Genomic DNA, 72,089 nt, shown 5'->3' with positions numbered 1-72,089 from the left:
TACAGAGGATGTGTTTTCTGTGGAATTCAGGGTAAATAGTGTAAGATAGGCTCAGTCTAGTGTTAGTTTAGTTCATAGGTTCTTTCTGTGTGGGTACCCAAATCTTTGCTTTTCTTATCCTTCTGTATCAAAATAGAGGCATTTTATATTCTTTTTTTGCTGTGACATGCTCTCCAAAAAATTTGGCCTCCTTTCCTGAAGTGCTATGGCAGAATAGCACTCTGTGAACCTAAGATGTGTATATACTGTACCTTTCACAGCCTCTTCAGAGCCTCTGCCACAGCAGCAAACCCCAGGCTGAGCAGTTCCATGTTCAACTAGGCCAGCCTTCTTTTGAACCATTTGGGTGGAGAAACACAATCTCCCTGGATTTCCCGGCCCTCCAGGCTGCAGTTCCGCTCTCCAGGAGAACACGCTCTCTTAATACAATTTGTAGCAAATGTAATAGACGTGCAGAGTTGAAAGAGAGGCTGAGTATCTAAATTGCAAAGACCACAAATCAGTTACTGAGTAGATAGATATGCTAAGTGAATGCCATTTTTCTGAAGTATCTGACAGAACTGGAAATCACAATGCAGAGCGATTTTATCACAGAGGATTTTCAATTTGTTGTTTAGAAAGATGGGTCAGTAAGCATCCACTTTATCCCTAATGACTAAAGAATGTAAATAATCTTGTTGTAACCATTTTTCATGTACATTTTCTGTCTAGATGAGGTATATTGCCTTCTAGGTATTTTTTTCCCCTATCAAGGGTCATAAAGGATTTTTTTTGGCCTCCTGTTACTGCAGACTAATAGCTCTTTCAGTCATCATAGAGGTTGATGCAGCAAACGTTTTAAGTGGTATTGTCTGCCAGTAATACTTAATCCTATTGTCAAAGACTGCAGTGCACAGAAAATGTGTTTTCCTTGGAAAGGTAGCCTGTAGGGAAATGTAATGACTATCTAACTCTTAAGCCAAAGCAAAGACTCTACTCCAGCATCAGAAGGGTTATACAGCTACTTATTCCAAGACGAGCCTGAACTTTGCCTTCTAATTTATTCTGTTTTGTAACTATTCAATAAAAATAGTTAACAACTCTGGTGATTTCTATCACACTCTTTCACTTGCAAGTTGCTGTTTTTGGAAATACAGTTCCTTGCCTTTTTTTCCTCCGCTGTTCTTTTGGCTGATGGTTAAGGAAGGCTTGAAACATTTATCACACTCTGATACAGGATTATATGTTCAGATAGGAAAAAAATGTGGTCTATGCAACTCTGATGAGGTAGAGCAATTACTAGGATTTTACAAATAGAAGGGACCTTTGCAAGCTAATGGCCTATGTAACATCACTCAAGCCATTCCCTAAAGCTTCCTTGAAGTCCAGCACTTGTGACTTACTTTCAGACACCTTTTATGACTTTGTTGACAAGACTTTGATTTATAAGTTTTCAGTGATGGAGCACCAATTGCAACCTTTAATCAGTTGTCTTCCCTGTAAAGAAAAAGAAGAAATAGGAAGTGCTCCATGTTCTGGACCTTAATTTGTCTAATTTGAACTTCAAGCTATTGAATCTTGTTAAGCCTTTGTCAGCTAGATTGAAGAGTCATCAATTATCAATTTTCATTCCCTTTGATAATAGACACTTATAGACTAATAAATTATCCTTTAACCTTTTCTTCATTAAGCTAATAGATTGAGCACCAGGAGTCTCTCACTTCCAGGCATATTTTCCATTTTTTTGTTCATTCGTGTGGCTCTGAATTCTCTCTGATTATTCAACATCCTTCCAAAGTATAAGTACCAAATGTATATGTACAATAGGTCCTCCACCATAATCAAGGATGGAGTTGCATTGTTTTCCTCTATGACTTCTTGCAATTCATATTTGTTTAGCAACAGATTACACTAACTATCAATTTTTTTCCAGCAAAATCTCCCGCAATGATTATTCTCAGTGACTTCTAAGTACCAGTTACAAGAACAAAATCATTTCCATCAATTCAGTTTTGTTTCTGACTATCTGACCTGACATTTGATCAGTTTGAAATGTGTATTGTGGGCTCAGCAAGGCAGAGAGATTACCAAATAGTCCACCTCTGAACTGTATATTTGTTCTTCCTGAGAATCATATGACAAGGTGTTTGATCCTTGTTTCATAGAACACTGGTCTTCTTAGGAGAGAATAGACGATGCATTTTATTTTGTTTATTTTAATGAACTTATTAACATTGTAGATTACATCCTTTATCTACTCAGTAGAAGTATTGATGAAAGGGATAAAAACAGAATTGGCGTTTTGAGGAATCTAGAACTGCAATGTAGCTCTTCAAAGATACTGAAATAAAACTGTCCTGACAGCAGAATACTTCAAACATAGTTTGCATGAAATCCTTTTTTTTCCTTGCATGAGCCTTAAACTTTAGAAATCAAATATCTTATTATTTTAATTGAAAATTATCTGCAAATCTGTTGCAAAAATATTCAAACTAGATTGAAAAGAAATATTCAAGGAAGAAAGGAAAACACTCTTTTCTCTGGGTCTTTATTTCTCTTGTGGCAGAAAAGCTCCATTTATATGGTTTTTTTTAATTAAGACTGTGGTCAAGATTTCATCAAGTAAGGTACTTAAGCACAGAATTTTTGAGGTTACAGTGGAGAGTTTATAGTTTTTCATTGAATAGATGTCCTGGTTTTGTTGGGACAGGTATTTCTTTTCCTCTAGTGCTGTGTTTTGGATTTAGGATAAGAATCTTGGTAACACCCTTATGTTTTAGTAGTTGCTGAGCAATGCTTCCACTAAACGAGGCTCATCCTACTGCCTGGCCAGCGAGTTGGCTGGGGTGTACAAGAATCTTGGAGTGGGCACAGCGAGGACGTCTGACCCAGCATGGCCAAAGGGCTATTTCATGCCATATAATGTCATGCCAAACAAAAAAGCTGGGGCCAGTTGTCTGGGGTGGGTGGCTGCTGCTCAGGGACTGGCTGGGTGCTGAGTGATTGTGTTGTGCGTAATTTCTTTTGTATATTCCTTTATCATTATTATCTTATTTAACATTTTTATTTATTCCTAATTTCCCTGCCTTTTATATCCTATTAAATTGTGTTTATCTCAGCCTATGAGTTTTACCTTTTTTGTGATTCTTTTCCCCATCCTGCCATGGGAGAGTGGCTGTGTGGTGTTTAGCTGCCTGCTGGGTTAAACCACAGCAACAGAAGAAGCTAAAACACGTCAGCTCCACAGGTTTACCTCCTCAGTTTTGTCAGAAATGCTTGCAGTTCAAACAACATTCAAAGAAAAAAAATTAAAATACTCCAGAAAATTAAGCATTAAAGAGAAAAATTAATTCAAAACAGTACTGCCAAAATAGCAAAGATTTATTCAGTAATAATTCATTTTTCTTTTGACTATGGTTTTATAATGCCTGAACTATGGTTCTGCAGCAGCTGAGGGAAAAGCCACTGTGCCAATATATGGTGGTGGAAATGTACATTTAAATTAAAACCCCACAATTTTCTATAGCAGAAGCAACTTTCAGGACAACACACTGAAGGGTAAAAGGAAGAGAATTTTTTATTATTTAAAAACGAACTAAATAAATAAGGAGAAAGGAGTCATTTAAGACAATAAAACTGGCCAAAAATAATCATGTTTTCAGGAGTGGATTGAAAGAACAAGGAGACACTTTAGCAAGTGCCAGGGAATTTCTGCTTCTCCAAATACCTCTTCTGTTCTACTTATTCTCTTTAAACAACGTTTAGTGCATGTGTATTCCATGAAGCTTGAAAGCTTGCCTTTAGGGGCAATAGGGCATCACACAGTATCTTTTCATGATAGTGAACTAATTTTGGCCTCCTTTTTATGAGAAATACAGGGATGTACTGGAGCAAGTCCAAAGAAGGGCCACAAAGATGACAGGGGGGACTGGAGCACCTCTCATACGAAAAGAGGTTGAGAGAGTTGGGACTGTTCATCCTACAGAAGGCTCAGGGAGGATCCTACCTATGTGTATTAATACCAGTTGGGGGAAAGTAAAGAAACCAGAGCCAGGGTCTTTTCAGTGGTGCCCAGAGAAGGGATAAGATGTAATGGGCACAAACTGAAACACAAAAAAATCTGTTAAATGTTAGGAAAAGCTAGGAAATGCTTTTTGTTTTTCCCTTTCCCTGAGCTAATAGCATCTTCATCCTTGAAACTTTTTAAAACCTGACTGTACATGGTCCTGAGCAACCTGCTGTAGCTGATTCTGCTTTGACCAGGTCTGGTAGACTAGACCATCTTCAGACTTGCCTTATGTTAATGCTCACAGATTCTTCATCTCAGAAATGATGAAGTTCAATGTAAATTCATTAGAAGTATTAGCTTATTATTTACAGCAACACACAAAAAATCCCAGCCTGAGAAGGCAGTTCCCATTTTTAGTCCTATAGTTAGGGCAACTCAGCAGTCTCAAGGGGAGCAAAAAAACTGGTGATAGCTTTACTGTGCATCTTCAGGCTGGATGCCCAGGACGTTGCTTACACCCCCTTTCATTCTCTGTGAAAAAGGGGGTATACAGTTACATGGAGGTATGTTGGTCTTCCATGAATGTTAACTCCTTACATAAAAAGTAGGCATTACGTTATCACCGTGTGCAAACCCCAGGCCTTCCTATTTTAAAAGAAGGACTTCTTAATTGATCAAGTTTTTTTGGGACCTTTCCACAAGGAGAAAGAGAATCCTGGAATTTCTTATATAGCCTATGTCAGCTGTAGGCTTTCAAAAGTATGGGACTGCACCAGGGCCAGTACTGCAATGTCTGGTGACAGAGAGAGAGAAATTGCAACAGATGCTTTTTTTTTTTTTTTTGCATGCTCTTAGGCTGAATAGCCCAGCCATACTGTGGAAAGGCCAGTGAGGAAAGTAGTGGAAGCACCTTCCCTCACACTGGGGAGCCCTCAGCCATCTCTCTGTGCACATGTGCCTACAGGAAACAAGCTCTGCTTCCTTTCCCAGTTTAAGGATGCATCTGAGCCTGAAGGCCTAGGGTAAACACATTCCAAATAACTTTTGTGTGAGTTTAAAAAACTCCAAAGGAAGTCAGCTGTGCTGTCAAGATGTGAAAGGCCAGCTTATATAATGAGTTAACTTGCCATGACAAAATAAAGGAGCAAATTAGGACTGAAATCTATAATCCAAACCAGTCAGGATTTTCTCCTGTGTTTTGTGGAGCTTATGTCTCCCTCCAGAGTTTAAAGATAGGAAAGATGCTGTTGGTATTACATATGTAGAACAGAATGTGTGGACACTTGGAATTCCCCATGCCAAATTGATGAACATTTTTTTATATTCTTTGAGAAGCGTCCATAAAAAGCCAGACCAACATTTTCTGAAAGTTATGAAATAGTTATTAAAAAATGAAAATGTATGCTGTATGTATCTGAAAACTGTCTCTTGGAGCACATATGTTCTATCAAAGGGAGCAAATGCATTGCAACATAAGGCTGTCACATCTGTGAGTAAAAGCTCCGAATACCTCTCAAACCTTATTTTGCTTCCTTTTGGTTTCAACTTCTATCTTAATGGAAATTTTTCTAGAGTGTAATGGTTTGGCACAGTTGCAGAGCACAAAACAAAGAAACGAGAGAAAAAAACCTGACTTACTATGTAATGCTGACCAAGACTGTTTTTTCCCTGCTTTACCCACATCATCTTCCATTACACTTGCTTTACAGGCATATATTGAAGGAAAGGATAGCTACAATATACAGAGAAAATAAAGTAAGTTCTGGAAGTTGTATTCTGCTGTCATTCATAAATTTTAGTTTAAGAACAACTTGTTCTCTTTTATTCAAGATAAACAAATATCTAAATTGCAGTCAGTGAGAACACCTGCCTCTTTCTAAGTGGTCAGGTACATGGAATGGAATTTAGGAGTTTCAGCTCCTTTGTCTTTTTGATTTTTCATCACTGCTGTTTAAACTAATAAGGAGAAGCTCGTCTAGGAAAACCATCCAGGATGGAGTACTCCAACAGCCTAGCACATATCACTGACTGCATGCTGAAAGTCACAGCAAAGCTTCATTCAGATCTTCCTGTTGCTAGAAGTTGAGGATAAATTAATTAGATGTGCAGCTTATGCTGATTAACTGTGAGGTGGCAAGAGAGTTGCAGTGATTTCCACTGTGTAATATAGATGTACAGTTCAATTGCTGACCACTGAAGAGCATGTGTGCTTCTCTCTTCCCTAAGGTTAGCTTACTGAAATTTTTAGGTTGGGCTAGAATAGCATCCAGCTGACTTATTTGGATCAGCAAGGAAACAATGAGGGGTGCATCCCTGGGTTGTATGTTATCGCTGAGTCTTGAATGCAGAAGATGCCCTTACTGTCAGCCTTGAGTGCTCATCACAGGCCAGGTTACTGTGTGGGGAAATATTTGTCCAGAATCCTTGTGTACAGGTTGTGTGGTTGACAGGCAGCTAGTTGTCTTTGAGTTGATTTTGAAAATCATTCTTCAGACATTTGAATATCAGATCTCTAGCTATCCACCAAAGAAAGTAATGACCCATATTCTCGGAGATACTAAGGGTGATTTCTTGTCTCTGATACCAGGTGTAGTGATGAGGGGCCTCAAGCCATTCTGCCCAGTTTCAGTCACTCAAAATGTCATGAAACGGGCTTTGAAGGCATTCATTTGTTAGCTTACAAGAATAATTCACACAGCATTTTTTTCCTGGTTGTCTTTTCATACGTGTTCAGGCTGGGGGCTATCCTTTTTTTAGGGTGCAGTATTTTCCCCCCAACCATCAGGGTTTTAATATATTTAAAATGAAGAAACGAAAATTTTGCCTTAGGGGTTTTTGTTGGTTTTTTTTTTTTTTTTCCTTTTGAAGTTTCTTGATTCTAGATGATGGATTTTCAAGAAATACACATGGAATGTGTATTGAATCTTATAATGAAATATCTGGCAGCATAGGTGATTACTGCTGACCTACTGCTAGGGACCGACTTATAGATATGGTGGCCTGTGTATCACACTGCTGTGAAACATCCTGTGAGTCTCCTTTTTCTACGGGCTATGTCGGGAGCCAGAAAGTTTTCCTTCTGAAAGCCTGAGCAGATAGGTCATATTTGAAACCTGACAGCTTTGCCACTCCCCATTACAGACTGAATCCAGTTGCATTCCTAAGGCCACAGCTGTAAAGCAAGTTTGTGGTTTTATTTTTGTTCTTTTCAAGCCATATTTTTAGTGCTCCCTATAATAAATCTTCATGTTTTGATTATGTGTAAAAAGACAGTGACTAGAGACAGAACACAGCACTACCAAAATAAACTCACTTAATGCACAATGGTCCTGCCACAAGCACGGACTCCCCTCTTTGCCTAAACTTAATCTCATTTGAAGTGGTGCAGAGAGAAACATGGGCAGAAGGGAACAGCCCTGTCCCAGGGAAAAGAAAATAAAATTAAAAAGAAAGAGCACAAATATATATGCTGGCAAAATGTGCGCAAAGGGTTGCCTAGCAATTCTGCAGGCTATTTGGGCAGTCTGGGGACCGCGTTCTGAATTAACATGAAGGAGAAGGCAGAGCCGCTAACGCCAAACTCTTTAACGTGGCAAGCTGGCCACTGTTTCCTAAGGCTCAAAAGTAGCAATTTACTTCCATAGAAAATGAGTCACTGGGAGCCACCAGCATTGAGACGTGGCCATGAGACGGGGGCCTGCAGAATGGGGGCCATGACAGAGGGCCAGGGTGCCTAATTTTTGTGCCCCTCAGTATGAGAAAGACATTAAGGTACTGGAGCAAGTCCAAAGAAGGGCAAAGAAGCAGGTGAAAGGTCTGGAGCACAAGTCCTATGAGGAGCAGCAGAGGGAGCTGGGGAAGCTCAGCCTGGAGAAAAGGAGGTTCAGGGGAAACCTTCTTGCTATCTACAACTCCCTGAAAGGATGCTGTAGTGTGGTGGGTGTCAGTCTCTTCTCCCAGGTAACAAGTAACATGATGAGAGGAAATGGCCTCAAGTTGCACTAAGGGAGTATTAGATTGGCTATTATGAATTTCTTTTTCACACACAGGGTTGTAAAACATTGGAACAGGCTTCCCAGGTGAAGTCACCATCTCTGGAAATGTTTAAAAAACGTGCAGATCCTCACTTGAGGACATGATTTAATGGTGAACATACTAATGGTGCTAAGCTACAGCTGGACTTCATGATCTTAATGATCTTTTCCAACCTTAATTATTCTCTGATTTCAATGCCACTGCTCTGCGTTTGGTGGCCACCATGTATTATCCCGGGATGCAGGCAGCTCGGGCACCCCCAGGGCTGGGTGATGGATGCAGGAGCCCTGGAGGATGTCACTATCCCAGGAGCGTGGCCAGGCTCTGGATGTCCTGCTGGTTTCTCAGAGTTCCTCACGATCCATGCCTACGTACTAGATGATATGTTATAAGCCTTTTTAGAGTGCATTTGGTGGTGCCAAGTTCTTTGGTTGAGAGAGAAGTGTTTTTGAATTCTAAATGCCTTTGTTTAAGGCTGCATTTCTAAAAGCACTTAGTAAGCCCTATAGAATGCAGCAACTTTTGAAATCTGCAGTTCTAAGTGAAGTTCCAACGTTTTTGAAAAATACTTTTTAGACATTTTCCTCTAGAACTTTCTTGGACCAAGAAGATTTCTCTTTGTCTGTTTCAGCAAATATAATCACACTTGTCAAGTCCAAGTCTTAGCTCAGACCACATTTAATCTTAAAATTCTAATTTTGCTTCTCCTTTCAGTGTTAATTTACACTTGCAGTGTAAAGCTCAGGTTTCTGAAATCCAGTTCAATGATTTTTCATGCTTCATATCAAGTAGTGGGAAGGGGCTGAGGCCAAAGAAACGTTTTCCTGGTTTTTTTCTTAGGAGGTAAAAAAGGTCTATTTGGAAGTTCCAGGTTTACTCTTTATTAGCTTTTTCCTAGTGAGTGACTGAGTACATTTCTAGTTTAAACACAAATTTTTTCTATCCCTTGAAAAGCAGAATTTCTTTTTCTCCCATATCCACATCTAGCACCTTTCTGTTTTTTCAAAGATTTAACTTCCCAGGAACTCCTGGAAATAGATATCTCATTCATAATCTCTAAATTAACCAGAATTTCTATTAACCCATAAGTAAGGTACTTACTTTAGAAATATGTGTTCAAAGAAACCACTAAACTTCATGGCTCTATCAATATGTACTTATCTCCTAATGCTATACGTGTTTAATATATATGTAAATAAGAGTTATTAGCAGAGATTGCATGTTTGGCTATAACTGTGGGTACCAGAAGATTACCCTGGGGATCTTTTAAACTCTTCTTTGTTTTATTCTACATGAGAATGATAAGATTTTTATTGAATTAAATTTAGTTTTATTTAAAATATCTTGATGCTTACCCAGAAAGTGTATGTTTAAAGGAAAATGTGCATCTGATTTCAGAGACTCAGAATAGATGCTTCTGTACTTCTCTTTGGCCACAAGGGAATACGACAGGAACGTTTTATTTCAGTATTTCTTTATTAAGTAAGAGCTGATACAGAAAGTGTGTAGTGCCGTGTAATTTGAAATGGACATTTTCTAACCTTTGAAACAAAGTGTGGAAAGCTCTCCATGTCTATCTGTTCTTGGGCTGAGCTAGAGTGGATATTTTTTGTCGCCTATTTCTGGTGCCTTGGCAATATTTTTCCTAATCAAACCCGTAAGTTATGTCATATCTATTTCTGTTCTTTCATTGAATCAGTCAAGGTTGTGGGTTTGGTTTCTTTTTTTTTTTTATTAGCTGTTTTACAGTGTCACTTCTATTCCTGACATTGTATTTCTAGAAGAATTTGTGTGACATTTTTGCATGCTTAGTACCTGCAAAAATTGGAATTTATGAGCTCACTTTGCATACAACAACCATCTACATCTCTGATGTTCACTAATTGAACTTGGAGCATGTAAGCAATTTTAGCACAGACAGTGCAAAAGGGGACGTGAAAGTCAAAGTAGGTGTTGCAGGACTATGTCTAGACAAGCATTTTAAGGGCTGTTTTGGACATGCTGCTGCAAAAGCTATTTTAGTAGGGTGGAAAAGCACAACCAGCTACCTCGTTTTGCTTTTGCATTGTTCATGGCTTCCCTTCAGAAACTGGGTGAAAGCCAGCATCTTAGGGCTGGTGGGTTAAGAAGGATCTTTCTCACAAACCTGAAGTTCTCTGCCACTCAGGGCAACAGGACTATTTTCCAAAATATAGGAAAATTAAAAACCATAGGATTATATGGGTAAAATGTTTTGACTGTTGTGGACTTTTTTTTGTTTGGTTTTAGTTTTTATTATGTTTTTCTAGGTCAGGTAGAAGAGGCAAAAACATGTTCATGTTGCAAAGATTGACAATTCAGATATGCCAGGGAGAAATGTGTAAGAAAAGCCTGGAAAGGATGGTAAGGATACAGTGGGAACTGGGTGCTGCACACGTGGTGTGGGAACACCACATCTTTGTTAAAAAGAAAACAAAACAAAACATAGGAAATTAGTGTTTCATCCTTATGCTCAGTTAGGAGGATGCCCTGGAATCCTCAGGCCGTGCGTGTCAGGCTGATTGGGTCAAATCCTACTGTGGAAGAGCACAAATGGGAGCATATGAGAGCAAGACAAGCATCTATACCATAGGTGCTCTATACCACATACTCTGACTCAGGCACAGGAATTACCTGGTGCATAGGTGTCCCCAGCGTGGGATCTGCCTCATCCATGGCAGGCAGCAGAGCCAGCGGTGCTTCCCTACCTCAGTGTGTTTCTTATCCCTGTGGCAAGAGTTTGTTCAAACTCATTGTTCCTTTGTCAGCATCAGCAATTCTGTTGCAGTATTGAAAAGAAGCTGAAAATTAATGTGTCTATATTGCTAGAGTTGCTGGCTCTTTCTTATAGAAAAATATAACTGTTAGGAGAAAAAGAAAATCAAGTTTTATAAATGACATTTTATCCATACCTTGAGGCTGCACCAACAACACCACCCTCACGAGAAATTTTAGCTCTCCATTATCAAGTTTGCTAAATGTAACTGGGCTGATTGGCTTCCTCTTCTTCATTCAAGGTTTTTGGGTGGGAATTTCAGCTAATATAAACGTCTCTCCTGGGTCAGATTAGGTCTCACTATCTAATCTAACTTGAATATGGAAATGACTTGGATTTTTTCCTCTCCTTTTTCTTGTCAATTTTCTTTTCTTTCCAAACTGTTGCCTTTGGGAACTTTTCTAAGTATTCCAAGTTTGTTTTCAGACTGACATAAAAAGTAGGGTAATAATTTCAAAATATGCTCCAGAGTACAAATTGCAAAAGAGCACCTACCAATTGATATGGGAGCATTGAAAAATTTCATTTTTCTTGGATGTTGTGACAAAAAAAAAAAAAAAAAAAAATTAAATAAATCAAATACAAAAATCAAGGTTAAAACAAAAATAAACCCTGATGAATCAAGTGAAATATTTTTACTTTAATTAAAAGGTTTTGATATGTGCAAAATAAATATTTAGACATAAATGTCATAGATCAGAATTAGACTGTTTTTATAAAGGTTTATTTTAGAACATTTTAAAATGCTGTTGAAATTATAATGGTGGACTTCTTTTTATCATTTTCTTCTTTTTTTTCTGCCAAAAATCTGTTTTTCTTTCATGCACTACTTCAGTCCGAAAAGCATCTAATGCCAATGCATCAATTTAGTGCTATATTTAGTGCAATTCAGTCACTTACTGAATTCTTCTCACCTTACTCATGGCATGCCCCTGCTGAGGTCAAGGGTTGGATCTGAGCAGTGAAGCAAACAGATTTTGGCCATTTTTTTAGTTCCTGGATAAAGAATCCCAAACTATTTGGGTGTGAGGGACCCAGATGAGTCACAAGAAACGATACCTCATTGCAAATGAGATGTGACCCCTCCAGTTACAGGAAAAAATTAGTGCACTAATTTCTGTGTTTGTTGTATAGCGATGCAAACCTTCTTATTACTTCCAACTGGGTGTATCAAACCCATGTCACTGGGAGAAGGATATGGCTTTTGTTGTGGGTGTTACAAAGTATCAATGCCTATGTGGATGTGCCTTTTCTGGTTTGGTATTACCAAATTAAGTGTCAGTTTGTGAAATATTTACTTTATCTGCAGAGCAGATGGACTGGAAATGTTCGTGTGAGTAAATATTTGCCATATATGCACTGCACAATCTGGCTGCATCCTTGCTTTTACTCTATAATATATGCTTTTTAAACAGCAGTGAAGAAACCTCAAAAGATTCAAAGGTTCATTTGGATTCTCATAAACACCAAAATCTTGGATGCTTTCCTTTGCCTCTTGGGGTTTTACAATTTCTATAGGAAATTTGGTGAAAGCACTTTTCTGTAGCATTGTAGTTCAGAATTCTAGTTCTCCTTCCATCTAGGTGCAGAAAAAGTGGGATAGCTGCAAGTTAACATGGACATTCACTGCATATATTTAGACTCCAATATGTAGTACCATTTACATTTGGGTCATGTATGATATTTAAGGTAGACAATCCCATTTTTACCTAAAAACTCTTATCAGGTTTTAATGTAGTTTTTGGACTTTTTTTTTTTAATACCTAATTCTATTCAAGACCTTATATAAGAGAAGTTGCATTTGGCTACTGTCAGTTGAATATGTCATCTACAAACTCATTTACCTTCTCTTTTGCTAGAGGAGGAGAGTTTCAAAGCACATTCACCAAGAGAAGGAGGAGAGAAATAGGAAAGGGTTGGGGTTTTTATTAATTATACTTTTAAATTATTTTAGTCTAAAGATTTATTAAAAGGAGAAGAAAACCCCCTAAAGTTCTGAAGGAATATTAACATAACATGACTGTAACTCAAGCTGTGTTTAATGAGAGGTGCTGTTTTTTCTGCCATGAGGGCTACAGTCCAATGAGTGATAGCTATGAAAGAGGTCACATACATATTCATCAAATTCGACATGCACATGTAAACTGGTTTTAATAGGCCATGACAGCAGAAGTTGTGTCAGGCAAATAGCTGCACATGTGCTCATTCCCTCAACTGGCATATTTAGCCATTATCACTCTGGTATCCATGGATGAAATATTAGCTTGTTAACTTAAGACCATCAGTTGTTGCTGATGCTTAGTGGAAACCAAAAAAACACAGATACCCTCTGCAACTCTATTATGTACAGAGCAAGCATTGAATTATTACAATTTCATTGTAATATTTCCATTTCCTTCCCTTATTTATTATGAAGGATATTTGTAAGTGATAAATTGGAATGCAGCTACAATATAAATAAAGGGACTATTGATCCAAAAATACTCCAAGGATTGAACTCCATGAATTTCTTTCACTGTGCTTCTGATTGTACATTCAGAAGGGACAACATTGCTACAACATTAATTTTCACATGAGCACAAAGCAGCGTGTTTTTGTGTTGGCACAAACACACAAAAATAAACCAAAGGAAAGTACAGTCCTTCAGAACCCTCAGCACAGCAAGGGGTAAACGACCACACTCGGCTGGGTGTAAATCAGTGTATCCACTGCATCCCACTGGGTGGTTTTGCTGAAGGTGTGACAGTTCAGTTAACAGTTTACCTCTCTCCTAGCACTAGAAAAAAGGTATACAAGGTGCTCCTTTTCCCTTCTTTTAGGGGAATAGCCTCTTCCTAAACTAGGAAAGAAGTGGTGAATGGCACCTCTATACAGAAAGCAGGCTTACTTAGACAACAGCTTTGCATTTTAAGAAGCAAGGTGTGCTGTATTGTGGTCTTTTCCCCAAAGTGATGTTTTAAAACTACAGATTTTGTCTGACATGTGGGACTGGGCTATGAAAATATGTTTGAAATAGGGGTCTAGACTGCCACAGCAGCAAATGTACCTTTGTATGATACAGGAGGGATGTATTGCTTCACAGACCTGTCTTAGTGCTATGAGATGTTAAGAAACCTGAAGTAAGAGTTGAACAGGGAGAAAAACCTAAAAAAGCATTAAATCTTTTGTGCTCTAGTTATATATTCTGAGGTGTGAAAGCTTTGCTTTTTGGAAGTGTTTCCCTTGCATTTCTTGAAAAGCTTTTGCAAATACTGAGAGCTAGTGAAAGCAGATGTCAAGCATGGACAAATTATAGTGTACTTGATTGTAATTTAAAAGTAGTAAAACAAGTCAGCACTGAGCAACTCATCTCAGTAAAGAAGGAAGTGATTCCCTCTGTAAACATGTCCCTCCCCTTCCATGTCTGATCAGAAGACATAGTTGCCCCGGTCATGAGGATAAAACCTGTAGGTGCACAAATGGCATGTGGAAGGTGAGTTTCAAGCTATATGCTCTCCCAGAGTGCTGGCTTATGACATGGTAGAGGAAAGATGGCAGGAATCTCAAAATAATTTATAGGTTTTCTTTTACACAAGGACAGTAACTGTCTCCTTGGAGACAGCACTTGCAAATTCCTGGTGCATGCTCTTATTTAGGTCAGAATTCCTCCTATACATGGTCCATCCCCTAAAAAGCTTTTTATCCCAGCTCTGTTATGAAGTTGGCCAAGGTAGCCTTGTTCCCTCAGAGACTTACTCTCCTCCTTGGAGGGAATATTCCCATAGCAAACCACAGCTGCAGTGAATAACAAAGAGTCTTCTCTGGAGTAGAGGTTGATGTCTGTTTAAGAAAGCACACCTCGTCTCTGTGATTTCAGACTCTGGCACAGCTGGGAATGCTATGGCCAGTTGGGAAACCAGTAAAACTGGACTCCTGGGGCAGATACATTCATGAATAACTGTCTGTGCCTTTGCATGTCTTCTACTGCTTCTATTTCATGTAAGAACACAGATAAAAAATGGCATGCTATTAACCATGCCAGCCAGCTTCAAAGAGAAGTACTTAAGGAAAAGTACTGTGTTTCAGTTTTCAGGGACTAATTTGAAAACTGTCTGTGTTCACAAAAGGTGACAAGTTTTGAGGGGGTTCTCTGTGTTGATTTGTGTCTGTCTTCTGAATTTGACAGTATCTGGCTCTGAGGGAAGCTCATCCTACAACAGAATAATGGGCAGTGTTTGGTTAGTCTTGCTCTAATCATCCAGAGGTGAAGATGGCGTTAGAACCTAAAATTGCAGGCATTACACCCCAACCAAAACATTGTTTAGCATCTAGTGTTGCCACTCCAGGAAGTTTTGACATCCAGATAAAAAGACATTGATTCCTTCCAGTCTTCTTCATCTCTGAATTGGAAGATTCTGTTCCTCACAGATCTAGAGATACAGGTTCTTGGTGTACAGGTCACTGGCAGATCAGAGTTTCTGAGTCTGAAATCTTCCAGACAGCACCTTCCTAGGCGGATCTGTAGGGAGAGTCTAGTGCAAGGGGTCATGTGGGAGGCTCTTAAGTGCTGCTGTGCTATAAACGAGAATAATTTAGAAGCAGAGACATTGATGTTTGACAGAAGTTAATCTTTTTCTGTTGCTCTATTTCATATTTGTTGGTGTATCAAGTCTGATATCAAATATTTTGAAAGAAGACCTGAGATGTCTTGATTATTAACTGTGCAAGGAGAAGTCTATCCTATAAAAAGACTTTATCTTTTTATTAAAAAATGCACTAAGTCGTGGGAAAATAATCAAAATGAGGAATGATCTGATAAAAAACATGAGAGGCTTGGCTTTGGCTTGTATGACCTTTTCTAAAAGAGAAGGGATGTGTTTGTATATTTCTTATCAAGCAGCTACAGATTTATTTATATCAATCATTCCTGTAACATGACGTGAAATTAGCATTATGATTTAACTTTACATTACAGCAACAAACAACATCATTTTTGATCTTGTCTAGATGAAGGGAATGTTTTTTAAAAGTGCTCTGCAATAAATGGGAGGACTGGCTGCTCTTAACAATGCAGAGTGTAGTTTTTGGTTCATCTGGGTTTAGGAGTGCAATTTTTTATGGAAGCCAGAAGAAAGTTTTTCAAAACTTCCTAGTCCTATTCAGAAACCTGTCCCTAGAGCAGGACTGTATGGTTGCAGTCTTTGACACAGTGCAGCATTTGAGGTTTTTCTTCAATTTTATAACCTCAAATCAACTTCCCATCTTAAACATGCAGTAAACACTCGAATTTCATTCATTCCAAAAGGCAAATACATCTGAGTTGCAATCAATGTTATTTATTTGATTTTTTGTTTGTTTGTTTGTTTGATTCTTTTCTGACAAGCTGTTTAGTCTCTTAATTTATTGATGTGCTGAGTTAATTCATTGAGTGCATATCTAGGGGACTAGGGGTGAGCTGGGGTCTCGGCATTTGCAACTGGAAGTCTAATCAGTGAATGAGGCAGCAAGAGCTGATTGTTTGGTCATTTTTAGGTGTGTTTGAATCAAGATCAAGATCAATATTTACAAATATGCATGCAGTTAAACTTACTGCAACTGTTCAACTGTTCCATAGGCTTCTGAGTCTGTCGCCCAGTGCTCCTTTGGTGATGTTCATGCAGCTTTGCTGTATAATCCCACATTGTTGGTAGGATGAAGGATCAAAAAGGAAAAAAAATAACAAAGTGATAAGGCCTGTACTTTATGTGCTGTGTATAGAAGGATATCAGAATTTGTCAATTAGTTAGTTTTGAATTAAGTCCTCTGTTAGCCTGCCTGTAGAAAAGATTTTATGCATTAGCAGATAGCAAAAGCACGTGAAATAAAACCTGTTTATCTTGTTCTTTCTCCTTTCCTCTGAATCTCTTCTCCTTCAATTAAAAAACCTCATTTTCGTCTTAAATTTTTAGGAAAAACCCTTTCAAGTGAGACTGCCTTTCTGTAACCATCTGCAGTACTCTATGTCCACCAAATGCCAGCCACATTGTCCCAAACAATTGACATGGCATTTCCTAAGGAATAAGCTCAAACAAGGAAATGAAGCCTCAGGTGTTTCCCTTGCTTCCCTGGCCAACAGGAAAAGTCCTGTATGCCAGTTCTGATCACTTTTCTGAGTCAGTAAAACGCAATTTGGCACACGGTTCCCTAACATTTATGGAGAGGGTTTTCCGATGACATGACATATAGAAGATGCTGTCTTGCATGTGTTTTTCCTTTCTCCCCTTCCTCACTGACTGCTGGGTCACTGTTGTCTGGTTGAACATACACAGCGTGTGCACTATTGAATTCACACTTCCTTGGCAAAGGACCCTCGTACAGAAAGCTCACTCCATAAATAACCTAGGCTGTGTGTTTATTCTGCTCTGAAATGCTGTAAAAAATAAAAGGCTACCTATCAAAGTTGTTTGTCTAATAATGGAAGAAGGGGATGATATTGTAAACACTGTCCAAATGAATTGTAGTAACCAGAATAAATGGTGGTTGCTGTTACTGAGTGCTGAAACTGAATTCAGGCCTTTCTAAATACATCACATGTGACTTTAATCCATTCCAGAGCCCAGGTCTCTTCCAGGCTTGGAAATTTGATGCTCTGAGGTGCTAAGCCCCCTCTATTGCTATAGAAATCAGTAGGGCAGCAGCCTGCTCAGCACCCCAAAAAGGTGATCAGTCTGTTGAGAGTCCAGTCCTCCAGGCCTGATCCTGCACAGTGTTTCTATCCACACTTAATTCTGGGCAAGGATATATCGCCTTTTGCAGAAGGACCACTCACTTGTCTAAGTCAGCATGTATGTAGGTTTTACAGCACTGTGGCTTTGTCTGGGTTCACTTTTAAACATTGCTGGTTTCAAGTGCACCTGCCTTGTTCCACTCTACTTGAATAAGGACCCATTTATCCTCTTAAAATCAGTGATTTATCTCCTTTTGGTGGATAAAGATTCAAAGCACGAAACTTGTTGATAGTAAACGATGCCTAGGGTTCAAAGAAATGTTTACAATATATACAAGAAACTGTAGAGGATAAAGTTAAACTATATGCAGCCTAAACTGATTTTATGTGCAGGTTTAATCCGAGGGGTGCAGAAACAGTAGGGTGGGGAAGAGGTGGAGGAAATGATAAGGCAAAACAAAAATGTTCTCAGCCATCAATATTTGTTGCCTGAGAGGGGGGTGAACCCTGCTTCAAACAGCCCTCTAGACACCACCACTTAAGGGTCTGAAAAAGAGTTTTTTGAGGTGACATTCAAACCTTTAATACCACGCAGTCAGTTTTGACAATAACAATTTTCTCTCATGGCAGCCCAGCAACTCTGCCGCTCTCTTACCTGTCCCCGGCAGCCTGGGCAGAGCAGTAACCTAATCCTATGAGTTTTAGGGCTGGGGGGCAGAGGCAGTGCCTGCAGGTCTCTCCAGCCCATCCATAATTATACGGCTGGCAGAGGAGTGCCTCAGGTTGCACATTAGGCCCTTGCTGAGATTAGTAATTATAATATCAGTTTTCTCCAAATAGATCTGACAGAATGGCACTGGTAGCAGAGGTGACTCAAAGTTTAGTAAGTCTTAGGGAAAGTTTACTGTCTCCTGCTGCTTTCTTTCCCACAAATTTGGCCTCTCTAATAACCAACACCAGCCACAAACAGTAGGAATCCTTTTCAATCACTATTAGCAACACTTCATTTCTGTCATATTTGACCCCTGGCAAGCTGCAGCCCAGCAAAGAGCATTGCCTGCAGAAAGTAACCAGACATCCAAGATTTACTCTGTGACAAATGACATTTTTAAGGGCCCTTAAAAAACACTGAGACAAATTCACAGCAGGACTCTGGAAAGCCCTTTACCAACCTCCAAATGAGATAAGGGATAGCATAGCTCTTACTCAGCAGCATCCCATCTTTAGCTATTTCTTCTGTGTGACTTCATCTTTGCTGGTACCTCCAATAGGAAACTGCTGCTCCCCTTCAGTGTCTTAAAAGCACGATAAGGTTATTTATGTTATATACTGAGAACTTTCCTAACACAAAGGTGTCTTTCACCTAGATGTTTTGACTTGCAGCTCTTTCTGAGTAGTTCAGCAACCCTTTTTTGACTAGGGAAAAAGTGAGGCCCAAGGAGGTTATTACAGCCATTACGTCAAGTTCTAGTCTATTCCTTAACTTTAAAATAATTTTTTCAGTTCATCAGGAAACCAAACCTTTACTAAAATTTTGTTGTGCCCAAGAAGGAAGTCATAGTGAGATTTTTTTTGCGTGTTTAGTTTCTTGTCAAGACATACATTTGAGACTAGGTCGCTGACACCAGTGTCCAGGTAATTCACTTTTTTATGAATCTGAGTGCACCTGGAAAAGGCAATCAGAGGGAGAAGAGAGCAGAATAACTCTGTCTGGATACAGGAACAGAATAAATAGGAGATGTGCAAACTTCTCCTCTTTAGACACTGCCAACTTGGTAATTTTGAGCTAAATCTTGGATGCTCAGTGAGATCTGCAGGATAAAGATGAGGCTGTAGTATGCTAAGTGTAATAGATGTATTAAAAAGTCAGGAGAAAATGCGACAAGACAGATAATGCAGGGCTTTTGTTGCCACAGCTTCTTAATTGCTCTTCCCAGCTGTTCTTCCTTCTTTATTTAATTTTATTTTCATTTTATTTCATTTTCTGTGATTTACAGAGAGGAAAAACCAGTAAAACATCTTGGCCAATTGTTTACAGCCATTCTGATCCAGCAGTCGTCAGGGTCACCGATGTTCTCCTGTTCTCCTGCCCAATGATGTATGCAGGCAGGCCAGCAGCACTGGGGTCAGAGAGCTGCCAGGATGTGGCAAACCCTGCCCTGACTGGGAGAACTGCATTTTTTGCCCTTTCATGATAATTTTCTGCTATGCTTACAGTTGAAATTTGAACACATTTTGGAGGGTGTATTGGAGCTGCACTACAGCCTGTGCCCACAGGCCTGTTGTCTCTGTGACCTTGGATCCTCCCTGGAAGCCAGGATGAGGGCTGCTCTCTCTAGTCAATGAATGTATGCCCAGTGCACCCTTGCTTTAGTGACTCATGAGGTGCTTTGCTCAGTGCCAGGACTCCCATGAGCAAGTTGGGAAGTTTGTTGGTGACTGGAGATGGAAGCAGGACTAAGAACCCACTGAAGCAGAGCCATGCTTTTTGATCAAGAGCAAAAGGCTTCACTCGGCCCTATGTGCTTTCCTTACACAGTGCCTTGCACTCAATACCTCTACACACAAAATGAGAGTTTCACCACCGTTGTTAGTCTTCTGTGTTCTGTCCAGTTTACATCTTCCTTGGCAAACCAGCTGTTTGCACATTCCACTTCCAGTCACCCAGCCAACATCCACGGGTAGGGAGAACAGGCTTGATGCACTCACATGCAGCACAGAATGACTAAAGGCTGGATGCCCTCTCAGCTCTGTAATGGACCTTACTAGAGATTGGGATTAGGTGAATGAATACCCATCAGGTGCAAGAGTTGTATTTCTCAGTCACTGATGTAATAATAAGTGTATGTTAAAAGGTTGCACACAATGATTACCACTTGCAGTAGATACCTGTGAGAACATAGGGGAGGAAAAAAGCAATCAAACTTGGAGAATTGCTGTGTCTTTTCAGGCCTGAAAGTGAGCATTCTCTAGAGTCTTTGATCCACAAATTGGCATTTTACTGAAGACTAAGCTAGAGTGATCAAAAAAGAGCTAGACTGATCAAAATGACTTAAGTTAGACTGGGATGAGGGACCAAGTACTACATGCATTGTACTCTGTGAGATTTTATTCTAAGCTCTGATATGCTCATAATATACAGAGAATAGCCTAAGAAGGGCCAGCTTTGTTACTGGGATTGTATACGCTGAATTGAAAGTATTTTCCAGACATCAAAATATCCTTTAAGAGCACATTTAAGTTTGGGCTCATCATCTCCCTTATGCTTCCTGTCGAGGCATACAGAGTGAGTAAAAACAGCCCAGCAGGGCTGAAATCCCCTCAGATGTTGGTGGGGTCCATGGCTTGTGCTAGGTTAGATCAGTCAAGAGAGCCTGGATCAAACAAAGCATATTGAGCATCTGGAACAAAGTGTATGACCTATTACTGTCCCCACTCCACACCCTGCTCTTCCCACCTCAGAGGCTCTAGGCTGATAGACTTACTTAAACAACAAAAGTTGTGCTATTGGGCAACCATCTTGGCTGAGACAACCATCACCCCATGCAAAGTATGCCATTATTGTGTTTTGTCAGGTTGTTTTTCAGCTGGGTGAAGTTCTTCAGCCGTGCAGCATTACAAACTCTCTGGTTGGGGCAGCAGGGAGAGGCACATGAGGTGTGGGGGGACACCCAGACACATGCTCAGCATTATCACTGTTTCAAAGCCCAGGCAATGCCTGCTCTTTTAACGTTCAAGCAGCTGAAGTCCACTTGCAGAAAAGGTGGGCTTTCCTTAGTTGTTTCTTATTTTTTCTTCTCCTTAATGCCATTAATTGATTTTCTTTCACTGTGGCCGAGGACCTGGATTTCCAAATTCCGTCTGAGCCCAAAGCTACAGGATATTTCTGAAGACTCAAGTCAGTGCAATTAGTGACAAAGCCCAGTTAAAACTTCAGCCACTGCTGGAAATTTACAGTGGAACCATGCTGGTTCTGCAGCATATGAGGAAGAAAAAACATCAAAAGAAGTCCAGTTCTGCTGAGGACGAGAGGTATGTCTTGTGCTTAATGCACGGAACAGGGATTCAGGAGTCAAAAGCCAGATTCATGGTTTCTCAAATTCCCTGCCTCAGCCTCGCTGCCTGCCCTTAGCATTGCCATATGCTATCTGAACAAAGTTTCTCTGTGACTGTGCAAAGCTGAATTTCCTTAAAAAGCCAAAATGCCTGACACAACCAAGCCCTGCTCCTGAAGTTGCCATCAATATGAAGTATCCCAGTTAAAGAGGATGGCTGAATACTTACCCTTGAGTACAACTTTGTTTCTTGATCTAACCCACAATGTAGAAGTATTTTGGGCTTGTTGACTTGCTGCTGTGCTAATGCTCATTGTCATGGTTCATTTCTTTTTTTGTGTGTTGCCCTTGTGTGAAAATCTGCATCTTTACATTTCCAGTGACAGTCTGGTCCAGACTGAGTTAATATAAAGCTCTGCAGAGAAACAATGGTGTTAAAAGGAAGGGAAGAAGAGGTGACTCAAAGTTTAGAGAGTCTTAGAGAAAGTTTACTGTCTCCCGTTGCTCTCCGTTTGACAGAGTTGGCCCATCTAAAACCAACACTGGCCAGCAGCAGTGGGAATCCTTTTCAATCACCATTAGCAACACTTTTATTTTCATCATACTTGACCACAGCAGGCTGCATCCCAGTGAAGAGCATTCCTTTCAGAAAGCCAGCAGACATTCAAGTGCAGCGGATTTACTGTGTGAAAACGACATTTTTAGGGGCTTCTGAAAATGTTTAAATGAATGCTCTTTTTTTATTCTTTCTCACAGCTTGATTCTCAGCTTAGAAAGCCCTTCTTGCTAAACAATTTTAGAGTTTCCTTCAGGAGCTTAGAAGTTAGGTCAACGTTCGCAATATAAATGTTCTGTTGCTGCTGTGAAATTACACATTTCTTAAGGCCTCTATATTGTTAAAACAAATGTTTGTAGCTATTTTGTTCAGGGTGAATGAATTGGCATTAGCAATGCATATTTTCAAGACAACAAAAGAATTCTGCAGTCTTTTCATTTTGATGAAACTCTGCAGCAATGTTTGCAAGGTTTTCTTGATCGGAGTGGAGGGACAGCTTTCCATAGCACAACCCTATGCAAGCTGAAAAGAGCCAAAAAGAAAAATCTCCCCCCAGTTTGGCCCTATTCCTAAAACTTTCCATATCTCATTAATCAGGAGACTGGTTTCAGGGCAGAGGGAGCCAGTGAAGGGACATAAAGTGAAAACTTATTTATTGGAGAGAGCTAATAAGAATAAAGTCAGTCTCCATTACAAGTCATAGCTAAAGCAGAGTTACAAGGAGCTGGATAAATTCAGCTCGTAGTGCAGTGGAGTGCACTCCTTCACTCCCCAGACTTTCCTTCACTCCCCAGACCAGATTAAAGTGGCTCTGGGTTTGGTTCCTTTCCTGTGTAGAAATGCCTGGGCTCATGCCAGTTCTGGCTGGAATCAAAGGAAATCTCTCTTCTGCAGTGAATTATGTGACGGGCAATTATGTGCAAATAACTATAAAAGTATGGGTTTTGTCAAGTTCCTGTAAAGTCCCTATTTATGTTCACAAACTTTTACTGTCTTCTTCCCTGAAGCTGAAGATTTCAGGAGCAGCTTGTGAACTTTGTCCCCCTCATAATTTATTTTTTTCCTGATCCAACTTTTAGGGGTGTCTCTGAACCAATGGCTGCCCCTATGATGGGATTTTCACACACTGATTCCAGGTTAATCCCACATTCCTAAATTAATAGTCCAGTCAACAAAGACAATCTTTTAGAATTACTAGGGAGATATTATCATACTTAGGCAGTTTTTCAGCCCACCTATAGGCTGAATCATCTCCCTGAGTGGTTGTAGCCCGTTGTTAATGATGCAGGCTGGGTGAGTCATCCCCTAACTGAGATGCCACCGGTAGAATTGGGGTCAATCCAGGCCTGGGGTGTTCCTGCCTAAAGCTGTTCTGGGCATTCAAAGCAGTGGGTACAAATTTGGTTTGGGTTAGTGTGAAAACATAGTGCAAAATGCAATCTGAAAACCATGTGCTGTGGAACAGTTTGACATACTTCTGCTGTTCTCAGAGAATAAGTGTGGCAACACTTTGGGAGTCGCGAACGTGATTTGAATATTGGGCTTTTTAATTGATCCCAGTCCTGATGAAGACAGACTTGACATTACATACTGTATGATCACTGGCACAGTGGGGGCAGTTAGGCAGAGGGGATTGAGTGGTGTGTTCATGAAAGACCTAATGGAAATTAAAGATAAAATGATGCCTCCAGGAAATTATGCTCCCCCACACATGTAGTGTGTTCTTTCTTATACCAAGAATATAGGGAATATTTAATGAACTGGATCTTAAGTGAGTAGTGTGTTTCCCACTGCAACTATGTGGTCTCTTAAATACAATACCCTATTTTTGATGGGCAAGCAAATTGGTTTCTTTTGTTTTGTTTTGTGTTACTGACATTAGCCAAGAGCTTACATTTTCAATTTCCTACAGTAAATTGTGTTTGTCCACTTTTGAAGAGTACAGAACAAAGGTGTATAAATGTGTGTGTCATCGGTGGCACAGTGAAAGATGGAGTTCAATAGTGCAGGTTCTGCTACTTTTAAACTAGATTGAGGTGAATATCTACCTGACTGCCACTTGTATTTTTTCTATAAATCACTGCCCTACTAAGAGTTCTCATGTCCTTGTGCAATCCTAAATTATAATAATATTCAGTTAAAAGATATTTGGGTTGCAATACTGTATTTAAATGACTGACTCATTCAAGTGTGCTACAGACTGTAAGTTACAACTTCATTATAGATTGGCCAATTCAGACTGAAGGTGAAATGTGCTCAACAAGCATGAGTTTGTCTTGTTTCTGCCAAGTAAAACCATTCTTGTTTTCATGGTATTTTCCAGTGTAATGTCTGTTATTAGGATGTAGGTGGGAAAGTGCGTGTCTCCTATTTTGGCAACCAAATCAGTAGCCGCTGGGTGCTGAGATGATTTGAAAGTGCAGCCAATGCAATGTTCCCAGTGATCAAACTGGAGCTATTGCTGCTATGTCAGCTGCCAAACATACATAGTTAGAGACTTCATTCAGGGAGAATGAGGAAAATTCATAGTACCATGACATTAAGCAAAGAGAGCAGCCAAATCCCTTATTATGTATTTCCCTTTTTCCATTTCTTTGTACGTGTTTTTCTCCTCCTTTACATTTCTCTATGTCACAAAGGTTCTTGTTTAAAAGGTTTTGTAGGTGTTGGTAACAAAAGCAGCTGAACTTGTAGTTTGATCCATCCAAACACCTCCTCCTGCCACAGACAGCTGTTCTTTCCTTTCAAACTCTCCAAAACCACTCTGACCTAAATGTTTCATTTTTAAAAAGTGATTCATCAGTCATAACCTTTGTAGTAAGGAGAAGATAATTCTGAATAATAATTGCAAAATTTCATTGCATTCCTTTTAAAACTGTGTCTGTTGCTCTCTGTGTAGCAACTGTCCGTTTTCTGCACCTACCAGGCCTTCTTACTGTGTATCATCTTTTTCATTCTCTCTCAAAACATGCTGATGCTTTTTCTTCCCACTTATATCACATTTCCTGAGTTTTACCATCTTGTTTCCATAGGCCTTTCCTGGTACCACTGAAATTAATGGACATTTTGGCAATTTCTATGTCTATAACAAAGCTGGATGCTGTCTAAGTGCTGCTGCACCTGGACCAGTCGCAAATGTATCAGGTTGCCTGTGAAACTCCATGATGCTGGTGCTCTACAGGAAAACCAGCACTGTTTTTTTCAGGTTAGCCAGGATGTACATCATTGCTAAAGAAGCAGTTGGGACGTATGGAAAATTAAATCAAACTCCCAAGATGAACTGGAGATTGGCTTCCTCCCAGTTCTGTTCCTTAGGCTGAGATCTTTAGCAGACACATACTGGAGGAGGGATCAGGAAAGAAGGGAAAAGATGGACTAGGAGAAAGGGATGCTTTAAATGCCCTGAGGCAAAAGCTTAGCTTCTTCTGCAGTGGTTTCTAGCTCTCTGAAAACCCCTTGCTTTCAGCTACTGAATGAGTACTCACCATTCCAATTTCTACTTTTTTTTCTTTTTCTCCACTGAAGTACAAATATCAGTCTGTCCTAGTAAGGTAGTTTGACTTTTGGAACAGACAAAGGTTAAAAAGTTGTTTGGAAAACTTTACAATAGTATATAAAGAGCATGTCACCTGCCTTTTCTCCACAGTGGAGAGCTGTGTTACAAAATGTCTACATGAACTGTTGGCTTAAGCTTCCTTTTTAGGTAAAATAAGATTGTCCATGTAAACCAGACAAGGCAAAACAACTGGAATCTTAAAAAAAGGATCAGAGGCTGAGAGATGAAGGATCACAAACCAGGGATTGGAAAAAATGTCTATACTTTGTCCTGGACTTATCCCTTGTAAGCACTTTAGTGATGCATTAGAAAGCCAGTAACCCTAAGCTTTTTCTTTTCACTAGAAACCAAGAGGCATCTCCAAAGAGTGATTCTGCTCAGCTAAAACCTGAGTCAGCCTGTCCACGTAAACATCTCCCTTTGTTGATGATAAGGGAAGCAAAAGGCAACTCATTCTCTATTTTTGGCATTTCAAGCAAATGCTGAAATTTGAAAAGGATGAAATTGGTCCTTTATATATACTGTGGGGTTACAGTGTGTATGAATCTGCAGAGAGAAAATTGGACATTAGACCAGTGACACAGAGGAAGGACTGGCACACGAATGAGGTTGTACGTATGGAGCGAAGGAAAGAGAAAAATTAATGGTAACCAGGAATAGATGACAGGATGGGCACTTGGCAGAATCATCTGTGGTGACAGAGAGGAAGAAATATGGAACAAATGTCCCTGTTTTTAGCCATGTTCACATGTGGTAACAAGACAATGTTTGAAGCTGAGAGTTAAGATTGCTTGGGAGGAGACAGCCAGGTCATCTCTAGGTGTACTGGAGACTAGAATAGATAGACTACATGCAAACCTCTGTTTCTGAGAAGCTTGACAAATCAGGGATTTTATGCCTAAATTGTCTTGTTCGCTGTCATTAATAATTTGCAGCAAAAGCAGACAAAAATAAAATAACTTTTCCATGTTAAAAAAACCCACCCTAAATAATTTTGTATTTTCTCTCAGATATTTGTGCAGGAGTAGCAGGGTCATAGCAATACTTGGAAAGTTAGAGAATTTGTTTGCTAAGAGACCATTGCTCTCCCATTTGTTTATTGCTTCATCTGACACCTTAAACACTTCCCATGTTGCTGAAGATTGTCTATAAATCTTGTATCTTGTACCAAATTAAGAAGACCATCTGTTGAAGAAAGTCTGTGTAAGGAGGTTTCCTGGAATGCAGCATTGATGAAACTGCACCTCTACCATCATTTGAAGCCTGCTTCCTCTGCAGAGAAGGGGCCAGGATTGGTTTTCTGTTGAGCAAACAGAGCTCCAGTGAATCTGTAATTTGCAAATGTCTGTTGATTGAATTTGTGTATTAATGGTTATAAGGATCTTCCTCCTTAAGCTATAAATCAGTCTTTATGGTATTAATTCATAGGAAATGATTAAAGCCTCCCAAATAGGTAAAGATTTACAGGTTTAAAATTAGCTGCTTGACTGGCATCTCCTCTTGATGTAGTAGTGCCAGAAGACTGATTGGAGTGTGTTCATTTTTGTGGAGTTTTTCCTCGTTAATAACCAGTTTCTGACTCCATCAAACATGTGCAAGGGACACAGAGACAGTTATTTGTTCTGAATATGAGGGACTGTAGGTTAAATGTTTTCCTTCATTTCACATTAGTTACAGTCCTGTATTCTCAGCTTTAATCAGCAATTCACTGCTGGGAGTGAAACAGGAAAGCAGTCAGGTTATGTTCTTCATGATGAGTTTCTGAAAAGTCGGGGAGGTCCACTGTGAAGAGTCTGCTGAGTTCTGGCTTTTTTTTTTTATCTGAGCATGCAAAAATTATTCCCATTTCGAAGAATGTGCAATCTTTTTTTTAAGAAAAAATCCTCCTGGGGGTTTGAAGACATGACAGCACAGAAAACTGGGATAACAATTCAGAAAATGTTTTCCTAGGTAGGATGCAGCAAAGAAGAAACAAAATGTTGTAAGATAATAGTTTATGAAATAGCACCCGTGTATTGGAGAGGGTAGAGGGCAATGTTGAGAGGATCAGAGATGTAGAAATTGGGCCTGGGAAGGTCCTGGATGGTCAGGAGAATATGGCTGACTTGTATCGGTATCAAATAGGAAGAACTTTGTTTTATGACTGTTGAATTCCAGTGTTTTGGTGCCTGGATGTGCATAACTTGTATATCTCTAAGTAACCACATTTCTACAGCAAACAAAGCTGTGTAGGCATCTCAACTTTAACTCTCCCTTAAAAATAAACATTGCTGCAGAACTGTCTCCATGTTTAATCCAACTCCTTAGGCTAATAACAAACTTGAGGGTGCTCCCTGTAATTTTGATATAAACATTTTTCTTTTCTGGAAGGCACTGTACCTTTTGGTCTCCTGAAAATGAGATGATTTTTTGATGTCATCTCTATCATATAGGTCACACTGCTATTCAGTGAACAGTGAGATCTCGATACTACTCATTTCTCACATTGCTCAAACCTAGTTCATTAGGCCACTTAGGGATGAGGTATGGGGTCAGTTGTTATCCGTCATGATGGAACACAGATCAGATCAGTAGTTTCCAAACTGATACACAGATATAAAGGTCTGCCAAGATTTGTCTGATCTTGAGAATTTTTCTTGCTTTGATTCAACTATTAAGTCAAGTTCGAAGAAGTTCACTAGTCAGAAACATATCATCGGCTGATGGTATGACTGGCAGGAGTCAATGCAGCTGTGCAGCCCCACTGTGCCTGAAGAACTGTCCCTTTTCCTGGACTTTGTTCAAAATCCCTTTCTGTAAAAGGCAGCAGTGTCATTGCCTCTGCAACATGGTGTAGTTACTGGTGGGAGGGAAAGAGTCTTCATGATTGCCTTTATTTAAGAGATGTACATGGCATAAAAAGTTGACTCTTCTGGCTTTCCTTCCAAGAAGCTTATGTGAAAGTGAATTATTACTACCATAGAGAAACAGAAGAAGTGTAATATTAGGATGTTTATATTTTAAAGGTGATCCATGCACAGTGCCTGGAGGATCTTGTGATGAGATGTCACATCAAATAAGAAATACAATACTCAAATTCAGTTGTCATGAAAAGAAGGTTTTACTTGACTCTATTCCAGCACTGAATCCATTCCAGAAAAAGTCTCAGTTTCAGAATTATTTTTATTTTGCTTTGAATGCAGTTCACATACACTAAATGAAAAAGAACTTTCATGTTGTGATTAGAGAAAGTAGCTCAAAGAACATTTTAATGCTACTTGCTCTTACTTTTGATTTCATGTTCCAGAAATGTCTGTGGTACTTGCTAAAGATCATAAAGCATCAGCAACCTCGCCTTTGCCATGCATAATGAAAGCCAGGATTTTAGCAACACTGGAAAGAAGCTTTATTTACATTGCACAAAGGAAAACAACTTTTTGAAAGACCAACATTAATCATGAACAGTACAGCAAATCACAATGTTTTCACAGCAAAACACAATCAAATGTTTTTATTCTAGCCAAAGAACCAGTTTTTGATTCTGAGAATAACACTGTTAATATTCAGAAGGCCTGAATTAAATTCTGTTTACCCTTGGTTGTTTCAATGATACTGTTTAATAACATCAACAATAACAATAGATGCTTCTTTGAGAAATACATTTTTCTTACAGTCTGAATGCAGTTTGAAAAGGTGTGTGAGATTCCCAAGGATTTCCCCTGAGACAAGTCAAATACTTGCCACCTTTCTTTTTGATCAATTGATTCCAGTTTTTAATCCCTCAAAAGCAGTTTGATTCAAAAGTTGCATCTTCATGTCTTGAAACTGTATTTCCTTCTCAACCTTCTTCCTTCACTGTTCCAAAGAGAACACAGCTCCCATGCTTCTAACAATAATAATATAGATCATTAAAAATATTACTTGTAAGAGCTCCTGGGACAACTTCCTGGTGGCTCCCTTCTGATGTGATCTATGGGTATTTACATTAAAAATCTGTGACTGCTTGAAAAAAATGGATTAGTATCACAGTGTTCCTGTTTCCTGGTCTGTTGTTTTTCATATACCTAGGAAAATCCCATCCTACCTAACACTAATCTTTTTGGCATTGCCCTTTATTTGCTGCCACCCATCCGATCAAAACAGGGCAGAAGCTGCCAAGTTCGAGTGTTTCCTTGCTTTATTCCTTGAAGAATGTCCTTGTCTCCTCGTTCTTGAATGTTTTCTGTACATCAGTTTGTGACTATTCCCCAAGGTAGTGTGTGCTCATAATTAGTGGAGCTTTTAAGCAGATTTAGGCCTCTGCTCCATAATCACCTCTTTTTCCCTCTTTTCCAGTCATTCTTCTGTGATGGGCAAAAATATTTCATGACATAGTAATGTCCCTTGGCAGATTTGATCTCATTCTCTTAACGTGAATGTTTATAGACAATGGACTCAATGTGCCAGTTAAAACAGCTTTTGATTTTGCTTATCTGAAGCCAAAGTTCTTGGCCCCTAGCGCACAACCAAATTATGTGTAAAAAGATATTCAGCTCTGAATGAGATCACTAACATCTGTTGCTGCACATAACATTTAATCTTCAGACACCATCAACAACAACAAAAATTAGGCAATCAAAAATGCAGAAGTGGAGAAACTTGGGTGCTGTGAGTGCAGCTTCAGTTGCTCTTTACTGCTGCCATGCCTTTTGCACAGAGTGGTCTTCTCCTCTCAGCTACAGTAACCTGCTCTCAGGAGACCCTGACAATTATACAAGGAAAGTAAAAAAACAAACTTTCTGAGAAGAGCAACCCAAAATGCAGCGACTCCCCACTCATCCGCTGGGCATTTTGGTTCCAGCAGAATGCAGGGGTGGAAGGGTGGTGAGAGAGGTACCGAAGTGGTCAAGAGTGTTTATTAATAGGCTCTGATATACAGAGATTCACCTCACCTTTATGGTTAAATTAACTCATAACCACTCCAGTTGCTCCTGATAGTATCCAAATACAATTGTGTATCTCCTCTGCTTTGTGATACTCCTGAGAGACAAAAGATGATTGCAGTTCTCTGATTGTCCTGAAGAACAGAAAACATCAGCCATACCTTCAGGTGTTCTTTGCATTTGTCATTAAGACACATCTTGACAAATTTGTTTTTCTTTTCCTTTCTCTGTTCTGAGACCTATGGTGTCTTCTGCATCAGGAGCTGAATAAGGTATCTGGGCTTTACACAACCTTTTAGAGTTCTGAGACCCCCACCTTGGAGCTTTTTCAGAAAGCTTGGGAAGAGCCCTGCTTCTAGATAAATGTATTTTTTCCTTTTGTGGATGGCAGATGGTCTTGTCTTATTCACCGAACTGTTCAATGCTCCTGGAGTCTGATAACCTTAGACAACTGAGTCATAACCCTGTGTACTCATGAATTCTTGATAACTTTGCTGAAACCTCACAAATTCTCTTTACTCTTTTCCTTAATTATAGGGGTTCTCCCATGATTCACTGAGCGCTCTGTCAGGCTCACATTTGTTGTGCTCCAGTGCCATGTCTTGAAGCTATGCTGCTTTTTAAACACAGGTTAAAAACAGCATGGCAATGATAACGGGAATAATATAACAGACTGATAAAATAAAGTAAATTAAATTTTAATGCTAGCAGTAGAAGTTAGTTATGACATTTTTGTTTTATTGTTCTGTCTTCTAGAGTTTTAAGTCCTTGAAGACAAAAAGTTTATGGAATTTTGTTGTGTAACATTGCTGTTGTAAATGTACCTGCTGGTCTGGTGCTATTATGTTCCCCATCTCCTTGACTACTCTGAATTTTCATAGATTTCACAGAAAGTTCATCATAGTCTTGCGCAGGCTGTTCCATCAAATGGAAACTTGGGTCTCATGTCCTTTCCAGGAGTCACTGTTAATGAACTTGCCCCAGGATTTCCTACGTGATTTGTGTTCAGTACCTGTGGTTATACCCTAGCATTCCTTGCAACGAAACAGATGTTTGTCATATGGTCCTAAACATATAAATCGGCCTGGTCTTTCCAAGCAATTTGTGTGCCAAAGAATTCAATTATGGCTCTGAATGGGCCTGGGCCATAACGCTGTGAGACGAGCTTATTTAACAGAAATTCTAGAGTGTTTGGCACGTTATGTTTACCAGGGTGAGGCGAACAGGAATGAAGTGCAGTCCTGGAAAGCGAACTGTCATGCAGATGACTCACTGCAATCAAACACTGAGAAAATATGGTCTCTAAATGTTATGTCTACAACTAATTAACTTTATTTATTGTAGGACCTATAGAAATACAGAAACTGTGAAGTTTAGGGAAAATTAAATTAGGTTTTCAAACAAATGCCAGGCTGCCCAACGTTCCTTTTTCTTTTTTTTTTTTTTTTGAAAAAACTCCAACAATCTCTTTGCCAAGTAAAGTGAAATATGCTAAAATGCAAATGTTGATGTGTTTCAAGAAGGAAATTCAGTCGCTGACTCAAACCTTGCTTTAAAAAATTGAAATGTTAAAATCATCCAGGTTTCAAACTGAAAAGCAGGCTCATATATACACAGACTTTATTTAATCAGAAACTCTGACATTTCTACTTTAATCCCCTTCTCCAGACACTGTATTTTCCCCCATTGAAATATGCACAACTTACAGAGTGTACTCACACTCAAACAGGCATACTTGCACTAGAGCTGAGAGACTTAGTTCCAGTTGTGACTATATATGTATGTGTCATACAATAAATAATGATTTTTCCCCCACTTTGTTACTAATGTCTCAATATTGTTTGAGTATACTTGCATAAGAATTGATACCACTAGAGACTTGATGCTATATGCTCTTGACTATAAGGGTGGGCAGGATAAAGATTAGGATTCAAATTCCTGAATGAAAATACTGTGATCTTCAGTGCAGTGTGTGTAGGAGCAACAAATAAAACCAAGTGATGCCTCACTGATGGCCAGTGATAGAATAGGCCCTGTGTTCTTTGCCTAAGTATTTTGATGATTTGTTAATTGCATCAAAAGACAAAAGAGAGGAGAGAGCAGATGGATGTACCCTGTCTTTACAGTGGGTAGGTATCCGAAGGGCCAAATCCTCTATGGGACAACAAAAATAATGCCTTTCCAAGTAGGTCTTACGAGACAATTTTTCTCTGCAAAAGCTACTGATCCTCATACATCACTGAGAAAATAGATTGAGTACTCAGGTAATTAGTGATCTTAGGCAAATTAACACTACATAGCACAATCCATTTCAACTTCAGATCTTGGAAAAGCTGTTTGAAGACTGACTTTGTGAGCAAGCAGTAGGCTGGCACTCTTTTTTCCTCATCACGATAATGGTCCCTCCTCTTGGCAAGCAAAAACTTTCTCTGTGAAATCCTACATCATTTGGAGAGCAGTCCAGGAAATCATGGCTTTGCTCACCAGCCAGCATGGCGATGTGGACGTATGAAGGGCAAGAACATCTTTCTTCAGCCTGCTCAGGACAGTGTCAGTGCAGCACTGAGTCTAAGTTCACAGGGAGCCCTGCCAAGTGCCTTCGGGCTCCGTACTAGAGGAACTGTGCGCAGGAGCCAAGAGAGGGAAGCCCTGAAGAAGTGCTGTGGCCAAAACTATAGAAATCAAGTCTAGCTCTGAATAAAGCACTTCGCTGACCAAATTTGGATTGTCACCAATTGCTTCTATTTAATGAGACCCTGTGGAAAGTAGTTCTTTACACTAATAAACTTCCGAAAGAGGGGAAGCAGAGCCTCTAGGTCGGTGATTAACCAACTAGAATAATGAATTGTGTGTGAGACACTTTGGGGGATAGATATGATTCAGTTTGTGGAAAGAATGAGGTGTCATTTCGGTTTTTTAGGGATGTAAGTTTGTAACTAATTTTTGTCTCTCCTTGCCAGCATAACGGTTTGAATGTTAATTTAATTTTGCAGAATATCATTTATGTAAATGTAATTAGAAGGGAAACATGATCAGGAGATGCATAGCACCAAAGAAAATTTATTACTCCAAGGGGTATTGCTCTAATCATTCAACTGCAATATTGAGTTTCCCAAGATTTAATCTAAAAGCAATAAATTACAAAAGGCTAATGTCCTGCTCAACAAAAAGCTGTCATGAACCCAAGTTTCTGTGGGGAAAAAATTCAACTTCATTTCAGCAACAGGCTCTCCTCGTTTACACATTCCTTTTACGATTCCAGTCGAGTCAAAGTAAAATGAATACAAATGTGAGAGTTCGAACACTTTCCCTGAATATGTATGTGTGTCTGTTGGTGATTGTAATAATCAGCAATTCAAGGCACTGGGACTCTTATCTCGGGCAAAATTAGAAATGCAGTCCCACAAAGATACCACTGCAAATCCTTCGCCCCACCTTCACATGACCCTTTGATTTAAAGGAAGGCAAACTTGAGTCTGATTAATTCCAGTGTCCATATGAAAGTCTGTTGCTAATGTGCTGTTGTCTTTGTTCTGCCAACAAAATGAATGAGAAGAAACAAGCTGTCCTTCTGCCTGTGTTAGTGGCTGCAACCTCTGTGTTCCATGTTTCCCATGGAACACAGAGGTTGCAGTCACTAACATCCACGTGGGGAAGTCTCCCTTTTGATTCTGTTGGTCTGGATTTGCTAAAGAGACAGTTTCGCAAGGTGGAATGAAAAACAAATGAAATAATATTGTGTTCTTACTTCTCAAAGCCCTTGAATAGCAGTTCTGCTGTTCAAGGAGCATCTCTCCCCCTGAGTAAACCTGCAAGAAAAATTTGTCAGGAAATAAACAACAGCTAGGCAAAATATAAATTGGTAAACTCCCTAATGTGTAGGCTAAAACACTGTTAAATGTTGGGGTTTTGTGGTGCAATTTAGTATGATGGCTGATGCCAACATTACACTTCTCTAAGAAGTGGAGTAATTAGTACAGGAAATAGGTTTCTTATGTTTTATTTAGCCAAATTCATCTCTGGTTTAACTCCACTGTAGCCTGCATTAAATTTTTTCTCATTTCCCAGTGTTTTTCTGTGTAATTCTTTATATCATGACCTTTAATTCACTGTGATTGTCTTTTATTTTAGGTAGGGGCCATAGTTCCTCTCTCAATTTGTTATTATCAATTATGTCATAAGTCTTCGTTTCTTGGCTTGCGAAGTGAAACCCATCAGATCTGCAACAAGTTTTTACAAAGTACTCATTGGCAGGTTTACAGATTCCCACAGCTGTACATGGGATGCAGGGAGAAGCTGCAGCCTCAAAGGCATGGAGAAATAGAACTATGAGAGGATTGGGGAAAAATTCAAGGAACAGAGAAAAACAATTCTGTTAAAAGCAGGGAAGAAGGGCCTCCACATATGAACTGCTCATTTCCTTGTGGAGGAAAAGTACATCTTAGGAGGATGGCTGAAAGCAGTAATGAGCACTCCAGAGAATGAGAGAAAGTGACTGAACTTGCTGGGACATGCAGACAAGCTCGTGAGGCTCAGAACCTGCTGCTCACCAGCAAAGTCAAGTCAATTATGAATACGATTATTGAAATCAAATCAGTATCTTCTTCCTTGTCCCATGCAAGTTCTGGAGATAATGATTTTGGCTGAGGTGGCTGTGAGAATGTGGATGCACAGGTCAGTGCTAGGGTCCCATGCTATGATGGCACTGGGGAGACAGGGAGATACCTGCCTTCTCCTCCTCTTCCTGCCTCTTGTACTTGCAGAGATGAGGTCCTGTGCTGGGAAATCTTCTTATAGGTCTGCTTCCACATGGCAGACCCCCCAACTTCTGTTTCAGTTCAGCCTGCCCAAAGTCAAACTGGAGGGTGGAAAAGATGGTTCAATAGGTTCATAGCAACATTCATACTCATCGGTTTTTGGTCTGTAGGATACTGGTGTGAAGCTGTTAGAGTTGTAATTCTCCACCCCCGGCTGTTTAGGGAGGTCCAAATGTTTGCAGCAGAACATAGGACAAACTGCTGTGGGTACACCTAATTAACAGTCAACATGCACAGTACTAATCATCTCATCCTTGATTGTGTTCAAGTACATCACAGATCAGGACAACCTGAACAGAAGGCTGCAGGTCTCTGCTATATAATTGCATTGAGGATGTGCCACAGCCAGGGTTAGTTCCGTGGCTTTTTGAAGGCAGATCAGTAGAGAAGGACAAAACTGCGCAGTGATGGTAGGAAAGGTCCTGCCTTGGTGATCCATCAGGTACACAGGCTGCAAGATGTAGTGCTAAGAGGCCTGAGACGTATTTTTAATTTCACAAAATATAATTGGTCTAGTTGTGAAGTAATGTCTAAGATTTTTGTCTCTTTAGTTTTTGAATAATGCAGGAAGGGGAATCCTGCATCATGGAAAATGTTTTTTGCCCCAAGTCAGGACTACTGTTCTATAATTCCTTAAGAGACATACATGAAGATTTTATTAGTCAAAGATGATCTTCCAAGATCATCATCATTTATTACAGTTCTTGTGTTTTTCATTCCAATGAGATTTATAATTATAAACTGGTAATTAAAGAGGCCCCACTCTGTAATTCCATAGGAATTCCACTGTGATCTGACATTAATTAGCAACCAATTTTAAATTATTATATAACTTTTATGAAACCCACTAGTGTCTGAATGCCTTCTTTCAGTTACAAGGAAATGTTAGAAGGAATTTTGCCTTTGTTAGATGGAGCCTTGTTACAGGTTGATCAGTACTACCATGGGCTGTGAACACGTTTCCATGATGCAGCAACTACATGGATGGGCAGGTTCAACCTGCGGAGGTTTTGAAAGAATTTTTATCCTCATCTTTCTTGTAAGAGGCATTTTTCTCACAGGATTTCAGCCTTCTGTCATGTCAACAAGTGTGCATTCTTTGATGCTTAGATTTTATCTGACTTGTTATGGAAATCAGAGTGATATGGTGCACGGCTTGATGGCTGATGCAAGCTCTCTCTGCCTTGAAAGGGTAATTTAAATAATTACAGCGAATGAGGAAAAGGAGAAAAATAATCACCAGCTCCAACGAGAATGTCTGTGGGATAGAGAATATGTGACAGCAGGCTAAGGGAATAAACATTCAAAATTCTGGCATTATTTCACCATCTGTATTAAAGATCTGATATCTGATGAAATTTGTATGTCCCCAAAAGCTGACAGGTAAAATGCTACCTAGACGTATGTTCATAACAAAACACCTGATACATATGGATAATCAAGACTTAACACCTCTTTTTCCTTTTTTGTTTCTGCTGTATTTTTATATCTTTTAATGGGTTTTTTTTGGGGGGGGGAGGGTTGTTGGGTTTTTGGGGGGGTTTTTTGGGGTTTTTTTGGGGGTTTTTTGGGGGGTTTTTTGGTTTGGTTTTTTTGTGAACTTATATCAGTTATCACCATTAAGCTTGTCAGAAAGAAGTGGAGAGTGGGATAATATCCAAATCCATTACTTGCAAAAACATGTAGAAAACAAGAGACCTAAAAGGAGACAACTGATTCTTTTTGCATGGATGAAATCATGAGGTAAGTTTTCAAAGTCTTGCCCTGCAGATTAATTTCCACCAACTCCACTAAACCTAATGAAAATCACATCTGTTTCTAAATATTTCTTAGTGTGCTCTTACCCCTTTGCAGCTTCTCCCTATCACCTTCTGCAACTCTTTTGATCAAACCTCCAAGACCTTTCCCAAGAAATGTGACTTCTGATTGAAGTTTGTACAGGTAACAGGGTAAAAGGAAGTGTGATTTGCTAGTCATCTCCACATCCATCTTCCATCATAAATCACCTCTGATCTGAGCATGAAGCTGTTCAGGAAAGTAAAAGTTTAGCTTATTTAGCAGCCAAATTTTGTTGGCTTTTGAGTCCCCACTGTTCCTCAGGGTCATTGTAGTTGCATGGATGTGCATCACTTATCTTGCCATTTTTTGCCATTTTACAACAGGGAAATTTATGGGAGAAATCCTCTTATTTAAACTTAGACAAATCTTGACCAAGAGATAGTCCTCACTGTTGTGTTTTCCCTCATTAAAGGGACTGTACCTATTTTCTATAAAATAGATGAGATTTCAGCTTGGAAATTCCCATTAAAATCTCATTCTGTTATGTTGCATCTAACTTGTTATCAGGATATCTCTGAACAACTTTGCCAGTAAGCCGGAGATATGTCACTGACAGCAAGGAGCAGAGTGCAGCTTTAACACAGGGAAATGCTATAAACTCGCTCGATCAGATCAGCATCAGCAGTGACTCAGTCTACTCCTGTTGGACCCAGAGAGTACACGTGAACTAAACTTGCTGCCTTTACTTGTAACTATCCCTAAAAGGGATTAAGTTTTTAAAATCTGGCTACATGCATTTCAGATACTAATATATTCTCTTGGTTCTGTGCCTAAGTAAGATTTAGAGGAATTTGGAGAGCAGCTGGACGCTAAACTTTAGGAGATCCAGCGTCAAAGCAGGGCTCATAGTAACCCGCATGCTGTCAGTAAATCCTAATGCTCTATATTTAACCTACTATTAAAATTATGTTTTGTTATTTTTGCTTACCTTAATCTCAAACTTTGGTTTTTGTATGTTTGCAGAACAAGGCAAGCTCTTAAGGCTATAAAATTTGTCTCACTGCTTTTGTTTTAGTTCAATGTTGTTTTGAAGGCATCTGAAAGGGCAAATTAGAAAGGCAGGTATTATGTTTCGAGGAGAGAGTTATAAAAGTCTGAATTGCATCCCAAGTATATTTTACTCCTAATAATGAGAACTGGATGAACAGCATTTAAAAAAATATGAACCTGCCCCAACTACATCGGTTCAGATGTAACTGATCTAATGTAGTTTTCCAAAGAATAATTGATATTATATAATCATAACTGGCAGTTTATGTCTTGAAAGTGACACTTGACACTTTCCTGCTAACCAGTTTAGAATCATCAATTAAAACATCACTTGTGTAATGACATTTTAGTAACAAGTTTAATATCATAAATTATGACATCACCTTCTTTTATGGCATCGGGGTTGACCGAAAGGTTTTCTTTAGAAAAGAGAAAAACTAAAAAAAAAATGTACGAGGCCTTAACATTGCCTCTCATTTTGTCTTTATAAAAGGTACATATGTTGTGTTCCTCTGGCCACTGTACTCATTAGGGAGGATCTGAAAGCTGAAAAGCTACAAACAATGATGAAATAAAAATTGAGATGAACTTGCTTCAGATTAACACAGACAACCTCCCAGTAGATAGTAGTGTCCTTTGCATCATACCAATGAAAATCTTTGAGGAATGGAGAAGAAAACATGGGCATGCTCATGAAACCTGATGAACTCAATTATAGTGCAGTAATATTTCCTGAGATGTGATGTGAAAGTTCAAGATTGCATCACTACCAAGAGTCAGTGTTCTTTTTCTTCATGGTCAGTGGTTTTGAAGTCATCCTTCTTATATTATTCTTCATTGAATGGTCCAATTTTGGTGCTGGAGTCAGGTATTCAGACTCTTCAGGACACTAGATTTTATGATGACTGTTAGTGATTTGAGTCCTGAGTTGGCAATTGACTCCATTTATTCATGTCTATTTAGGCTTATGGAACCAGACAGGAGCCAGACCAGTCATGAATTGAGTTCAGAGGATTCCCAATTAAACAAATGTCTGTATGGATGTGTGTCTTTGTAGGATTAACTGCAAGGAGTCAAATATTGTAAGTATATCATGTTTTCAGAGCTGACTTTCTAAAGGCGCATGGCATCAGCTTTGCTCTCTTCCTTACAAAGTCAAGCAGAGCAAGCCATAACCAAGCATTTTCAAAATTTTTCCTGAATTTTTTTTTCTTGAAGCTGAATCTTTATCATGTTAAGTTGTGCTGAACTCTACTGGGACTCTATGCTGAGATGATGCTTATCTTCTAGTGCTTATAGAGAAACTTAGCCTTGTACATGCAGAACTCACAACCCTGTGAGTTCATGTGCTTCTCCCATGGCTTGCTTTTATATCAAGTTCTTGGTTTGGGTTTCAAGGGTTTGAAAAGTGGGGAAAGAATCCTAGATAAGAAGACAAATTCACTTTGTAAAAAACTGGACAACTGTTGTGTATTGACTGGGGTAGAAACATTTCCCTAAACAATCCAGAATAATTTCCCTTGCTAATTGCCAGACTGTAAATCCAGGATATGACAAATGGGTGCCACATGGCATATGAGCAACTGCTCCATACTCCGGATCAAGTGTCCAGTGCTCAAGAGATGGCCTAATTCCAGCAAGAAGGTGATAATTCAGTAAGTATGAAAACATTTCTTAAATTACACACAAAATTTTAAGCAAATCTATGTAAATTGACAGTGCATATCTTAGTGGTCTCCTGAGGATGCCATGATTTACCTACCCTCTTTTCTCAACATTTTTTCAAAAGTTTTTTTCCCCCATGAATATTTATGTCGATACCTCATTTGCTGACTGAATTTCCAATCTACTGGAATTATGCTTCCCCATAGTACACGCAGGAAAGGTGAGCTGTTAGAGGTGAGAAAAAGAGACTCCGTGACCTTTAGGAAATAGCAAGTGGCACTAGATAAAACCTATTCTGTGAGGGGTTACTTATGGATTGGTTGGACATAATTACCAAAAAATTATTATCTCACTGCAACAATTAACTTGTGGTAGGTCAGAGTCCAAATCTCCAGAAACTCTGAACTTTCACAAATTGGCTTTGCCCGTTGCCACTCTAAGGCGATGAGTAATTCTTAAAATAGGCGTGAGTGATAGAAACCACATAATTCGAGTTATGAGTATAGACTTATTTACAGCTGGCATTTTTTTAAAGTGAGTTGTAAATGTTACGGTGCTAGATTCAATGCTTATAAATGTGTTTCCTTGGTGATAAAGCTTTCACTAAGCATGTTATCTATCTGTGTTCTCTTATATGCGGACAAGAAATGATTCACTCTGTATGTTATAGGTCTTGTGCTTTAAAATTGAATCCTCTATTGACTAACGGCTGAGAAACATAGAAATCAAATCCACAGCTGTTTTTTCTTAAAAGTGAAGTTTTGGCAAAAGCAGCAAAGGCTTTAGTGCATTAGAAAAGTGTGCAGTTTTTAAAGTTGTTCCACTTCCTATTTTCTCTCTACAATACTCCCTGAAGTTAAGAGTTTTCTTGCATTCCATCTTGCAGTTTCAAGCAGAATAGGGCTTTGATTTTGCATGCCACTCTACTGCCTACTAAATGCAAAGAAGATGTTAGTTTGTGGAGATACACAAATTAAAGAAGTAAACACACAGAATTAAATCCTTCTGGGACAAAAAAGCAATTTATCTGATGACTGAGACAGTGGTGGTTGGAAATCTCTTCAGTGGAGATATAGAAATTACTTGGAAAAGGTGAGGTAAGACACAAAGACTGAGCAAAAACCTCCATGCACTGACAAATAATGTCACTTACATTAGAATGAGAAATGCTGGCCCAGCTGATATCAGTGGGAGTTTTACCATTCTTTCCACTTAACCTTCTTTTGTAAGTAAAGTAAGGGCTAGTTGGGCCACTGGATATATGTGAGTAGTTACTTGGTCATCCCTGTTTTACTCTGGCCTCCTATAAAAGGACGCTCTTGCATGTCATCAGCTCCAGCACCCAGGAGATTAGAGGGGTTATAACACAGAAGAGCAGGTACATGCAAAGATGCAAAGACAGAGGCCTGCTGCCAGGGAGACACTGCTGGTCCCAAAACACCCTCATCCTAGCACACATGACACGTTAGGGTTCGAGAACTATAAATAGCATAGGGTTATGTGCATTAATTGCATCATAAAGTAGTGGAGCCCCAAAGGAGACCTGGTCTCAGCTATACTATAACTGGGACAAACAATTAATGAGAGAGCTTACAAACTCATTAGGTAGGACAGGAGCAAAGTATTAATCACCCATTCTCTGTTTCAGACAAGTTTAAATATACCCATTGTTTACATAAATAGTCTATGGATTGAAGAGGAATGGATCTGACTTTTCCTTAGCCCTATTGCCCATTTCAGGGGTTGGCTTTTCTTTCCTTCTTGTTTACACCAGCATGAGCTCTGAAACCCCCCTTATTACACAGAAGTCATCAAACACATTTAAATTTGCTTTCTATCTCTAATTTCAACTTTTATTTCTATGGCTTAACTTTTTGACAGCTGGGTATGGTAAAATAAACCGTGAACTGTTCTGTTCCCAATGATCTTATCTTAATTCTTTTAAGTAACCTGCTGATGACCTTGCATGTGCAAAACCATTTTATACATTTTTTAAGAATGTTGGTTTGGGGGCTTCCAATAGAGTAAAGTTAATACAAGAACCCCTTCAAGTGGCATTGAGTTTCTGAAGCACAGAGAAGAGAGAAACCTTCTGACCCTGCAGCTTTGAAAACCTCTTGTTGGCCATTTAGGAAAAATGAGCCAGATTCAGACCTCCTTTGCTACTTGTTTAGCCAGCCATAGCCCAGGCTGTCGCAGCTTTGTGGGAAAATGGGTTCCCTGGTGTGTGGTAATGACCCCACACAGGTCTGAGCTCTGTTATTCCAACAGATACAGGCTTTCTGGCAGCCCTAGATAAATTCCTGTATCACTTATGAAAGCTGTCAAGGGCTGGCATTTCTTTTGGAGAAACCTTAGAGCATAGGGCCACCACACAACAGGCCAGCCCTGCAGAAACCCACATGGAGACTCCCAAGGTTACAGACTAGGGATGGCTTGATGTGCTCTCTATCTCATGGGCATGAATCATGTAGGTTCGTGAGAAATCTATTCGTTGCTGGCTGGGCGTGAACATAAATGTAAATATAAAGATCTTTCATGCCAGTCTTCAAGAGGACTAAAACCCCATAGCTGGCTCTGATTAGAGCCCTGAAGAGAGGAGGAAGTTGCAGTGCCTCCTAGAGCCCATATTGCTGCTTTTGGATTTGCTACTTACTGTCTTAGCTTCAGAACAACTTTTGCTGAAGCTGTTGCCCAGATCCTGATTTTGGCATTGTTTTGTCTTCACTTACACTGTTTTGTCTCAGTTTATCTTTGGAAATGTCCAGAAATGAAAGGGGCACCACTTTGTCAACAGTGCAGTGGACAGAGTTTGTCAGCTTCACTTTTGGTTGGCCTTGAAATTCCCCTTAATTAGTATTGTCATTAGATTTTCACTCATATCACCCACTCTGTCTATTCTGCCTAAATATACTATTTCCAAACATAATAAATCTGGAAAAATGTGCCTATTATTTTTCTTTCTAAATCCTGTCCAAAAAAAATGAACCAGCAGTGTAGTTCCACTATAGGAACTGCTGATTTTGCCACTTAATTTTCTCCCCCCTTCTTCCTATTTCCCTTTGTTTTTCCCTGTATCTCCAGGATACATAAACTCCTTGTCATTCTCACAGCTATGCAGCTGCCTGTCAAGGAATATATGGTAAAATTCCTACCATTACCTACTCCTTATGCTCAGACAAGCACTAGGCCAAGATCCACATTTGCTTGCCTAGATTTTACCCATTCCATGAAAAAGTTTGCAGTTTAAGAGGAGATGACACAAAGCACACCAGCTGCCCTCTGGCCTACAAAATTCCTCTAGAGCATCTCACTTGGAAAAAACACCTGCATCAGAACAAACAAACATAAGTGGATTGGAAAGAGTTTAGTTTCATCTAAACTGTGGCTGGATTTAGTAGAGACCAGCTTCCTTTTTGAAAATTATCTGAAGTGGAGTGAAATGAAAACAAGTATTCCTCCTGTTTCAGCCTTGTCCTAATTTATATAACTCAATGACATTACTAATAGAAAAGGAGAAAAGGACTTTGTATGTTCCTGAAAGAATTTCAAGAAGGCAGGTCCCCTGTCTTTTTATTTAAACATTTAAAAAAGTGCAAGAGTTGGAACATACATTATTGTTAGTATTTGATGTCGGTTTTGTCAATATTTGTGTATTTATTCACAATTACAAAACTGACACATTTTTTAGGTAGTATTTTCATTAGTGTTATTTCCTTCCTCCAGGCTGAAATATTTTAGAAAACATTTGCAGATCTGAGAAACAAAACAATAAACTAAATCAGACAAGGTGATGTTTACTTTTCTAGCAGGATGCTTTCCTAGTCATGGGTGATATTTTTAATTTTCTCACAATGGAGTTGTATAGTAAACCCCTTTGAGTTTTTCCTCAACCAGAGCCAAATCTCCAAAGCAAATTCCTTCTTACCATTATAATGTGATACTTCATTCCTGGTATTTCTGTTTATCAGAGCCTGATTATGAGCTAGGGATTATGAACTAGTTATATTTAAGACTCTAATTTGTTTTTTTTTAAAAAAAAACCTTCCTCTTTGTCATTCCTCATTTTTTGGTCTTCCTACAAAGATCTTTTAAGAGCACCTGAAATTCCACCAGACACCAAGGAAAGAACAATCGCAGGTGTTCAGGTGTTGTGAATGCCCAGCCATTCTGCTAACCTCTGGCTTTGCAGGGAGCATTGTGAACACCAGTTTTGATTTTAAAATATGCTGTTGCTTTGGCGTTGTTGGAGGAGGGGGAAACAAGTGAACATTATGTCATTTTTTATATATACCCATTGTACTTGCCTGGATTCTCCTTAGTTGATATATCAAGCCTTCATTAACTACAAGATAGATATGCTAATAGATACATCAGTTAAACCAAGTTGAGCTGAAGTGTCTTAGATAATAAAGCTTTGCATAAATTCTAATTCAAGCAATTTCATCAAAAAGCATAACAAGTAGCTAATCTGGGATAAAAATGTTTTTTATTTCAGAACCATGTTCTTCATAACATCCTTCACAGATGCTATAACGTTATTTTACTCTTTAGAAAAATATCTAACAACATGATTGTCTCACACCAGGCATAATCCCAGTGGAAATTAAAATTGCATGCATTTTCTCATCACTCTTTATTTAACAACTGGGAGACTTTTAATATTTGAAACTCAGCAAGAAAATTGTCTTGAAACACAGAGATTCCTTTGGGGTAATTTCACTTTTGTTTTGTGTGAACTTTAGCTGAGCAATTTTTTACAGTAATGTGGATCTGTGGATTGAATGGCAGTTAACGGGACTCTCTATATGTGCTTCACACCTAATATAGAAGAAAACATCTCAAGGAACATTTTAATAAATTAATATGAATCAGCTGGCCTTATTAATAAAGACGCTTTGTTTTAGATGTTTAATCATTTCTTTTAAACCCATACCACTGTGTTTAAAGATCAACCTGAAACTGACTGTGTTCCTGCATGAAAGGCAATACAGTAGTGACACTTCTCAATTTTCACTTTTTTTTTTTTCCCCCTGTAATTGAGAGGACATCTGGCATGCCCAAGACATCTAACATTGATGGGATTTAGTAATTTAGTTTGCTTGACTCAGAATAGCAGTATCCGAAAGGATGGCTCATCTACAAAATGAGCTGCTTGTTTCCCTTCAACAACTGAAGGACAAATGCTTGCAATGCAAAATAACATTACAATAGGCTCTTGCAAGTGGTCATAGAAAAGTGACAGTGGATTTAGTAGGGTTGATTCTATCAGCTGATTTCCATTAAAACCTTTTTATTTTTGCCTGTAATCGTCCCTTGGGAGATAGGCTTGCTAGCAAGACACCCCTGGCTATCACACAGTGGCTTCCAATATTCATTATTGCTCATGTCTCTTCTGCAGATTGAAGATTCAGAGGTCAATAAGCACCTTGCAGAAATACTCCAATCACATTCAGAGAATGTGATTGTTGCACTGCCTTGCATTGGGTATCATTGCTTGTTTTCACGTGTTCAACAGAGTAACATTGACACTCCCGTCATTTTGCTTGCACTCTTGATGTTTCCATCTTTAGCATTTCTGAGACAGAGTGAGACCTGCCAGTCCTTATCAGGAATTTGGCGCCCTTCTCTCAAATGTTTCTGGCAAAGTCAAACCAGCAGTGTCCAAGGCCTGTCTTTATGCAGAACTGTACACTGGAGTTGAAATTAGTGCCACTATGTTCAAACACAATTTACTTGTCAGTTTGGATGATTTCACACTAAATTATATGATCGGATATTTCTTTATTTTTAGTATTTCACTCTTACTGTAATATTTTAATCCTTTTCTGTGTGTCTTAATCACAACATCTTTTTCTTCCATTAAATGTCTCAGGAATTTTGTTTTCTAATTCTTCAACTGAAAAAGAGTATCTCAGACCTCTGAGTTGTTTCAGGCATCAGATCTACCTCTCCACTGCATCTTTAGCAAGACCAAACAGAAACAAAAAATACTTTAGTCCTGTGCAGAGATACAAGTCAGTATTTGTCAGACCAGAACATTTATCATCAGACTCCATTTCACTGGCACAGTGATAACCTGTGGGTGTTTTGGAAAAGTCAAGTTTTTCACTTTGAATCAGTATCAGAACTCCTAAAAAGTCAGAAGCTCATTCTTTTGTTTGTTTTGGTTTTTTCTCTGCACCTAAACTGAATACTAAGATTTCAGTAATCTGGTAATGGATGGAAAGACTATATCTCCAAAAAAAAGAAGGTTGTTGGTAGACTTGAGGTAATTTCTGACCATTCTTGTTATCTTTGTGCCACAAACAGGGGCACTGAGGTTGTTGTCAGTTACTTGTGTGCAACCCAAGAGCACCTGGAGGGCCACTATAAACCTGTTATTGTCAAATCTCATAATGTTCAACCCACACAGTCACATGTGCAAGGTGTGCCTTTGGAGCAAAGTTACTTCTACCTTCTGCCCAGGCGACAGGCTCTGCTAAGATGGGCTGATTTTACATTCTAAGCTTTTGAGATTGAGTTTAAATTGGTTGAGGCCAGCATTGTCTTTGTTCTGTTTGGTCAGACCCCAGCATAGCAAACACCAGCCCATGATCTGGTTCTAATATAAAATGGTGTTGTGGAAGGCTAGATACCCATATCAAAAATTAACTATTTCCTACTGAAAACCCCTGTCATCACCTTGTCCGTGCTCAGGATTTTGGTTTGTGTCAGTCATAGGTGACTCTTAGCAGTGTCCACAACACTCACCAGATTATTCACCAAGGCTGCCAGTTATTTCTGTTTGCAGAGCACCTTGGTTGCCCTTTTTAAGATCGCACCTTTCATTATTGCAATCTTCCAACTCTATCAAAGTCATCATGATTATTTCCTAGTGTCTGGTACACCTGTATTAGCATGACTGAGACAAGTACATTAAAAGATTTCCCTTTTATAATGCAGCCTGAATACCAGTATTCGAGGAACAAACAGTAATCTTATTGATAGAAGTTGCTTGTGCGAGACACCATTTTTTTTTTCTTACTCTCTTTCTATTTTAACAAGGGCAATCAATTTATTTCCACATTTTGTTGTGAGATTTTGCCTTCTGGGTAAAGACCATCTTTTATCTCCCCTTCTCCCCCTTTTCCCAAACCTTCTTCTGTGCTGGGAAGATGGAATGTATATGTGATACCCTTTCAGAAAATATATTCATCATATATTACAAGTATTGTCATTATGATGTATTAATGTAATGCATCATCAGACAGCTGTCAGGGTGAAGAGTTATTACCCTAAAATAAGTTATGATGAGACACTGAGGAACGAGTTGAGAGCATTTTTGGGTTTTTTTCTAAATTAAGGACTTTTAAAGTAAGTTTTAAAATCTCTTACCTTCATGAAGTGGTAGAGTTAGGAAGGTCACGGAGAAGAGGACTTGAATCAGAAACACCAGGACTCATAGAATAAGAATGTAATATTTTTTTCCCTTAGGTACTTTCTATGAGTTCTGCAAAGTTTTAGTTTCCAGCATAGATGAGTGTTAGTGGGCAGCCAAAGTCATTTTAATCAACCTGAATCAGACTTTACTGTTTATCCTTTAAAGAAAACAGTCACCAAAGCATGAAGAATTGAGCTAAAATAGGCAAACTGTGTTAAAATGGTAAAATAATAATTGCATTTTAGTACAAAAGGCTATTTCCTTATACAGGTTTGTTCCTGTTTCCTTATGCAGGTGTGTTCTGTGGACTTAGCGTAAACCTGATAGCAATACCCTGGAAAAGAGAGAGCTTTTCAGCAGGTTTGCACAGACTTTGGATCAAACCCCTTCTTTGCATCATGTGGTGAAGCCATGAAACTTGGCACATTTATAGCATTGTAACATAAAGCCATCTGTGTACAAGTACAAACTTTTCCTTATTGCCAAAGTGCTTAATGTAATTACAATCAGGCTTGCTTCTCCTCTGCTCACTTCATCCATATGCTGAGATGGATGAAAACTTGCACTGGTAAGGATCCCACAGCATCTGAGTTTGTGTGCTGCTTACAGCAGTGTGCATTGCTAACCTTGTAAATCTGAGGCACTTTTGCATTTTAGGAACACACATAAACTTACAGGATGTCTTACAGGAAAAATGCTAACAGAAATATGCAAAAAAAATCAGCCTGGATTTTTTTCTTGCTAGCAACACAAGACACCTGGCTTAGGAGCTCAGTTGTTCTTGCTTCCCTGTATAGTCCATTTGAAGTCAAGAGGTGTCACACAGTTTGGATGCCTAAGATGGGAATTGCTTTCAGGAGACAACTTTTACTCTTTGCTGGATGGAAAAAAAGCGCAGAGTTCCTGCTCATCTTCTTCACCATCTAGAGAATATTGTACTAATCCTGAGTGTTGGCAAGCAGCTGCAAAGTAGTTGCTTCATATTAAAATTCAATCTATGTTGACTTCAACTGTGTTCAAATACAGTGTTATCCCATGCCATTTATTGTATCCTTGCATTTCCTGTGTCATGGTATTTGCATGCAGTTTCTTTAATCTGGATGTAATATTGGTCAGTGTAAGTTAAATACCAAGGTTGGTTATAGGTTAATGAATGCACTGTGCTTGCTGCTGACTGACATAATTACTGATAGGAGGTACACTGAACTTGACCCTACAGCCCACAGACATGTACTTGACTTTATCAGTGGAAATAGTATATCCAAAAGGAATACTAACGTTAAAAAGAAACATATGCAGTGCATGCATTTGCAGCACAGGGAGTATGTGTTCAGGAAAAAAAATTGCTGAAGGCAAAAGGTGGTTATGCCAGGAAAGTCCATAAATTTCTCATCCTGAAGGAAAACAATGATAAGCCACTTGATCTTGACCAATTTTAGGAAAACAGTTTAGTTTATTACCTAAAATGAAGATGTGAAATGATTGCCAAACTTACGCAAGTTATCTCTACTCAAAGTCCTTTATAAACTCAGCTGCTATGAATATAGGAAAATCTTTTTTTCTTCCATAAGTCTCAGAATGGCTTAATCATGTATAGTGGCACAGATACATTGGTTCAAGCCAAATTTATTTTGATTCTTATAGAGCAACTGCACTTTGCAGGTGCCAAATAACCAGTTTCTGCACTTAAAGAAGGTTTTACTGGCTCTCCATTAGGATCTGTAAATATATGCTTTTGGTTAAAAATGTAGTCCTCTGTATGGACACCATAACTCCATCTCAGATCCAGTAGGGATTGGCTTTTCTAAACTGAGATGTAAGAAAGGGACAAGATTTTAACTAGTCAAAAATTGTATGTCATGTACTCATGATCAACTAATCTGCTTAATGGAAGAAGGTGGGCCCGATCCTCTGTAGTGTCAGGGGGATGAGCTTGTAGGATCACCTAGTGAAACACTGGAATTGAGGGAAGATCTGTGTTGGTATCTGTAGTCTGCTGATAATTATTAAATTTCTTAATCTTGTGATGCTGAAAGAAAGGACTTCTGACCCATGCTGCAATTGTTAAGAGGCAAGTAAGTCTTTCATTTGAAGATTTCAATGGCATATTGTCACATATGCTACAAATTAGAAGTTGAAGTGACTTTGGTGTGTAGATGTTGGAGTTGTAAGGGGTATGCCCAAACTCCTGCCCCTCTGCGAGCAGGGTTTCACTCAAAATTAGTGTTAGTAGTGGTGGTTGCTCAGATCACCAGTTAAAACAATCTTAGGTCAGTACATTTTAAAGGAGGTAAAATATCTTGGAGAGACCATATGAAATCTATCATGGAAAACCACTGATAACTCCACATCTTATTAGCTTCAATTAAGTATTTCCATAGGGAACCATGGAACTGTTTAAAGTCATGATGATACACACACATGTTGTTCCATCCAAAAAAATAATCTGTTTTCCAGATTTCCCAATAGCCAAGCTATTTTGTTATTGTTTTTTCTTTTCCTCCTTTTAAGAGAAATAATTTATAAGAATTTATCTAGGGCTTGCTACAGATTTAAAAGGAGAAAAAAGGTTTCTTCTGTCCGAGTTTTAAATTATACGCATGACCAAAGATAAATATGTTTTTTATTTATAACTGTGGATAGATGCCAAACAAAGCCTTTCATATGACACACCGCTGCTGTAGTAGAGGAGCACTTAAAACAGTTCCAGTGAAGTTAGGCCCCAAGACTTTCATGCAACTTCACGCAAAATGGTTAAGACCTTTCATTTATTTCTTTTCTTTTTTCTTTTCTTTTCTTTTCTTTTCTGTTTTTTTCTTTTCTTTTCTTTTCTTTTCTTTTCTTTTCTTTTCTTTTCTTTTCTTTTCTTTTTTCTTTTCTTTTCTTTTCTTTTCTTTTGAACATCTTCAAAGGTTACAAGTGCAACATGCTTAGAGGATGCTAGGCTTCCTCCTGTCAAGCTGAGATGGTCTGAAAACCACATCGAAACATGGGAGAACTGCAGCTACCACATATTGCAGATGAGGGGTTTTTCTTCACAGGCTGTAGATCTCTCCTGCCCTTCCCTGCTTGGTTGGTAACAGTTAGATGTTAGATGAAGGTTATGAATGGAGGCTGGCAAAGCAAAGGATTGGTGTGCTGGTTTGAGACTGGGATGGATGGGCTTTGACAATACTGCTGGATAGGAACACTTGTGTAGCTAATACAAACAATTTGTAATTGTCAGAGCTGGAAAGTAAAAACATGATTATAAACCATGCCTAGGATCAACTTACTTCAGCTTTAAATGATTTAAAAGTCTAGTGTCTGGAGCTGCATCTTACTTGCCTGTAAAACCCCTCAAAGAAGACTTACAGAATGGTATAAGCATGTGTCTCCTTTCTTGTGCATTTATTGTGAAAAGTAACCCTTTGTCTAGCTGACAGGAGACAGGTTTTTAGGACAGATGTGAAGCAAAGACATCCAGATAAGTCAAAAAAGATGGAATTTTCCATTTTTAATAGAATGAGACAATTGCCTGGTAACTATAAGTCTTAGAAACTACTATTTGTTCTTGTTTTATGCAGGGAGAGGCTCTGAATAGTTAGGTGCTGATGCATCTTGGGCACCTGGTGGCTTTTTCTGTGCCAGCTTTGGAAGTTGTTTTTCTGTGGATGTGAAGAAAGGCTGTAAAGGATGCAAACTTCTCTGAAAGAAGGGAAGTAGCAAAAGAAAGCATCCTCTGTTACCTAGAGCCTGCCATCATTACGCCTGACCCTATCTCATTATCCCCTGATATCTGTAGCAGACGATGACCTTTGATGACATGGCACAACAGTACTCAAAAGAGATGCCTTCCTTTTAATTTTGGCTCCTGAATTCTAAATGTAGGGACTTCTTCCCCATGCTGTATCCAGCCTTCTTTTACTCAAACACATGTACACAAATTAAAATGGTACTAAATACTGCTCAGCAACGCTGTTTAGGTATGAGGTTGCCTTTCTAACTTTGCTAGAAGAACCTCTGTCTTCCCATCACTTGTGAGTCTGGAGTAGGCTGGAAGCAACTAATTTACCATGTAATAAGATAGGTTCCTGTTGACACAATTCAAGGGCAAAACTATTAAGTCATTAGGGCTAATGTTGTAACATTCTGATACAAAGGCATGGCCAGGGCCTTTCAGATGTACCTCTGACCTTTTGAGGATTAAGTTTCTTCGCAGTTTATTTTTGGTATTTGGAATCTGTCTTTTTTTGTTTCCTTCTGCTTCACATGCATTGATCTTTGGTCTTGTGCAAAGTACAGCTTGGAGAGCAGCTCCTGCAGTCCTGATTTATCCCAGTTTTATCAAAGATAAGAATTTATCAAAGAAGATAAGAATTCATCACATTCTTAATCCTGCAATACTAAAACTACATCACGTATTCCTTTGCTCGGCCCTGCCCATGTCACAGCTTGACTCATGGGACTGCTGGTAGGAGGGAGTCAGGGAAATAGAGGTGGCTCTCAGGATTCTTCCACCAAATAAGAAGGTGAGAATTGCTCAAAACAGTCTATCTAGATGTCATTTAAATAGAATATAAAAGTGTCTTGCTATAGCCCTCTGATATGTTGACAAAGTAACTTTTCTCAAATTTAGTAGTATTGCTAATAACCAGATGATTATTTCAACCATTGTAGTCTCCAGCTAGGCAGAAGCTCTGCACTTGCTTCACTTTCATTGTGAAGGCTGTTGAGTAAGTCCTATGTCTGGAACTTATGACCAAAATGTTTTAGAGCATATAGAGAGGCCAGTAACTTATATCAAGGCCTGAGTATTGTTACCAAAGCTACTCAAAATAACGCATTTTTAAGACATTATTTAACAAGGAAGGCTCTTTTTGCGTGATGCTTTTGTTAGTTGTATAGAAATGTATTCAATGATGTGGAGAATTCAACAAAAAAAATCTGAAAATGTTTTTATTTATAATTTGATTTTTAAGTCTATCTTTCTTATGCATTTAGCTTGCCCTTTCAAATTGCTGGAAAGGGTTCTCTCTTGAGGAAGAATTAGCACCATTCTCTAGAAGAACATTTGGGAAGCAAGGCATCCAAGGAGTTTGTGGCAGGAAGCTGTGGAATGTTATATTTCATTAATTTCTGACATATTTTAGTTTTGCGTTCAGTCTTTTAAAATGCGATGATGCTGAGGAGATGTATTTCATGGAGTTTTGTTCAATTTTGTTTTATCTTTGCTTTCAATGACTTAAAATACAACAGTGATGGAAAAAAGGAAGTTGAAGTAAAAAAAAATCTGCTCTTAAAACTGTACATGCCAGCATAGGTCTGGAAAGGATGCTCATGGCTGAATTAATAAACTCTGACTGTGGAGGTTTCAAACATGAATTCTGACAGACCCTTCACTATGACAATACTAGTGGGAGTCACAATAATATCATCTGCTGCTGAACATTGCTAGTATGTGAGTACTGTTGTGCCAAAGGTTAATATGCCAGTTTTATTTCCTTCTCTCTACAGCTATAATTTAAATGAGTTGCACGCATAAGTGATGTTATATGCATAGGGTTTTGCATTAAGTTTGCTATGTCAGATTTGTTTATAAAAATCATATTTTGAACCACTTGCCCAGGGGCTCCGTTCTGGGAAGCTGCAAGCTGATTTCTTTTAAAGAGGCAGTTTTCATTTTCCATGGATTTTCAATAGAGGTTTTTGAGCTCAGTTTTAAATTCAGCACTTGCCCAGGTTTACAATTATGTTTAATTACTTAGCAACAGAGAGTCTAATCTAGTTTTACATGTGTGCCACATGACCCTTTCCATACCTTACTGGGATTGGAAGGGCCGCCTTCCTCTCTTGGGGAAAATTGCTTCCAACATTTTGGAGACCATTTACAATGTTTTTATTCCTATACTGCGAAGTTAACATTGCCCATAAACCTAATAGTCACACAGTAGTTAATAAGGGGCAGAAAGTTTTATAGTCTTTTCCACAGTTGTTAAAATCTTGCTACTGTAGTTTAGTCCTAGCCACACAAAACCTATCAGTTGTGAAAAACAAGATGCTCTATGTTGGTTTATTCTTGGAAACCAATGGAAGAGAGGACCTTTCTTGAGAGTCTAGCTGAACGTAATGAACTTGGGGATTATTTAAATTGCTTGGCTTGTAATATAAACACTCGAGGGCTTGCCAGCAGTGTACCTTCAGGATGTGTGACTTTTCTAAAAAAAAACATTCGGGATTTTTTTTTCAGAATCCATTGCAATTAGTGGCACTATGGCAAAGGATGATATATTAAATTGCCTTTCAGTGAGAGGAAGTAGAATCCATTAATGATGTCGCACACATATTTTTAGTCAGGTTCAGCAAAAATAATTTTCTATCTGTCTTTCTATGTTATGTAAACTAAGAACATTCCCAGGGTACCAGCTGGATTGTCCTTTAGGCCTTGTAGACCTTCAGAATGGTTTTGACCTTCTTCTGATAGAGGAGATGCTGATGTTCTCAACTGCACCAGCGGAAATGAGGTACTACTTAGAGTTGCTGAGATTTCTAGACTCAAACCTGAACTGAAATGGCTCAAATACAATTAGGGATTGGCTACTAGTACCTCCTGGGTACACACTTATTCTTGTTCCTTTTACTACATTGACAGGGAACAGGAAAGGCTAGAGCTGGGACAGAATAGTCACTGAAGGAGTGTCAGACAGGAGCCACTCTGAGAAGGAACAGTTCACAAATTTCTCTAAAAGGGAATTTCCTTTGCATCTGTTAATAACTAAACAGTTACATTAAAAAAAAAAAAATCCAGCCATTAATAACCCAAAATATCTTCTTAGAAGGTACTTGTTCTGCTAGGATGTGGAAAATGGGTATAGAGATTAGTACACAGTAGTGAAGAGTGGGGGCAGAGAGGAATAAACAACAGTTTATTTGTTTCAAAATTGAAATGCTATGGACACTGTGAGCTTTTAAGAACAATGATACTGTCAAAAAGTATGCTGTCTAAAAGAGCAGAGTTCTAATTACTTGGCTCCTGTAACTGTACTTCAGTGCTTAAAATGTGATTTCCTTTAGATTTCATCTTCCACCTGTGTTGCCTGGGATTGCAGATTGCTTTCTATTACATTTCTAAAATGCATTTCTCTACAGATTACCTGTGCATACTTTGTTGCTTACATCCTAACATTGTTCTCCCATGCAACCTCTGAGAAGAGGGTGGTGCATTATCTTGGATAAGTTTGGCACTACCAACACACTGGGTTTGCATCCTCTGATAACTGTGGGCAGTCAATGGAGTAGGATTCTGTGGGTTTGGTGTTGAATTTAGTGGGACTTTTAAATGCAGGGAACAGATATTTTAACAATGATAGAAATGACAGTTATGCTGTGTTAGTGGTGGGCAGGTGCTTTAAGGGGAAGAGTCTGTGCATGGGGATAGAGCTCTACTCTTACTTCCCTGGGCACTGTGCCAAAGTATTACCCAAATACCATGCTACAACCAAAGTCTAAAAAGGAAATGGTACTATTCACTCAGTATTCACTCAGTCATTTCTGACCTGTTGCATGACCACACTACTGGATTAATTTTGAAGTACATATATGGGAGTACCCATGTAATTATCTGTCTAAAAATACAGCACTGCCATTTCTGGGTTATTTTTTAAAGAGTGGTTGCATAAAACTTAATCAAGAGGCTTAATACACTGTGCCATGCTCTTCTTTGGCTGGATTGTTACTGGGAAAATAAACTTAGCATTGCAGTGGTTGCAATGCCTTCAAAGTCTGGCCAACTCAGTGCTCTGGATGTGATTCTGCACAACGGGAATTCCTGTAGGCGGCAGGCTGCATGCTAATGGAATGGGAATGGGTAGGAAATAGAAGCAGGTCCTTGTGCCTAACCCTTCCCACACAGCCTGATTTCCTTTCTCCCTGGGAATCTGCACACCTGGTCTGGTGCCAAATGCTTTCTGCTAAACCATAGGAGTAAGCCAGAACATCCTTCTTGGTGCCTTGGAGAAGCTGTGGGAGACAGAGGGAGAACTCCTTCCCTCAGATGCTCCTAGACACCCTAGAGCTATGTAGAGCCTTCAGCATGGGTCTGCCCCAAAGGTACAGTCTGCTGCTGTCTGACAGGCTGCTCCTATCAAGAAGCATTGCTCTGGAAAGCAGACTTGTCTTTGTGCAGTAAGTTTGTTCTCCTTGATCCCAAAACCATTGAAATCAACAGTGTTTTAGTCAATTTCCACTGATTTCTATGGTCTGGAGATTAGATTTCACTGCCTTTTCAAATCTGAATCTCAACAATTCCTTACTGCCTCACTCTGGATATTTTTTCCCTACTGCAGGATAAAAAGATGCTATTTAATATGACGAAATCTAAATAACTGGGCACTGTGCATGGAAACTACAGCTCTATTGTCAGCCCCATTTCACGGACAAGGAAGCTGTATCTGAAATCATACCTCCAAATTTCAGCAAAGCTGAGAACAGATCCAACTTTCATTCTGTAGATATCCTAATATAAAGAAATTTTTCCGCTTCATTTTAATTTGCAAATATTTCCAAACATCTTCCCTTATGCACAGTCTCTTCCAAATACAGCTGTGAACTGTTGCATTGCTGTTTTGGTATTTTTTAAAATTTTCTTTTCTTTGTTAGTTGCAGTTATTAAGAGTTTGTGAGTAAATCGATTATGGGTAAAAATATACTTATAGATAATTGAGCCTTTTTATTCTTGTTTTGATTGAGATAGAATAGTACAGGGAAAATGCACTGCTATTTCTAAATCTGAAACGAGGAATTTTTTTTCAAAACTGTGCTGACTTACAAGCTTCAACACTCATAATTTTAACTAAGAATTAGTCTCCTTAAAAAACAGACTGAGACCCTTTTCAGATTTTCCATTACCTGAGAAGTATCCTTAGCTCACCAACCAGTCAGGGAAGGCAGTTGGAGAACAATATTGTAAGTGACATTTTAGAATTGCGGTTTTTCAGTATTTATCAACCACTGTATTTTCAGCTTGAAGGTACCAATGTTTTTGTGTCACATAATAAATTACAGAATGTTTACATGCAATTAGGTATGTGCCTAAGGAGGAGAAAACACTGGGAAACAGGATTTTCCAGAGGCAGTAGCTAGTTCAGAGGCCCAGAGCCACTGCAGTAGCTGTTGTCAGGGAGGACTGAGTGGCAGTTCTAATTACCATTGTCTACACAGGTTTCTCATAGGAAGATACAAGCTGTCATGATCCCTTGCCAATCACATGAGAACTGACCTAGGGAGAACATCAACTGAAGGTGAGTGTACATATCCAATAAATCCAGTCCCCATTGCATTAGCTTATTTTTAGGATTGTCCTGAAAAGACATTCAGCCTGTATCATAAAACCTTCAACTGAGCAAAAAATACACAGAATGATGATGACTTTAAATTTGGGTTCTTGCCCTCTGGGGCATGAATTCATAGTGCTTCAGATACGATTTGATAATGTACTGGATGCTGAAAGAACAGAGAATCTCTAGATGGGTTCATAAAGGCAAAGCATTTCTGCAATGTCGGCACTCTCCTAATCAAAGGAAGCAAAATAAATTTTATTCTTAATTTTACTGCAAATGTTATACTTAATTTGCAGTGAAACCATGCTCTCTTTTAAAGATATTTCTCAGAAGCAGAACATTTAAAGTTAGCATGTAAATTTATTCTTGCATCTCATACACCTTTTTCTGATTTTTTCACCTTCTTCCATTGAATGTATTAGAGTCTTGTTCTTGAACATAGTTTCGACAATACATGTGTCACAAGCAATGATGAATCAAAGAAAGAAAGCATCCAGAAAGGGGTTAACTAGACAGGTAGGCCCTCATCAGCATCACACTCTGTTCCATAGCTACAATAACAGTAATTGAGTCAGACACATGGATTTTAAGTGCCTCTTAAAGAGGAAAGTTAGGGAGAGACACTGTGGAAAGAAAATTATATACTGAAATGTGGCATCTCCATTTTGCAGCTGCCGACCTTCCTCTGTCAGTGGCCACAGCTGTTGCCTTTTCTACTAAACTTAGCAGGGGATGGGTGAAACTAAAGAAAAGCAGGGCAGGCACTTCAGCTGATAAGGGGGTGTGGGTCCAAGTCCCCCTGTGTAATCAAAAGAAACCTTTGGTAAGCTTGAACTCTTGAGAGACAGGGGTTTTTTTATGAGTGGATAGAAACTCATGCTGGGGAGATGTGTGCCTGCCTTGTGGGTGGATGCACTCTCAGGATGCTCCTCGAGGCCCTTTGTGCACTAGTTAGGTTTTCTCCAGTTCTACTGTTTTGCCACTTGTGTTTTGTCCATCTTGGGCAGCACACTAGCTCAGCATCATCTTTCCCAGTGAGTGAAGGAGAATATTTGTCCAAAAAAGGAGGAAAACTAGTCTCCCCTTCTGCTGCTCGTTGAATATGGTCTTTTAGCATTTGGTCCTCAACTCCAAAGCCAAACCTGGTGGATTCCAAAACAGGAGTGATGAAAAGTACAGGCTTGTTATATCAGAGCTTGATGTCACTCATACCAGCTTTTAGTCAGAGTCTTTCTATACTCTCACTGAATTTGTGTGGTTGTTTTGGTTGTTTTGGCAGTTTTTTTAAGTGTCAGCTTTAGACAGGATGAGACTAAGTAGGAATATTAACTTTTTTTTCCCTTCCTTTGGGTCGTAGAAGAAAATGTGGAGACATGACGTGACATTAAAAACAAATGCAAAGACTGAAACAAATAATCCATCATTTGTGATTTACTTTTTCAGCATTTTTTTTAAAATAAAGTCTTAAGCTTAAAAGCCAGTTCTCTGCTCTTTGATCTGCTGCCTTGGGATTTTTGAGTGCTTTTTCTTTCCATGTGACAGTCCCCTGCCAGTGATGATTTGGGGAGGTGAACAAAATGCAGATGTAGATAGTTTAAGACATGTTCCTGCCTCTGTTCACATAGTCTGAAGTAATCTGGGCCTTGGTCATGAAGGGTGTTTATGGTGCAAGGGTCTGTTGTGTAGCATGGGAGGACTCCTTAAGGTCACAAAATCTGGTGTGGTTTTGCCCTATAAGAAACAGTCCTGGGACAGAGTTACCTGCTGAATGTCTTTCACCTCAAAGGCAAGCAGTTGGTTCCAACACAGAAGTTGGGGGTGATTTAATGTGAGGTGTGGATAATCAGGAGAGAAATGAGAATATAATGGCCTGACAATAGACATACAGCCCTGTACTTATGGACGAGCTTCACTCTCTGCACCAGGCACGATAAAGCTTGCTGATAGTGAACTATTGTATGAGCCACTGACTGCAAAGAGAAGGTCCTATGGAAACAGGAAATGTGGATGTTTGTGTCATATACAGAAAATTTGGCCTGGCCTGCATGCCAGATGATGTCCTTCCATCTGGTGAAGCTGAAGATGCTGAGAACAAGGAGAGGAGGAAGGGGACCATACCCAAGTTAGATCTAGGCACAATGTGTAGTTGAATGAAATAAAATATTTCTTGAAAAATGATTGATGAAGGCTAGAGCTCATAACTCCTGCGGTAATTTTGTCACTTTTATCTTCAGGGTGGAGATCACTACATGCCAGGCTGCATTCCTTCATAGCATCTGAATCATTCTTATTGTCTCCACAAGCTGAAAATGAGAAACAGACTGGCAGGAAAGTTAAAATTTTCAAGGTGGAAAGAGCAAGGAATAGCCTGATTTGATTTTGTTTTGGTTCCTTTTTTTAAGATTAAATGTTCCTGTTGCCTTTTTGCAGATAATACACTGTATTTTATGATCCCTTTGTTTAAAACAAAACTATAGTTTCCTAGATTTTGAAGATAAGCTAGAGCACCTGAATTAAAGGGCTTTCTTCAGTGCTGTCTATATCCAGCCTGGCTTTCCGTGAGCTGCACGAAGGAGAAATATTTCCAAGGCACCAGTGGTTGCCATATCCTGTATGCAAAAAGATTCCATAAATGTCTGAAAACAGATGGAATGCAACTTTGGAGGAATAAATGGATTTTTAATTTTCTGAACATTTTGGATTCCATCTGGTTGAAGTAACTAAGTGACCTACTAGAATACTTTTACCTTTCTTGTATAATAGATAGAAATACAGCTTGCATTGCTATTGACTGACACATTCCCCAATAGTTCATGGGGTTTACTTGCTCATACATTTGCTTATTTGTAATTCTTTTGCCTGTATGTCAGGGGATACCTAATGCAGCTCTTCCCACATGACAAATCTAAATGTTGGCCCTCTCTTGGATCATGATTTATCCTTGCAGCTGGTAAGGCGAAGCTCTGAACCACCTGCCTAAGCCCACCTGACAGTAGTGGGAGTCAAAAGAGCTAGAATACCTTAGACTTATCTCCTTATTTTTTTTCGCTTCAAGCATTGGCACATGGCAAAAAGAAAAATAAAATGCTCTTAGTTTTCTGTCTTGCTTAAAGACAAAGAATGAGTAAAGGCTTTGTGTACAGGCACTAATTAGGTGGATTATTTCTGTTTATTGTTTTTTGTTACTGCCATTTAGAATGTTGTTAAATGAATAAGAGTAAATACATGTGTTTTTTTAAACAGGAAATGAGCACTTCTCTATGAATAGGAAATACAGGCAACTTGAACTCACAAGAAAGAAGTCATAAAATATACTAGTCGATATAAAAAATTGATGACCTAGGTTTATGGAAAAGACCAATTTTGTGCCTTTCACCTCACTGAAAGGTAGAAACCAAATCTATTCACCCTCCTTGAGAGAGAAGATGGGTCTTTTAAATCACTAATTTTAAGCTTGTACTTAAAGTTGCACTACTTGTGAAGTTGATTATTTATGATTGCCATGTTGCCATTCAGAAAATTCTACTGAGAATAAGTATTTCCATGCTGATAAGTTCATGACTAATGGTTAGTAGGATATTGACAATGTGTTTGGTATTAGTTTTCATACTTTTTGGCGCTTGGGAACATTGCTCAGGGTTCTTGCTATGAATATGGATAAAACATTCCAAGGAATGAGGAATAACAGCTTTTTTTTTTTTTTTTTTTTTTTTTTTTTTAAGGGTTGTTAATGAGACTCTTTTCCACTTCTGGAACCAAGTATATTTGTGTTTCATTAAAAGCTGTTACATTTTAGGATCACAAGTTTCAGTCTAGCACAAAGCCTGAAATCATTGAAAGTTTTCCCTTTTGCCTGACACATTACTGCTGTGTAAAAAGTGTGTTTGCTCAGTCCTTAACAGGACAAAATATAGCATTTCCACTGCAAACAACGTTTATATAAAACTCTGGTCACCATAACCCCATAATTCAAAGTAGGCTTGTTTCTTCTCCCTGAATTTTGTGATTATGAACTTTCTGAGGGCTGGCAGGAGCACACATGGGTTCAGCCAGCAAAATTCTGGACACGGTGCAGTCATGTTTTGAGTGTCTTTTGCTGGGGTCCAGGAATAAGCTTACCTTGTATGGCATTGAGAAAATTGAATTCTCTTTTGCATTATACACTTATGTAATTGCATTACTGTCTCTGAAGCCTTTTTGCCCCTATAAATGATTAAAACTGTTCTTACACAAATTTGGACTTGGGAGACACTTGTAAACCTTACACAGAATGTAAGTGGCTGAAAGACTCGTAGCTGCCAGCATAAAGGATTTGCTGTTTTGTGATTTTCTAGGAGTTTAGAGTTTTCTAAAGAGAAGTCTGTATCCTGCTAATAGAACTCATCACATGCTCTCTCATTTGTATAATTGAGAAAATTACGAATATAATGAAAACAGCTCCATCTAAATAAGTTCTCTATCCACAGTTAATAAAATAGTATCTGCCCTCAGAGACCTGGAATTTCTCTGCAAATGCTTTTAGTTAAACAAAGCATTTTGTGTACCTACAGTAAATTTATTTTTTCATTATTCATGAAACAACTTTAATGTCACTGCTGATTTTCCTGGTAGGATGTTCAACTCCAGCATACCAGAAGCTCATGCTGAGTTGTAGCTGAAGATGTCATTCACAATAAACATGAGCTGCTGTGACAATATGATGGCAGAAGGTGAAGAATCTCTTCTCTTGTGCAAGGGCATGCATGTGTCTCTGTGTATGAGAGAGAAGGAAAGAGATTTGATTGTGTTTACAAGATTCATTCATGGCACAGCAGGTAGTAGTCACATTGTAATATTCACCTTAACATAGCTAATTTGATTTTCAACCTGGTTATCATGCATTTAGACATAACGATACATGAAAATATATGCTCTAGCAGTGCATTTTAAATAAGGTTGCACACTTTAAGTCGGAATATATTAGAGGTAAGCATTGATTTTTGCAATTGCAGGAGTCCTGGAAAGCACTAGTCAGTGTATGTTACAAAATTACCAAGAGGAAAGTGAATTCCAATGGATAAGTCTCAGGCATTGTTACCATTTCTGGGCTGAGCTCAACAGGATGGGTGTCCCCATATTTGACATCTCTAAAGATACACAAGTTTTTCCATTTTAGAGCTTCACATACTAATGGAATTTCATTTCTGAGTTTCAGGTTGTCTTCTAACTGGAAAATGAAGAGTCAAAAAGTCCTGAGGGCTTTCTGCCCTTCTCACTGAAAGGAAAATGAACAGCCTGGTCATAGGATGAATGTTGTCTTGGGTCACCATCAAGATCCTGACCTGCCTAAATGATGTCACACAAGGAAAGAGGTATGATGATGTTTGTGAAGAGCAGAGCCTCATTACTGCATCCTGGAGTAGCCTGAGAGATAAGGGCATCTATCAGCAATTTAATTATAGTCGTAACACACTAGCCTTCATGTGAGACAAAAAGGAATCTGCTGTTTGCACTGTGAGATTTCAAGCTCAATTTAAATCTAAAGAGAGTGGACGTGGTTGGGCATGATTTTGTGAATCACCTTCAGCATGTTTGCACAAACAAAAGCAGGTATAATTCTCCTGAAGTCAATAGAGTTGAGCATGTTTATATGAATGGGGCATTTGGCCCAAATCCAGTTGGAGTCTTTGCACTATAACACCTCTGAATCTTCAGAGGTTTTCTTAGAGTCGTTAATATTGAGTCTGTATGTACCCAAGGTAATTATCCATTATTGCTTGAGCCTGGCCCAGGAATTGTTTCACAACATGTTGCCTCATGGAAACTAGGAAAGTAAGGGTGCTAAAAGGAGAAGAGTGTGAAGGAAACAAAGACAGTGGGGTGAGATCCTCTGATGGTGTAAATCAGTATCACCTTCTGTGAGGCTCTGCCAATTTACACCCTGTGATGCTCTGGCCCATGATTATTAGGAAAGTATGTTGTTGATATGCTCTATAATGGCTTCCATTACCAGCCCATGCTAAAAGAAGCAGCTGGTGAAAGTTATGTTTATGTTCCACAGATGGATTGGCAATGGCAGACACATAGCTCTGTGTCTGGTAAACAGGTGTTTTACTTTATGTTTGCTAGCTAGCCATAAGAAGTCAGATGCTTGGTGAGGGGTGTAGGCAAAGAAGATCAGTTCAGTTGTTGAAAAGGAAGAAGCAATGCTTTTTGGTTGCATTTTATTTTCTTTTTAAATGGCAAGTAGTGTCCTGAAACCCATCCTGCCTTTTATCAGCATAATCTAAATGACTGGGAAGAAAAATTAACAGAGGAACAAAAACCCCCAAACTGGTATTGAAGTGATACTATCTCATCTCCTTCCTTTCTTGCCCATTTTCATCAGGAGAAGGAAGCACTTTGGCTTCAGATGAAGTAAAAACTGCTTATAATACAGTCAAATCTTCCGGTGCCAGAGGAGAAACTTTGCCAGTTAGTACAGTGCAGAACAGGATGAGCTGAAATTACAGCAGAGTTTATCTATGCCTTTGGTGGGAGGTGGAAATATAATCCTCATTTTAATAAGTAACAATTTGCAAACCAATTCTGATGCCTGTAAATTTAATACTTACATGCCCAATGCAGGAGAACAATTGCTTTTCATTATTCAAAAAAAAGCATTTATTTTGACTGTGTTTATTCACTTCTGATTGCCCAGAAAACTAAAAAATGGCTGGTATTTTTTCTGATCTCTGAATGACAAACACTTCTAGATGGCAGAATGACAACATGTAAATTCCTTGGTGAATATCATTCAGGCTAAAATTCTTTAAACCCTGAGAGTTTAAGAGTGTTTTCACAAATACCCAGTAGTAGATTGAATATTCATTAATAATGAATCATAGTGGTATAGATTAAGAACTTCTAGTTGCAAATCAGATTATTATCTTATTCTCTATACAGCTCTAGGGAAAGCTCCTTAGTATGTAGTGCAAGGAAGTAGCCTAAGGGAATAGAGCAGTCTGGTATCATTTACTCAAAACTTGCCCACACTGCTATTGGGTGTTGATCCTCCTGGCAGAAGGTTAAATGCATCCTGCTGAGTCCTTGGAACCAGTGGCCAAGGCAGGGATGAGTGGTTCTCCAAGACAAGAGATGACCTGCGGAGTGCAAAGAGTAGCTGGGACGGCTGAAGAACCCGGGATAGGTCTGAAGAGATGTTCACCCTCAGCATTGTTAACTCGTTATCACGCCTGTTTTATTGAAACCAAACCAAAAGGGGCAGCTTTGGAATCAGCGCGTTACGTCGGGGAGGTGGCTGTTTAAATGAAGTGCAAGCAGCGCCTGGTTTTGAGCTTCTGTTGTGGATATAATATATGAAGGAATAGCAAGAGCAGCAGGTGTTGTCAAAATTTATGTGCAAGCAGCAAGCCCAGGCGGCAGCCCCGCAGGAAGAGCAGTGACAGTTACTGCAGCAGATGGTCTCAAGAATTATGAATGTGGGACCCATCCCCAGCTGCCCCTATAAGTTGGTCCTTCTCGAGCACGAACCAACAAGGTGTTGACTCCAGAACCTACACAGTCAAGTTGAGCAGCAAGACTGGTGGTGGTCAGGGCAACCAGCCAGTCCAGCTCCACACTGAACCAGCCTGACCCAAGCTGTACATATTGATCTCTCAGCAGCACTGCCGGCTAGGAGAGATACATCTTGAACCAGTTGGGAATCCCAGAATAGAAGTACTGATAAAGGCTCATGAAGGAATTTAACTACCCAGACATCTGTTGAGTAACAAATACAGCTGAACATGCATCATCGCAGAGGTTCCTAAATTATAGTGAAGACAACTTTATGATCCAGAAAGTAGAGACTCCTGAGGAGAAGCCATCCTGGATCTACAGGAGTATATTAATGAAATTTGCAGATGAAACTTTGCAAGTGCATTAAAAATACAGCAGCATTGTGTTTTAGGATTAACTTTAGCAGAGTATCGTATGTGTTTAGAACAGATTGTTTTCCTCATCCATTTATTAATTTTTACTGTTTCACAAGTAAATGAAAGTTCAAGCCCACCTTCTCCTGTCTTTAAGGCTGTTTGCATCATCCATGCATGCCAGATATTTGAGATCTACAGACTCTCAACTAATATACTTTGCAAACATCTCTCTTGGATAACACACAGCTCATGAGAAAGACCAAGAGAATTACAAAACTTGATAAGATAATAGCACTATGCCACTTGCCTTCAAAAAGGCATATATGCAAGTGCATAACTTTGCAGAAAGTAAATCATTTGAAACAAATGTTAAAGAGGATGAGGAATCTTAAGAAGCAGAAATATTGAAAAGATAATAATGAACAGCAAATAAAGCATGAGTTTTCAGTAAGGCACAATACCACGGAAGACCTATAAAATTTTGGAGTACAAACAAAGAAATATTGCATCACAGGGTGAAGTTCAAATAGGGCTCTTTTTATTTTCCTTTCTAATTTTAAAAAAAATATGAAGATAAAATGGGCTAATACACTGAAATAAGCAGCAAAGAGGTTACACTGATTATAATGATGAACTGACAGACTTCTGAATTTTTAGAATATCCTCTAGACGTTTTGATTTATAATGGCACTTAATGGAATAAGAAAAGAAAACCAAAGAAAAAGCCCACAAAACATGAGTTTTATCCTGAAACAAGGGAATCTGTGAAATCTTAGGGGAAAGAAAATCTCTTAAAATTTCTCACATAAATCAGCTAATCTTTGCCATCCTCAAAGAAAAAGCAGCCCCGAATGAATCCTGCTTCATTCTTCAGATTCAATACAGGGATAATGTCAGGTTTACTCTCTAATGATTCATTTCCTTACATGTGGAGAATGTGTCTTTCAAAAATTTAGAGAAAAAAACCATTTTTTTTCTATCTTGCCAAGTTTTAATTTTATTCATCCATTTCTTCATTACTTTTCTGTCCCAACATTTGTTGTCTCAAACACTGCTCAGCAAAACCTTTTTCTCATCTATCCTGGAAGGCAAAGTTTCAATTTACATTTGTAATAACAAAGTATGATCATGTCAGCAGGATGGCAGCCTTAGTAATCTTCCTGCTAAAAACCTGTTAATTAGCTTTTAGATAAAATGTCCGTGTTATAAATATTTCCAGAAAAGAGCAAAACTTTGCACTTGTCTACATTAATCCTGACATCTGCTATAGGTCACATAGAGAAAGAAATCTGCCTGAAAAGTTATTCCAATTCATAATTGTATTAAAACTGTTATCAAATAATTCCACTCCACCCCATCACGGGCTTTCTCAGCATCTAATGCTATTAACATCCATCATCTTGAGCCTTGGCTTGGTCAAAGATTTTAGACTCTCCAAAGCATCACCTAAAAGGTCGCTGAGGGTTCAGGGAATGTTCAACTCTTTGATGAGAAATAACCAAAAGCTCCTTTTTATCTTAATATTCAACTTCAATACACACACACACAAAAGAATATTCTCGGGAAGACTGATCTCAGTCCAGGCACAAGCAATAGTGAAAACTTTTGTCAAAGGTGTGATCTGGTGTGATCTATGAACTACCTTTGCAAGCAAGGAATTTGGAAGGAGATGAAAAAATGAAAGAGAATCCCTCTGTGGTTATTACTTCTGTCTGAATTCCAGTTCGAATTGGACTCGGACAAAGAAGATAGAAGACAAGCATGCTGTCAACAGGATAGCAGCAGTGATACACAAATCACCACTAATGACCTCTGTTTATGTATCCAGGGAGCGCTTCTAAAGAAAGCCCACAAACACTCGCCTGAAGGCTCTGCTTGCTTCAGGCTGGATGGATTTTCTTGCTGTTCTTGCTCAAAGTTAATTTGTAATCTACAAAACCATTCCTCTATTAAGACACACAAAAAAACCACCTAAAGGTAAAAAAAAAAAAATGGTGGCAGAATCTCAATCAACCTGAAGCTTCAATTTTTGTTTGCTGCACCTGAACTGACATACACAGTCACTGATCTGAGTCTCTTCAAGGTTTCAGCACCACAGTAGAAGTGAAGAACAGTAAGAGAATTTACTCATGGATCCCAGTGTCAATGAGGGAAGGTAGAAAAGGATATGAACTGTCCCTGAGCAAGGTTATTAGCTTGAAAAGTACTTAGCTGAAACTCTTTCCTGGTGCATTGACTCATGCCCTCCACTTCAGCAAAGCCAGATTACAGTGATTTGCCAATGATTTTGTGGCTGCAAAATGCAGGAAGGTATTTTAATTGCATTTTCCCTGTGATCAGTTCTGTTTCCATATTCTGTGGTTGAAAACTTACTGGAATGTTTTAAATAGAACAAAGAGCTGGTCAGCTATTCTGCACCATTGCCCTTCCCCTTTTTCACTCAAACTGGTCCAGGTTGTTTGGATGGAAATGCTACTTTAATCTGAAAGGCTTTTCACCTAGAAAGTGACTACAGATGAGCAGTGCCGACAGGAACTCTACATAATCACTGGCTGGGTTTTCTCACTAGATGTACATTTTCCAAAGGAAGTATACTGAAATATTTGTTTCAAGTTTTGAAATGGAGTGGTGTGAACTGACTCAGTGCCATCAATATGCTGATTTACCCCAGCTGAAGTTCCTGAGCTGCACAAAAACCCCCAACCTTTAAAATTATATGTGAATCAGCTGTTTAGTAATCAGTAGGATCCAGATTCTAGTGGTTTTACTCCCACAAAAGGCAGGAAAAAGGTTTTTATCATATTTTTCCTAGTGATCAGCTTTGAAGGCTTACCAGTGGATGAAATTCCAACACAGTCTTATTTGCATTAATACAGAGAGGGTTAGACCAGTTGCTCTCTTCTTGCTCTTCACTCATATATATTCTCCTTGATTAATAAAAGTATCTATAATTTGCCTCATTCACCTTAATGGCCCATCCGGTGGAGGTGCAGAAATGGTGATCCTCAGGTCCAGAAAAGCCTCAGAAATACATGCCCTCTTCATTCATCTCCTGAATTGCCTGGTACAGCAGCTTACCTACTTCTGTCAATTAAGACCAGCACTTCTGTTACTTCTGCCTGAGGTCAACACCACTCCAGCAAAGTCACAAAATATCAAACAGCACTTCCCGTGAAATGTTTGTGTGTAAGCAGGACCTGGATTTATGCGGAGGATGAGGAGCAGGGGTGGAAGCATGGGTTGATTACATCCCTTGGTTAGATTGGATCTAGTTCCTATCTTGAGCTAATCCACCCCAGACTCCTGGCGGTAAGATCCAAAGCAAGCATAAAGCAGATAACAGGAGAAGGCAGGGGGGGCTGGTCAGGGGTGTTTGTAAATAAATCTGGAACCTGGGATCTGCAGCCTGCTTGGTTATGGTTTTGTGAAAACAGAATTACAGCATAAAATGAAAGCAGGCTGTGCAATGAAAACAAGAGGAATGCCATCGCCCAGGTTGGCTTGTACTGCAAACCACGCTGGTCAATCATCTGAGATGAATGGATGTATCCGCTGAATAACCTCACTTTGCAACTTTTATGTGAAGGTTTGATAAATGAAGTCAGGGAGAGGTACAAGAAAGTGATTAAAACCAGCCTGTGCAAAAGGCAATGATAACCTCCCTGGGCTTTAAACTTTTTTCTCCTTCTGCCTGAGTTTGTTGGATAATTAACCCTTTCATCCTTCAGTCTCTGTACACAAACAATTGTATATTCCTACAAAGCAGCTGCTTTTTGACAGGCAATTTGTCACTGGTAATAAATTGAACACAGCATCAAGGCCAACCACTTCCGGGAATGTGTACAGCCAGGTACCATGATCTGGAATTTCCTACTGGCCTCACTGTAGCAGAAAACCTTTTCCAAAGTTTAGTGCCCTCATTTCTTGTCTCTGGATTCACTGAGATGCCCAGCAACTTGCTTAGGCAGCTCCTTTTAGGCACCTTCTTGAAACATGCCTCAGCCCATGTTGGCCAAATAATTTTAGGGATCTTAGTCTGTTGCTGTAGAGCTTGAATGGGATATTATTGTCACCAAAACAAAAAGGAATTCCGGCATTTTTGATAAGCATGGGTCAGAGTTTTTCTTTGTGGACCTGGAACCATCATCACAAACCACCATGGTTTGTGGTAAAATTCGTTACTGGCTTGGAGGACGGCTTGAGCGTGCAGAAAAGCATTTTGCCCACACATGGCATAGCTGGAGTTTAATGGAGTTCCCATGCCTAGGTATAGCCCATTGTGCTCCTAGGTGCCTGCTGGGGTTAAAAAGAAAGTGTCTGGGAAAAGGGTCATACAAGCACACCCTTGCCCAAATAGGGTTGGAGGCTTACAGTTTGTTTGCTTAATTTTTGGTCTCCCCAGCTGCATCAGGATACTGAATCAGGTGCTTATGGAAAAGCAGCTGTCAAGAGATGGGCTCTCAGGTGAAGATTTAGAAGTCAGCATTGACAAAATGCACAGAAGCTTACTTGCATGTCAGAGAAATGAGCTTTTCTAGGGCGAAACCCCTTAGACCTAGCCCAAAGAAAGGCAGCAGCACCACAGCCTCTATTGAACAAAGCTCTTTAAACCCTTATTGAGAAGCAAAATATCTGCTGAGAAATGTCAACAGAGCTTTTACAACAGCCTGAAAATTAATTGTCCTCTGAAATGGCAGTCCTCAATTTAGGCTTAATCTCTCTTGCATTACTCAGGTAGCTATTGTGAAGTATCACCCCACTTGCTGCTCTTGCTGACAGTTTCTATATCCCTTCACCACACCCACTGGAAGGAAAACAATCACATAAATCCCTCTTGCAGGGCATGCTCCAACTTGTTTCTTATTGTGGGGCAAATTTATGGTCACATTTACTATGTAATCTTTAAAGGGGACTGGCTGGTGGTTGAAGGTCTAAAATTACAGATGACCTGTGTGTAAGCAAAAGTGGATTTGTTAAAAAGTCTGTATTTAAGGGAGAGGAGAAGGGGGTGAGAGAGGAGAGCTAGATGTTCTCTGTGCAGTTTATGACCTTTCCTAAAAAAAACCCCAAACCTTCAAGAAAGGTAGAAAAGCAATTTTCATTCTGTGGCTCTAAATATGTGTTTATCCCAGTGCCATGATGTGAGCATGCCCAGTTGGGATGATTTAGCACTCTGCTGATGACTACCAACGGAAGGACTTCATGTGAAAAGGTAGTCTGCCACGGCTAATGGGCTCTTGTTTCAAAGGGATGCTGTGTGTACATTACTAGTGTATGGAGAAGGTGCAGAAAGGCCTCAGCAGACATTAGGAATGGAGTGTTGTTGATGATGAAAAGGCACTTTGCTGTTGAGGGAATGGTGGGAGAGAAAAGGCGTATCTGTCTTTTTGATTAGAAATGCATGCTTCCTTTCATCATCTGAGCTGAAAAATTGGCTTCTGCTCTTGGTTTATGAAACCATTTTTCTTTCCCTTCCTTCCCAGGTTTGCAAACTCTTTAATAAATTAGTTACTGTGAGGTGCATGGGTGCAACAATCACCTTAGAGGCTTTTCCCAAATGCATCTTTAATATTTTATAAGTATTTAAATAGATTTATTCAATGTGAACAGCCTGATTTATTAACACTGGCACTCTGGCATGGAAAGGGGGTTCAATACAAATTATGTTGTGTCAGAAATTTTTAGCAGCTAGATCTCAATTTACCAATGGATTCTTGGAAGTCAGGAAATAATAGGACCCACCCCATGTTAATATTTAATCAGGCTTTGGTGCCAGATAGGAGAAGCTGTCGAATGAAGGAGATGCAATGAGGGGAGCCCTGTATTACATTAAAACATACATCATGTGTTCACTTCTTAGATGAGGAGGGGAGAAGCGGGTCATTTATTATGGTGAGAGGTTCAGACCTGCCACAGAATAAAGATGCTTTGTCAGGGTCTCAGAGCTCACCACATGAAGTTAAAGTCTCACCGCAGACATGTGAGGGAAGCCTGAGTGACCTTTTGGCGTCCCAGGGTGCACAAGGATGCACACCTTTCCTTGTGCATATTCAGCAAGGAATGTATGACAACAGAAATGCTGAACCTGGCACAATAGCAGAGGTGACTTGTAAAGCACTTTGTAATGATGCGATGAGATGGGTGCTACCAAACCCACTACTGTCCTGCTTAATTTGTGTACCAAGGTGCAGGAGAGGGGTGGGTCCTCTGTAGGTCAGCACTCTGTAGGTAACTGCTTTGAATTACCCCAAGTTCACTTTCACTCTGAAGTGCCACATAATATTATTTTTATTTAGCCTGGTACATCACCCTCATAGAAATGAATGGGTTTTATTTCTGTATGGAAACACCCAACTGCTTTCTCAACGAAGATTTTGGGCCTAAATTTAAAAAGCGAGGAAGCTCAGAAGCAACACAATGGTGTTCACTCACTTGAACACAGGAGATGAGCATAAGGGTGCAATTGCAAAATAACTGCATAACAGCAAGTCTTTCCTAAATCACTGCACCCAGTGTGGAGCGATTCCGAAACTGGCAGTATCTCTTTTCTGCTGAGTACCAGATACAGCCTCCCCTGTTAATCCCCTAAGGCAGGGGCTCAACAGGTGAATTAAGAGGAAACAAAGTTTCAGCCAGCCACAGTGGGATCAACACTAGACAAGGAGGAGAAAAGAGGGGATCTCAGATGCCAGAAATACTTTCCTGGAATATTTCAGGATGACCCAGTGGTCATCCTGATGAGTAAGAAACCCTCCAGTCATCAAGAATGCCTACCCTTAATTGCAGGCTCCTGTGCAACAGTTGAGTTCCTAGGAGGGTGTGAACTTGAGCAGTGTGGTAGAAATGCCTGGAGTAACACTGGTGTATGCTAGCTGAAATATTGGCCTGTAGCTGAAGTCCTGTGGACAGTGAACTGGTCTTCTGGTAGGAATTTTATTCATTTCCTCTTCTCACTTAATTATGTATATTTCTATTCCTTTAAGAATGTAGTGTGTTTAGTTTCCTTATGTGCGTTCTTTATTTAAAGAGAGAAAGAAGAGTTCAACTGCTAGTCCTTTGTAATGTTAATATTACGAAAATTGGGAATTTGACTGAGTCAAGACAAGAGTCTACTCCATACATCTCATTCTGCCAAAGTTTGGTTGGAATGGTTTATTGTAAGGTTGTATTACCAGGGAAAATACCTTCCTTTGTGCTGTGGTAGTTGCCTGTTCCTGTTGGTATCTTTAAGATGACTATTTGGAGGGGGGAGGTAAATGGAGGACTGGAGCAGAATACTATGTTAGATTTCTTTATGCAGTTTATGGTTAACTTGAATTTATTTTTGTGGGGTGTATATCTGAGAATATTTGGTTGACATGGTGATAGATCCAGAGCAAGGTCAATTCTATGTCACTGCTTACAGATCTCCACCTAATCTGCCACAAGGCAGCCTGGCTGCTTAGAGTGGGATTATTAGTCTCTTCCACATGGTAAATTTTTAGCTATTTTTAACACATACTTATGCAGCTCCTTAAGAGTAAGGAGAGATGTTGTGATGTACTTTACATAAAAGAGTAACATGTGGAGTTGC

At 39.2% G+C, this 72,089-nt stretch overlaps 1 long non-coding RNA gene across 1 annotated transcript; it reads left to right on the top strand.

Annotated features, from left to right (window-relative positions):
- The first annotated feature begins 37,031 nt into the window (after positions 1 to 37,031).
- Positions 37,032 to 61,966, top strand: LOC125322565. Its single transcript, XR_007202083.1, has 5 exons — positions 37,032 to 37,130; positions 39,180 to 39,298; positions 39,751 to 39,871; positions 56,503 to 56,582; positions 61,816 to 61,966. It is a non-coding gene; the product is annotated as an uncharacterized LOC125322565 (long non-coding RNA).
- Positions 61,967 to 72,089: the final 10,123 nt, after the last annotated feature.

Source organism: Corvus hawaiiensis, chromosome 3 (genome assembly GCF_020740725.1).
Source record: "Corvus hawaiiensis isolate bCorHaw1 chromosome 3, bCorHaw1.pri.cur, whole genome shotgun sequence".
Classification (NCBI taxonomy): Eukaryota; Metazoa; Chordata; class Aves; order Passeriformes; family Corvidae; genus Corvus; species Corvus hawaiiensis.
The sequence above is the reverse complement of the archived record's forward strand: the minus strand, read 5'-3'. Positions and strand labels throughout refer to the sequence as shown.